The 70,109-nt window shown below is 34.9% G+C and overlaps 2 protein-coding genes and 2 long non-coding RNA genes across 6 annotated transcripts in view; 2 read left to right on the top strand and 2 right to left on the bottom strand.

Annotated features, from left to right (window-relative positions):
- Positions 1-1,163, top strand: part of LOC127841083 (alpha-(1,3)-fucosyltransferase C-like) — a 7,293-nt gene extending 6,130 nt beyond the window's left edge. Inside the window, exon 3 of the mRNA XM_052369635.1 lies at positions 247-1,163. Within this exon, the coding sequence (XP_052225595.1) occupies positions 247-1,011 (765 nt within the window). The 3' untranslated portion in view covers positions 1,012-1,163. The remainder of the gene's footprint in view (positions 1-246) is intronic.
- Positions 1,164-10,433: 9,270 nt separating this feature from the next.
- LOC127841082 (alpha-(1,3)-fucosyltransferase C-like) lies at positions 10,434-40,029 on the top strand. Of its 3 annotated transcripts, XM_052369634.1 has the most exons (5): positions 10,434-10,888; positions 16,956-17,146; positions 22,863-23,032; positions 36,744-36,913; positions 38,360-40,029. In XM_052369634.1, exons 3-5 carry the CDS (start codon positions 23,029-23,031, stop codon positions 39,122-39,124), a joined length of 939 nt encoding a protein of 312 aa, XP_052225594.1. In that variant the 5' UTR covers positions 10,434-10,888; positions 16,956-17,146; positions 22,863-23,028; the 3' UTR covers positions 39,125-40,029. The 3 variants fall into 3 exon arrangements, with proteins under 3 accessions (XP_052225594.1, XP_052225592.1, XP_052225591.1); XM_052369632.1 differs by lacking the exon at positions 16,956-17,146; XM_052369631.1 differs by lacking the exons at positions 10,434-10,888; positions 16,956-17,146; positions 22,863-23,032 and adding an exon at positions 29,483-29,789.
- LOC127841091 (uncharacterized) lies at positions 13,557-15,849 on the bottom strand. The gene is made up of 3 exons (XR_008030703.1): positions 15,708-15,849; positions 15,154-15,254; positions 13,557-13,649 (listed from the first exon to the last, which is right to left on the bottom strand). It is a non-coding gene; the product is annotated as an uncharacterized LOC127841091 (long non-coding RNA).
- A 15,589-nt stretch (positions 40,030-55,618) lies between the features above and the next one.
- On the bottom strand, positions 55,619-61,692 carry LOC127841089 (uncharacterized). Its single transcript, XR_008030700.1, has 2 exons — positions 60,353-61,692; positions 55,619-60,207 (listed from the first exon to the last, which is right to left on the bottom strand). It is a non-coding gene; the product is annotated as an uncharacterized LOC127841089 (long non-coding RNA).
- Positions 61,693-70,109: the final 8,417 nt, after the last annotated feature.

The following is a 70,109-nucleotide window of genomic DNA, read 5'->3' as shown; positions in this document are numbered from 1 at the left end:
CTATCTCGCTATCCGTTATTCAATTTGATTTTAAATTAAATAAACATTAACGTTTTCTCAAACCAAATCATGGTTTATCAACAAGTATTAAATGTTTACTAGTATGTGTGCGCGGTTCAATAAATAAAACAAATTGTGATTACCGTGCGTTTTTTTTATTTCAACATTTTCTAATATTGTTTATTTTTAATTAAAAATTTCTAATTATTAATGTGTCTCTCCACATGTGCTTTGTTTTTATGTTAGGTATTCTTCAATCTCGAGCCCCAGACACTATACCGAATCAACTTTGGACCAGAGTGGACCTACGTTATGAACTGGTCCATGATGTATCACAGAGACGCTGATATTCCCTACCCTTATGGGGCGATAGAGCTCCGGAATAAGAGCCAGTCGGTACGGGACAAGAAAAACTACGGTGCGATCTTTGACGGGAAATCGGTATTCGCGTCTTGGTTTGTAAGCCACTGTCATGTACAATCACGGCGTGACGAGTATGTTGAACAGATGCAAAAATATGGAGTTCAAATTCACATTTTTGGATCATGTTTTAAGAACCAACTTTCACTTCCGAAAAACGACCCTCAAAAGATCGATAAAGTACTTTATCAGTCCAAGTTTTATTTGGCATTTGAAAACTCTTTCTGCGAGGATTATGTTACCGAGAAGTTTTTCGAACGGTTTAATTCAGATACAATTATGGTTGTGCGAGGCGGAACTAACTATACAAAGTATTTCCCACCAGGCACGTTTGTTAATGCTGCTGACTTTGGAAACGCTAAGAAGTTAGCGGAGTTTCTTATACGATTTGGAAACAATAAGTCTGAATATACCGCCATGCTTCGCAGAAAAGACATGTATGTGTCGCCGCAACCTCAACTTGTATACTGTAAGTCTTATTGCAAGCTGTGTGAAATGTTGAACAATGTAGACAAATACCGTAAAACTTATAAAACTATCCGGGAATACGTTGACTCAAAACCTTGCACTGCACCAAAGGATATAGAGTAATGTTTTAATACAGGCTTTATACTTGGCAGTTGTTATATCCAGGTATATCCAGTTACGGTTGTATTCATGTTTATAAGTAATTGTTGAATTGAATCTTTTGTTCAAAATATTTTTAACATGGATTACTGTGTTAATACTATTGGAAGTTTTTATTTGTTGTTGTTGTTTTCTTTACCACATTTATATAGCGCCGTTTTCATACAGTATGTGCGTTCAGATGCGCTTCACATTTACCCCCCGATCACCGGGTCGTAAGTCGTCCGTTAATATTCGTCGCAGTATGCAGCCACGGCACATTGGCCTATTTCCCTCACAGGTACCCATTTATACAACTGGGTGGGGAGGAGAAAATGTGAGATAAATTTCTTGCTCAGGAAAATTTCAGTGGTCAGGGCAGGATTATAACCAGGGACCTCTCGATTTCTAAGCCAGCGTCCTACCATTAGATCACTGCTACCACTAGTTATAGTAAAACGTTAATTTATTTATGTGTTATGCTGATACCTTGAAGTAACATATCTTTAAACATTAATCTTTGCCTTGTTACATACATCGGTACACAAACATATCTTAGAAATGGTAATGTGGTGTTCCAAAGATACCAAGTACTGGTTATCGGCCAAGGAAACGGACATTTCTACATGTATAAGCCTGATGCTTTCGATACAATCGAGCGAAAATAAATAAGTTAAAACGAAAAAAAAGGTAATCGATATTTGAACATTTATTTTGTGGAGGAAGCATCACGTTTTATATTTCAGTCAATTCTTTACAATTTAATTTCTTAAAGGAAACAAATAGTAATATATAATGTGTTCCAAGAAACTTTATTTAAATGCAACAATGATTTTACATAAATTATAACAGGATTGTATAACATCAATGCTGAATGTCAAAAATGTTTTTGTTCTTTACGCGTTTTACAAATATCTGCGGCTACCGTATTGATGTTAATGTTTTTGATACATTCTGCAGGCATTTGTGTTCGAATGTTTCTTATTCAATGTAAAATATTAAATACAATTTAGAATGTGAACATGTACATTAAGTTTAAAAGCATTCATCGTATACATGCGATTCATAACGCAATTATGATATTCATATTCAATGTCTTATTTCTAATTTCATGACATGGTAACAGGAGATACTTCTGTACTGTCACTTTATCAATAAGCAATATGTTACAAAGCATTAAAGTTGAAATAGTAATAACACAACAATAATATAGTGACAAAAAGGACCATACAGGGGTTTTCGCATTTACTGTTTCTGTCACTATATTTCTATATTGGTAACCTTGATTTCAATTTTAGAAAAAAGTAAGATAAAGGGAGACAATTCAAAATGTGCAATGTAACTGATTGTTCCTAATAACCCCATCTTGTGTCAAAATCAATCTATTTTTAGTAGTGGCGACCTTGACCTTGGAGATATCGACGTAATTCTTTTGCACGACACACCGTCCAATGATTGTAAACAAATGCACCACGTAATTTTAAAATCTCACAATGAATGACATAGTCATGGCCCGGACAAGATCATTTATGGTCCTTTTTGAAATTTGATCTCAAAGTGTGTTTTTGACGTTGCAGATATCAACGTAATTCTTTCGCATGATACACCGTCCAATGATGGTGAACAAATGTGCCAAATGATTTTAAAATCTCACAATGAACGACATAGTTATGGCGCGGACGAGCTTGTTCCGCTCGCCCGCCCGCCTGCCGACATTCGTAAATCTTATAGCCAGTTTTTTCCTTTGGAAAACCTGGTTAAAAATAATGCACTTAAATACTGAATTAGCCCCCCCCCCCCCCGCCACACACCCCAGTAATTAGATTTCTATGTTAACCGTGTAAAGCGCATGCGCAGAAAAACGAACGATTGCGTTTGCCACTTATCGAAATGTTTGACAATTTCAAGTGGTATAAAGAGTATCATCACAGTTGAAATATCGAGTTTCCTAAATAATTGGGGAATATGCATGTGGAATATAGATATATATATTCTTATCCCATCTTTTGCTGTGGTACGTAAACTGTCGCGAACTTCTAATGTGTCCCTCATATAACGCCCTGCTATGCCTTTAACTTTCAACACATTCATATGTTTACTTGACATAACTAATATGTGTAGTATTTCTTGATAAAATTGACCAGTCGCACAATACGCGATCGCTCCACCCACTAAGTTATGTTTTCATAAAACGCTTATTCCATTACTCCGACAGTCTTTGTTTGTCGGACCATGTGGCCGCAATAAACGAAATCTGATTGATTATTACGTGAGTTTGATTGACATCTGGCGAGTGGTCAATTACTTGCTGTGGTACTTTACCCTCATTTCCTTTTTTAAAGTTTACTTGTTATAACCTCTTGCTGTGGCACTTAAACTCTCATAGCAGTTTGATGTATTACTTCATAAAACTCTCTGCTATTGCTCTTAAACTCGGATCACATTTGTCATTTATTATTTTATATAACTTCATTGCTCTGAGTCAGACACTTTATCACTCACTAATTACTTTTGATATGTAAACGTTATAAAACTTCTATTTTTATTTTTCGTTTCACGTGTTATTTAAACTGGATATTCTCTGTGCTATGGCAATCATTTTTACACTTTTTATGTATAATTAATATAACTCCATGCTGTGAAATTTCAGACCATCGTTCATCGGGCAATTTCCCTTTACGCGAATTGCTTACATTTGTTCGTTTATAAAACAGCCATTGTTGTTAAACGGATATGCGATTTTAGTAAGGATTTACAGGATTACAAGTATAGATGAACACGAATTCACAGTATTGAAACGGAGTTATTTTAAAAATATAACTGAATTCATTTGAACCATACACATTAGTTGAGAGATAACAACAATGCTGAAGCTAATGCAGCGCGATAAACTTGATTGTATAACGAAGCAAAAATAGGTATTGTTATGCTACTTTTGCTAATGTGTTTCTGCATCTTTAATAAACAAAGTGAATGGACAATCATGAGAAGTCAGTTGATGAACGTGTCTCTAATATCGCTTTATGACAAGAACGTGTTATCTAACGTGTCTTTGAAACCTCGTAATGACTACAACGTAACCACGAAATCGCCATCGGTGAAGAGATCCGAATTGCTGATGCTTTGGTACAACAAACCCGTTTGGATCAACGGTAATGTTACGTTTGTTTCTTGTTGCCAGCACGACTATAGACATGCGGTTAAATGCCTCGACCGTAAACACTGTGTTGTTTTACATTTACGAGCTAATTTGGTTAAAACGTTTTCAGAGTGTTTTTTATTTCTTTACGGATAGCATAAACGCTTAATTAGTATTAAACAAATAGTGTTTTTTCCCGTTACAAATGTCAAGTCGAACATTTTTACAATAATCGAACGAAACGTTTCAGGTGTTTTTTGTTGTTTAAAAAATTATATTAAGAAAGCATAAACCCTTAATTAATATTCAACCAATTGTTATTTATCTTTTGAAAAATGTCAAACCCAACATTTTTGCAAGAATCGAAAACGTAGTTTTCGATGTTTTTGTTGTTTAAAAAAATCATATTTAGAAAGAATAAATGCTAAAAAATATTAAACAAATAGTTTGTTCTTCTCTTTAAAAATGTCAAGCCCAATTCTTTATACAATAATAAAAAAAATCAGTGCTTCGTTGTTTAATTGTTTAAAAAAGTTATTCCTATTAAGATAGATTATTAAAGCTTAATTAGCGCTAAACAAATATTTTGTTTCTTCTCTTTCAAAATATCATGCCGGACATGTTTCCATGTATCGAAAAACATACCAAAGAATGTCTCTTAAAAGATGTTTATTTATTTTAAAGAATGATTCATATAAGCATCAAACTGTGAATAAAAAAAATGTAATATAGTTGATTGATGTGTGTTTATGATGGCAGTAGTTATTTATATGCAGTACAAACATGTTGTATTTAAAAACAATAATGACATAAAATTTTGTCAACAGTGACTTTTATTAATTACAAAAAAACACGAGAAAATGTTTGTAAGTTCTACATTAATACATTACACTAATCAGACAACAAGAATGTATTTTTGTTCGACCGCTTCGGTCCAAAATTCGGAGCGACAAAATTAATGCAAAAAGACATACACATTTTCTTGATATTTATTTAAAATGTCTGCAAAACACATTCAAAACGTTATATAGTATAATGAACGCTGAATACAATCAAATGGCACAGTTGTTTGCAATTGTAAAACATAAACCCATGCCTTGTGCAAATATGTAGACAATATTGACACATCCTGGTAGCACAAATGCCTGCTATGAGATCTGTTCTAGAGATTGAATATATTTTCAATTTATTTAAAGAATCTGTCAAGCGACTTCAATTGGCAACATAATTATTAACCAGGTTTTCCGAAGGAAAAAACTGGCAAATGTCGGCGGGCGGGCTGGTGGGCGGGCGGAACAAGCTTGTCCGGGCAATAACTTTGTCGTTCATTGTGAGATTTTAAAATCATTTGACACATGTTTTCACCATCATTGGACGGTGTTGCGCGCGAAACAATTTCGTCGATATCTCCAAGGTCAAGGTCACACTTTAAGTTCAAAGGTCAAAAATGGCCATAAATGAGCTTGTCCGGGCCATAACAATGTCGTTCATTGTGAGATTTTAAAATCATTTGGCACATTTGTTCATCATAATTGAACGGTGTGTCGCGCTAAAGAATTACGTCGATATCTCCAAGGTCAAGGTCGCCGCGACTTAAAAACAGATTGATTTTTAAACAAGGGGGTAACTATGAACAATCAGTGACACTGATCATTCTGAGTTGTCTTCATTTATCAGGCTTTTTTTCAAATTGAAATCAAGGTCGCAACGGGTAAAAATAGATTGTATTCAAAACAAGGGGGGTAACAATTCACATTCTAAATTGTCTCCCTTTATCAGACTTTTTTTTAACTTGAAAACCTGGTTTGTGACAATTTTTCCCTCGTAAATTATTAAACCGAATACTTGGTTTGCGAGAAAATTGTTTGACTCGTTACATGTTTTATTCAAAGACGTATGCAAATTGGTAGTTGCTCGACAGAACCAGCATACATTTTATGGACAGTTTTAATTTTTAGCTAAATATATACATATACAGTTAGCAAATGCAGATAACAGATACTTTCAGTTTGTTTGTTTTTTGCTAAATACAAACAAAGACAAACTACATCAGAACAATCCCCATAAACATCTGACCCAATAAACCAATACAAATCGTCAATATGTCTTCGATGGATTAATTTTATCCGAAATAAATCGTGTGATACTTTTACGATGGTTATATTTCAAATGTCGACGTATAACGGCAAACTCGCGATATGGGGAATACATATTCATGTCATTAAAATGTTTATAAATATATATACTAAATAAATATAAATGTCATTTATGTCTTCGTCAGCTTGAGGTACAAATTGGATCATGCATTACTTACGTACATCGCTTATTATGAGATTCTATGTTAAAAACTAATATAGCATTTAATAATTTAGATGGTGTTTTAAATATGTCCACCATTAAAGTCCTCCAATGATCCCCTGATCCGTAATTGAAACCTAATCGTTTATAACTTTTAACATTTACTTTAGATAGTTTTTTTAAATAACCGGATATGAATATATGACATAGAAAGTCTGTCTCTATATAGAATAGTTTAATTGCATGTGATAGAATAAATGTTTATTGTGTTTATAAGTTAACCGCAAATATGAATATACTGAATGCATTCTATGAAGTAGTGTGACCTAGTTTCATTAAGTCCACAGAGGCATAGAGGCGATGTAATTATGTTGCGTCTGAAAAGATGATCATTTAAGGCGCTACAATTTGTTCTTAAGCGCGTATGTAACATTTGGGAGCGTGTTTCGCCATATGGAATGAAACGGTTTTAGATCGGTCGATCACTGTTAATAAGTATTTTGAAGGGATAGAGCGTTTCAGCATTTTTGTCGGGAAGAAGATTCTATTCGGATACAGTAGATGGTACGAAAGAACTTGAAGATAGTGATGTTCGAGCTTGCATTGTTTGTAAATGTGATGAATTTCTTAGAGAGTAATTGTAACGTGAACCAACTGTTGGAGGCAAGAGAGATATAATGTAGTTTGGGACATTGGTGGAATTCATTGTATACATTAATATTAATTTGTACGTCTGCATTGGCTGATGGTGTCCCACCCTAGGTCATTTAAAAGGTCTTCTGATGAGACTAAATATTAAATGTATATTTTTTATACCACATTTATATAGCGCCCGTTTCATACTCGAGATGTGCGTGCAAAGGCGCTTTACATTTTTCCCTGATCACTGGGTCATAAGTCGTCCGTTAACATCTTGGCGCAGTATGCAGCCACGGCACATTGGCTCATTTCCCTCACAGGTACCCATTTATACACCTGGGTGGAGAGGAGCAGATGTGGGATATATTTCTTGCCCAGGGAAATTCCAGTGGTCAGAGCGGGATTCGAACCCGGGACCTCTCGATTCCTAAGGCAGCGTCCTACCATTAGACCACTGCTCCCACATAAAATATTTCATTTGCTGAGCTCTGAAACTGATGCAATTCTTGCGATTATGATTGTTTTTATTGACGCGATACTAATTGTTATATATTGAATTATATATGCACTAAAGTTTGAGTAACCAATTTCCGTTTTGAAATACATAAAAGGCTGGGCCTCAAAATTGGGCAAGCTCAGTATGATACGTTAGTGCTCCAGCTAACCCGTACGAGGTGGGGTGCAAAACCCTGCCGCCACAAAGTCCCACTCTGCCCCCTTGAGCCACAGCCAGGTAATTTTAATGATTTTATCAGATACCTCAGATACTTAAACACGGTTTTGAATGTGTCAACCATTAATTTGTCATTTTAATATGGGCAATATTGTTTTGAGAAACAAATCTGCACTCGTTACAGGTATGTTTAATTTGTTAATTGTGCGCAGAACAAGTTTTAGTATTTTAATGAGTAAAAAGATGGAAAAAATGAAATAACACCTTTATCGTACAGTAATAGAGTACAACTTAAAAAAGGTAACAGCATGCTAATTGATGTTGGAGTTAATTGTGTTCTAAATAATGTATGCATGTTTTATAAGTAGAACACATTATAAAATAGCATTAACTTGAACAAGATTACGCAAATCAAAAGTAACTGTTTCTTTCTAACCTTAACGCAATAATATTGTATGTTTGCATTTACGAACAGGTTAAATATTAAGTAACATATACAGCATAAAATACAATAACAGCGTTTTGTCCAGTATTTCCAAGTTTTGTTGTATTAAATTGATTGTTAATAAAAATATAAATAAGCATTTTTTCGAAACTATTCAAGTACGCATGCACGCAACTATCGATGCTTTTAGCTCCGTGTACATAATTCTATACTAATTCGAGTCAATTAGCATAAAACTATTCACGTGTACATGCACAAAAACTATCTATGATGTCATGCTCAGTGTGCATAGTTTGATAATAAGTTGCGGCAATTAATCTATACATGCGTATCAATTTCATAACAATTTTTACATACGGACAATCAGTACAAATTACGAACATCTTGTTTACGGCTGAAATTCTTATAAAAGCAAAAAAGAAAAAAATTAATAACCGTATATAGCATATAATACAAGCCTTACTGAGTGGTTAATGGTAACCAAAAAATATTTAATTCATATCTTTTTAATAAAAATATTATACATACCGCTTAATCAGCACAGTTTTTATATATAACGATTATTACTAATGTTTTGCCATGTGTGTTATTATACTTTTATAAATCGACCAGACCGTGCTTGTGCACGCACGTGATTTTATTTATTTATATATATAGATCAAAATGTATGAATCTGCGCAATCAACATAAATTCCAATAGCATACACATACTATTTGTATATCGGGATTATTACTAATGGTTTTCAATGTGTGTTATACTTTTATAAATTGCTCAAGCCGTGCTACAAATAATTTTTGTATATCACGATTATTACTAATGTTTTTCATTGTGTGTAACACTTTTATAAATTGCTCAAGCCGTGCTTGTGCACGCATGAGATTTTATTTAATTATATATGTTGATCAAAATGTATGAATTTGCGCACACGCGCACACGGTCGTGAAGAAAAAAGAGAACAACTACACAACAACGTGGAGTAGCAAAATAAAGTTTGGAAAGCAATCATTGACATCCAGGGCTAAAGAAAACACTGTGTCGATACAGGTTTTACGAGGGACCATGTTTTTACGTAAGCGTTCGTAAGATAGTGTTCAATAAAAGAAAAGGTTGTCTATTGTATGCTATAAAACCTGTAGATCAGCTTCGTCCAGTCTGCCCCAATCCAATGCTTGCACTCGTCGTATGCGATTGGCCGGACTACACCCTTCGTTGATTCGTTGATTTATGAAATAAGTGTCCTTCCCACGACCAAACAGATTCGTTTTCAGGCAATGTCCTTTTTATTGTCATAAGAACCTTTTGATTGATGCTTGTAAGGTCTTCATAAATGTAAATATTTGATCCTTTAAACTGCTTCCTGTTGTTCATAACGAAGTTCCGTTTCTGTCTCGACAAAAATTTGGCAATAATCGGCCTTGAAATCCGTCCTTGACCTTGCCTAAACGATACGAGATATCACTGTCGCCGACTTGAAGATTTAGCCCTTTGATTTTTAGGTTTAGTTGTACTTATACTTTTTGTGTTGTAATTTCAGCCGATTCGCTCGATGTTTGACCACTTTGTGTTGATTTTGGCTCTTCCGGGATACCGAATATACTGACATTATTTCGTCGGCTGTATTGTTCTGTGGAATTGAGTTTCCCAGAATGATAATCAACATATTCTTGAATGCTAATTGCATTTTGTTTGGCTTGTTCATGGTTTTGCTCAACTTGTTTTTCTAGCAGCGTGACTTTTTCTTTTAGTTTGTCATTTTCTTTTTCCTTTTAAAATAATTTACCTTCAAGAATTTCGATTTTATTTTCGACCGATATCAGGCACTCGTTTTTTGTTTGATTAATTATTTCTACTATCATTAGTTTAAAGCTTGTATGTATGTCCGCTAGGGCCTTTTTTATGCAGGCCATTTCGTAAACTTGTACTTTGTCAGTTTCTATTATTTCAGTGTCAAGTATTTCGCTTATCGTGTTATGATTTGAATTTTGTTTTCCTTTCTTCTTTTACTGTTTCATTTTATTATCCTGTATGTCAGTGTCTTGAGTTGATGTTAAGCTTATATCTAACTCACTGCTGTTGGAGCTGTGTTTTCTTTTAGATGCATCGGCCATCGCATGTTTTTATCGCTTTAACTTTCTTCGTAACTATACTGTCATTTTATTTTTGTATTTGAAGGCTAAGGGTTGATTTCCTCGTGCATCGAGTCGATCACAGTTGTTTGGTTATAAAACAGCAATTTTTGTTCAACGGACATGTCATTTTAGTAACGATTTAAATTGAAACTATTAATGAACACGAATTCACAGTATTGAAGCGGATTTATTTTAAATAAATAACTAAAGAAATTTGAAGCTTAAAAAATTGGTTGTGAGATAACAACAATGCTGAAGCTAATGCAGCTCCAAAACATTGATCGTATAACGAAGCGAAAACATGGTATTGTTCTGCTACTTCTGCTTATGTGTTTCTGCATCGTTTACAAACAGAGTGCACGGACAATCATTAGAAATCAGTGGATGAACATGTCTCTCATACCGCTTAATGACAGCAACGTGTTATCCAACGTGTCTCTGACACCTCGTCATGACTACAACGTAACCTCGGAATCGCCATCGGTGTTGAGATCCGAATTGATGATACTTTGGTACAACAAACCCGTTTGGATCAACGGTATCGTTACGTTTGTTTCTTGCTTGTTGCAAACACGACTATAGACAAGCGGTTAAATGCCTCGACCGTTAACAATGTTTTATTTTTTACATTTACGAGATATTTCGATATTTAATTATAACATTTAGAGTGTTTTTGTTGTTTTGGTGTTTAAAAAAAATCCTATTAAAATAACATAACAGCTAAATTAGTATTAAACGACTATTTCTCCCTTTAAAATGTCAAGCTCAACATTTTAACAAAAAGCGAAAACCTAGTTGTCGGGTTTTTTATGCCCCCGGATCAAATGATCGAGGTATATTGTTTTTGGCCTGTCTGTCTGTCTGTCCGTCATCATGTGGGAAACGTGAACCTTGGTTAAATTTTTCAATATTGAATAACTTTTGCAAAATTGAAGATAGCAACTTGGCAAAGGTCAAATATATGGCTTCAAAGCGGCGTCAAAACTTTAACCTTGGTCATAGCTTTTGCAATATTGAAGATAGCAACTTTACATTTGGCATGCATGTGTATCTCATGGAGCTGCACATTTTGAGTGGTGAAAGGTCAAGGTCATCCTTCAATGTCAAAGGTAAAATTTATGGCTTCAAAGCGGCGAAATAGGGGGCGTTGTTTTTCTGACAAACACATCTCTTGTTTTTGATTTAAAAAATCATATAAAGATAGCGAAAACGCTTAATTATTTAAAAAAATATTTTTTTCTTCTTTTTTAAAATGTCAAGCTTACCATTTTTACAAAAATCGAAAAAATAGTTTTCAATGTTTTGTTGTTTCTTTGTTTAAAAACAAAATTCTATTGAGATTGCATAAATGCGTAGTATCAAACAAATAGTTTTTATGCCCCCGGTAGGGTGGCATATAGCAGTTGAACTGTCCGTCAGTATGTCAGTATGTCAGTGTGTCAGTATGTCAGTATGTCAGTATGTTAGTAGGTCAGTATGTCAGTCAGTCTGTCCGTCCGTCCGAAAGAACTTTAACATTGGCCATAACTTTATTCACTATTGAAGATAGCAACTTGATATCTGGCATGCATGTGTATCTCATGGAGCTGCACATTTTGAGTGGTGAAAGGTCAAGGTCAAGGTCAATCTTCAAGGTCAAATGTCAAATTTGTGGGGTCTGTCCGTCCGAAAACTTAAACATTGGCCATAACTTTTTCAATATTAAAGATAGAAACTTGATATTTGGCATGCATGTGCATCTCACGGAGCTGCACATTTTGAGTGGTGAAAGGTGAAGGTCAAGGTCATCATTCAAGGTCAAATGTCTAATATATGGCGTATGTCCGTCCGTCCAAAAACTTTAACATTGGACACTTTTTCACTTTTGAAGATAGCAACTTTATTTTTGGCATGCATGTATATCTCATGGAGCTGAACATTTTGAGTGTTGGAAGGTCAAGGTCATCCTTCAAGGTCAAATGTCAAATATATGGCGTCTGTCCGTCCGAAAACTTTAACATTGGCCATAACTTTTTCTATATTGAAGATAGCAACTTGATATTTGGCATGCATGTGTATCTCATGGAGCTGCACATTTTGAGTGTTGGAAATTCAAGGTCAAGGTCATCCTTCAAGGTCAAAGGTAAAAAAAAATCAAAGCGGCATTATCATGAAGCTGCACATTTTGAGTGGTGTAAGTAGTGTTTTTCCCAGGAGGGCAAAGGGGCATGGCGCATTACTTTCAAAAAGGGCATTTTAGTGCGCAGTTTAGGCAAAAAAGGGCAAAAACGTTCCCGGAATACCTGAATTACGGGGAAAGATGTAATCGCATCAGAAGCAGTTGTGGAAAAAATAACATATAAACAAGCACATTTATTGGTAATAGATGTATTTAACTAACTATGATTTATATTAATATATTTACCTTGCAATGTACATTTAAGTTCCATGCTGTTTCAATAAACTGTTCAGCACGACAAACATAATAAAGCAATATATGCATATGAATCTGATTATACACAGATCCACTAACATATAAATGAAACCATGTTTGTCTTATCCCATTTTCTAACAATAATCTTGACAGATGTTTAAAATAACATTGCGAGTAAATTGATCGCTAACAATATGCAAACACTCGTTTCCGTGACATACATCCATCGAGTAGATTACAAATAAATAAATAATGTTGTTGCTATCTAAAACATTGTTATGCATTGTTGATTATCACAGACATTTCATCAATTCTTTCTTAATGTATAATCTCCATCGTTAATTCGATCGTTTACGACGTTATTTGCCGTTTTTTGCCGAGTCACAATTTATTTCTGTATAGTCCGCCATGTTGATAAAATGTCAAATGATTTAAGCGACAGGTGCGCATAGCAACGTTAAATCGTATACGCGATTCGCATTTTGTTAAATTAGTATACGTCTCAGTAATTATTTTAATAATTAGATCTAATTATCTAAAAGACAAAAACGATAAAGAATAAATTTGTTTGTGATTTTAAATGTAATTATGCGTAAAAATATATGTTTTGATATAACTGAATAATGCATGCAATGCACAATTGCCACGAGAATAACATCGCGTTTTTCATCAAAAGTCTCCGAAGTAATGCTCTTATCGTGGAGGAGTACACATTGCCGACCGAAAAGTGCGCTTGGTATAACATAGCCTCCGGCATTATCGATTGTTACTGACACGGGGTTATTCACGCATGACTAAGGTGGCACACTACAGTTTTTTTAGTCTCGGCCAATCGCGTACACAAGCAGGAGCGAACCAATGTCTGGAAACTGGTCACCTCGCAAATCTGAAAATAAACCAAGCACATTGCCAGAATGGTTGAGGCTGTGCCTTCTGAAAAATCAGTAACATTCAAATCAAATGAGTTGGGGCAAAATGTTTTAGTATTGATTATTTCAAATCAAAACATCAGAATGATGTGTGTTTCCGAGCCTTTTTAAGCCAGTTTCAACAACAAACTGCCACTTTCCTGCAGAAGCAAGGTGCCTGGAAACCATGTTTTTACATTAGTAACTTACCAAGTACTAAACAGCAATGGAGAAAATTGGGGGTCAAAGGATTAGATTTTTTGTAATAGTTCAATGTCCGTACGCCCTTTCAAATTTCCAACAGAAATACTGACCGGAGCCAGCATTACACCTGTTTTCGAATTGCATTAATTCTACTTCCTGTATGCAGCTATAGTTAAAATACCAATGTTTTGGTAACTTACAAACATCCAAGAAAAATCACCACAACTCAAACCTGACATTCATTATTATTAAGACACTCAAAATGGTGCTTACTTGAGCAATGTTCTCTTTATTTAGAAATTTGACCGGGGCCAATTCGCATTGGTGGCTAAAAAGTGTGGTGTGCAGCCTTAAGGGCCAGCAAAGTCTTAGAACTGCAAAATATGGACTTGTTTTCTTGAAATTTGGACAAAAACAAGCAAATATAATACATTTTTGACCAAGTCTGAAGGCTTGTTTGTTATTTATAAAGCGTTTAATCCGACCCCTGTTTTCCCTTTTTTTTCTATGCCATTTTCAGGGTCATTGTAGAAGTCATGGTAGTGAAAAGCTACCTCACAGAAACATATTGCAACAATTAAATGAAGTCTTAATCACATTGAGATGACAAATGGTAGTGCAGGTGACTTGGTCAGCCTTTAAATCATAACTTTATCAAAGAAGCAACACAAAAACACGCAGTTTTGGGCCAATAAATACTTGGCATTGCTTAGATTTTTACAGCTCTCACAACAAATGCACATGTTTTTGCTTAAAGTAATAAAAATATAAATAAATTGCATGCTTAGCATGATCTTGAAAGGCAAGTTAAGCATTTGTACCTTTAATCTGTTGTAAAAACACACCATTTAAGGCCCCTGTGAAGTAATCCCTTAAACAGGCCCATGCAAGGGAGATAACCCAATCATAGCATAAATAATTGGGGCTGACATATTGAGGAAATACCCCTGATATGACACTAATGATTGCCTAAAAATTGACATCTGAGATAAATATTAACCCATATTTCTTGGAAACAGAAAAAGTAAAACTTCTAGTAAGCTCAGATCATTGTTAAAAGGCATACAACAATGTGAGGCACTTGCAAGAGTCACTTCTTCACAATAACTTTTTATTTGCTTATATATATCATCAGTTGAATTGCGCACAATGGCGAAAAGTAAGTTATGGCGCAGTTATAGATTAAACAAAGCACGCAGGACATTTCGGTATAGACCAGGAAACACATTCCGACAAACATGCCAACATTTACCTAGCCCACTGAAGATGTCGTTTTACCTTCAGTAACTGCAACGGAGTGTCTTTCCGCTGACAAGGCTGTTGACGTATTTTAGTTCTTCTCCAGGGACTATCTTGCCTTACAAGCAAACGACTAAAACCTGAAATAAATGACATTCCACACTGATTTCAATGCGAAAGCATGCACAATGTTAACATGGAAACAATGTTAACAAGATTGTTACCAGGCGATAGGTCCTTAACCGTACTAAATTCTGCCCAAACGGCCATTTTGAATCATTGCTTTGATTGGATTCTTATATTGTTTGCTATAATTTTTGACATTATATGAATATAAAGCCCTTCTTCACCACAGAGTAGTAAGTTGTCCATACCGGCTACAAATTGAGCACATTCTTCATACAGAACTGTTTGAGAATTGCAGAAACCAGTAAACATGATTCCGAATTACCTCCCTTGATTTACGAACAGTATTGGTCATACAATAGTGTTATGGGCAAACACTCTGTTAAAAAACAAAACCTTAGGAATATATAATTAAGCAAAAGCATGTTTCATGGGTGTTTGATCATTTTGGAAATTTGTCGTTTTACCTTAAGGTGGCACACTACAGTTTTTTTAGTCTCGGCCAATCGCGTACACAAGCAGGAGCGAACCAATGTCTGGAAACTGGTCACCTCGCAAATCTGAAAATAAACCAAGCACATTGCCAGAATGGTTGAGGCTGTGCCTTCTGAAAAATCAGTAACATTCAAATCAAATGAGTTGGGGCAAAATGTTTTAGTATTGATTATTTCAAATCAAAACATCAGAATGATGTGTGTTTCCGAGCCTTTTTAAGCCAGTTTCAACAACAAACTGCCACTTTCCTGCAGAAGCAAGGTGCCTGGAAACCATGTTTTTACATTGGTAACTTACCAAGTACTAAACAGCAATGGAGAAAATTGGGGGTCAAAGGATTAGATTTTTTGTAATAGTTCAATGTCCGTACGCCCTTTCAAATTTCCAACAGAAATACTGACCGGAGCCAGCATTACACCTGTTTTCGAATTGCATTAATTCTACTTCCTGTATGCAGCTATAGTTAAAATACCAATGTTTTGGTAACTTACAAACATCCAAGAAAAATCACCACAACTCAAACCTGACATTCATTATTATTAAGACACTCAAAATGGTGCTTACTTGAGCAATGTTCTCTTTATTTAGAAATTTGACCGGGGCCAATTCGCATTGGTGGCTAAAAAGTGTGGTGTGCAGCCTAATGCTTTGGAGCAGTCAGTTTGACTACCTATAAATCGAGCACTGTTATAGATTAACAATCTCTTGCACGACGGTCACATTACATTCACCTCTGTGTTGGGCTCAGAACGGACTATTGTTATGAAAGCGTCTCATTCATGTCATGATCATACCAAGCGTTCATCATTGAGGTTACAGTATACTAAACAATCTCTTGCACGACGGTTACATTGCATTTACTGCATTTAAGAAAACCATCTCATACCATGATATCTTGTATCAGTCTTAATTCATTATTATATAAAATTGATATGTTTTTTTATGTTAAGAAACCAACATACATACACACGTCGAAGCAATTCCTAACGTCACTCAATAAAAAAGTATGTTCAATTGTTTACATTTGTGATGTGCATGGAATGATTCCATCTGCGTAAATGGGCAATAAAATAGTTCCAAAGTGTTGCCTTAAAACTCGCAAGTTTTTGCACGATTTATCGTACATTTAAAAGTCATATTTCTTAATTTAATGCATGCGATCTTAAATATCCAATCAAATATACATTGAATGCGTTTGTTCGGTTTTATCTATTTCATAGACCAAATGGCGTGCTGAGCCTTTCGCAGAGTTGTATGTGACAGCAAGGAACGACAACTCTGCGTGGAGATTGATAGATTAAATCTACTCGATGAATGTAGTCGATTAGACGTTGACGTCTCTCGAGTAAATCAAGCACAGTCGGAGCGTCACAGACAATCATGAAGCTGATTTTGCGGACCAAGTTAGATCGTAAGGCAATAAAGATGTTATCAATAAGGGCGCGTGACGAAATTTGCCTTTGAAAAGAAGGGCGCGTGGCTAAATTTGCCTTTGAAAAGGGCAGAGTGGCGATCCGGGAGGGCGGCGTGGCTTTTCGCCACGCTAAAATGGCCTGGGAAAAACACTAGTAAGTCCAAGGTCAAGGTCATCCATCAAGGTCAAGGTCATCCTTCAAGGTCAAAGGTAAATTTTTTTTATTTTTTTTCAAAGCGGCGTTCTCATGAAGCTGCACATTTTGAGTGGTGGAAAGTTCAAGGTCAAGGTCATCCTTCAAGGTCAAGGTCATCCTTCAAGGTCAAAGGTCAAAAAAAATTATTTCAAAGTGGCGTTCTCATAAAGCTTCCCATTTTGAGCGGTGGATGTTCAAGGTCAAGGTCATGCTTCAAGGTCAAAGGTAAAAAAAAAAATTCAAAGCGGCGCAATAGGGGGCATTGTGTTTCTGACGAACACATCTCTTGTTCTTAAATATATTTCAATGATGTTTCATGCCCCCGGTAGGGTGGCATATAGCAGCTGAACTGTCCGTCAGTCAGTATGTCAGTCAGTCAGTCTGTGCGTCCATCCGAAAAAAACTTTAACATTGGCCATAACTTTTTCAATATTGAAGATAGCAACTTGATATTTGGCATGCATGCGTATCTCATGAAGCTGCACATTTTGAGTGGTAGAAATTCAAGGTCAAGGTCATCCTTCAAGGTCAAAGGTAAAAAAAAATGTCAGTCAGTCTGTCCGTTCGTCCGAAAAAAACTTTAAGAGTGGCCATAACATTTTCAATATTGAAGATAGCAACTTGATATTTGGCATGCATGTGTATCTCATGAAGCTTCACATTTTGAGTGGTGGAAGTTCAAGGTCAAGGTCATCCTTCAAGGTCAAAGGTAAAAATAAATGTCAGTCAGTCTGTCCGTCCGTCCGAAAAAAACTTTAAGATTGGCCATAACTTTTTCAATACTGAAGATAGCAACTTGATATTTGGCATGCATGTGTATCTCATGAACCTGCACATTTTGAGTGGTGGAAGGTTAAGGTCAAGGTCATCCTTCAAGGTCAAATGTAAAAAAATATATTTCAAAGCGGCCTTCTCATGAAGCTGCACATTTTGAGTGGTGGAATTTAAAGGTCAAGGTCATCCTTCAAGGTAAAAAATATTTTTTTTTCAAAGCGGCGTTCTTATGAAGCTGCACATTTTGAGTGGTGGAAGTTCAAGGTCAAGGTCATCCTTTAAGGTCAAAGGTAAAAAAAAAAATCAAAGTAGCGCAAAAGGGGGCATTGTGTTTCTGACGAACACATCACTTGTTTATTATCTTTTAAAATTTCAAGCCCAACATTTTACAAAAATTGTAAATAAGTACCAAACAGTGTCTCTTAATCTATTTTTATTTAAGAAGTATCATTATGCGTATGAACGTTAAACTGTGAATTAAACAGGATGTAATATATTTGATTAATCTTTGTTCATGTTGAAGTTATCTATATGCAGTACAAACATGTTGTATTTAACAACGATAACGGTATAAAATTGTGTGCACAGTAACTGGTATACATTACTAAAAACACAAGAACATGTTTGTAAGTTCTACATTGACAATGAAACCTAATTTTAAATTCCGACTTGACATGTTTATGCCCCCTAAGGAGGGCATATAGTGATCGGACTGTCCGTCCGTCTGTCCGTCTGTCCGTCAAACTTTGCGTTTAGATTTCGAAAAATGCTCATAACTTCTATGTCCCTTGAGATATAAGCTTCATATTTGGTATACATGTGTATATGGACAAGGCCTTTCCATACACATAAGTTTTGACCCCTGTGACCATGACCTTAATCTTAGGGTCCGCGTATAGGTTTCGAAATCTGCGTTTAAGTTTCGAAAAAAGCTCATAACTTCTATCAAGCGTTTATAGGGGGCATAAGTTATCCTATGGTGACAGCTCTTGTTTAATTTGAAATGCATTTGTTGTATCCGCACTGGTTTACTGGTAATTACACCGTTATGATCTTACACTCATGAGACAACAAGAAATCGATTTTTTGTTCTACGGTTTTGGTCCCACGGTTTTTGAGCGACACGATAAATGAAGATAACATATTTTAATGCATTTCAGAAATTCATGTAATAAAAGGCGATCAAAAAAAGAAAAACAAACATACACATGTTCTTGATATTGTTTTAAAATGTCTGCAAAACAAAGTCAAAACTTTATAAAGCATAATGAACGCTGAATAAAATTAATTGACCCAGTTGTTTGTCGGTCAATTTTGTTAGCAGTTGAAAAAATTACCTATGTCTTGTGAAAATGTGTAGATTATACATGTACTGCCAATTACTGGTCACACACAAATGAAAAATTAGTGAACAATAACGTCATCAGTTATGAGATCTGTTCTAGAGATTAAACATATGTCCAATGTCTATGAAGCGGAGGGTATTAGCTTCTGTAGCGAGTTTATCGGCTTTTTTAAGACTCTGTCAATCGACTTCATAATTGTTAATTATCACAAAAAGTGAATTATTAAGGTTGTTCTAATTGTTTTCACATTTCCCCGAATACCTGCTTTGCAAAACACTGATTGAAATCAGTATGTCTTCAATGGATTAATTTATTCGAAATAAATCCTGCAATACTTTTAAAATGGCTATATTTAAAATGGGTACGTTTAATGGCAAACTCATGAAATGGGCAATTCATATTAGTGCGATCATCTAAGTATGCTTGAGGTACAAACTGGTTCTTGCGTTACCTACGTAAATTTCTGATCATGATAATTCTGTGTAAAAAACGATTATAGTATTTAATAATTTAGAGGATGTTAAAAATATGTCCACCATTAAAGTTTTTGAATGATTCCCTTATCGTTTATACCTTTTAGCATTGACTTTAAATGGTTATTGTATAAAAATAACTGGATATAAATCGAAACGCTGATGGCATAGAAAGAATGTTGACAAAAAATAAAAATGAAATATAAGAAAAAAATAGGGTTACCACTAACTTACATTTCACACTTTGTTAATTAGTGTCGTTTTGTTCAATATACCGTAACGATTCAAGCCCATTTTAAGACACTCAGTTCAGTTAATGTACTGAACCAATTCTGTTCAATACCTAAAAATACTCCTTATTTTTTTTATATAAATATTTCATTTGCTGAGCTCTGAAACTAATGCCATTCTTGTGAAAACGATTTTTATGCACCAGGATAGAATGATCGGGGCATATTGTTTTTGCCGTGTCTGTCTGTCATTTTGTCCCAAAACTTAAACCAAGCTTAAAGTTTTGCGATAACTTTTGCAATATTAAAGAAAGCAACTTGATATTTGGCATGCATGTGTATCTCATAAAGCTGCACACTTTGAGTGGTAAAAGGTCAATGTCAAGGACATCCTTGAAGGTCAAAAGTAAAAAAATACAATCCAAGGGAAGTAATAAGCTTTAAAAGGGAGATATTTTCTAAACCTGCCAAATGATATATTGAAATATTATTTCAAAGCGGCGCAATAGGGGGCGTTGTGTTTCTGACAAACAGGTCTTTTACTTAATTGAGTGATATAATATGAAAAAGAAAAAAAAAGAATTGCTTTATCATTAATTGAATATGCACTTAAGTATCAGAGTTCCAGTAACATTATGAAGCAATTTTATAAATTTAGTTGCAAATGAATGTTTGCAAAACAGTTTTAATTTTAAACATTTTTTAGCTCATCTATTTTTTGAAAAAAAATTATGAGCTAATGTCATCACATCGGCGTCGGCGTCCGGTTAAGTTTTGTGTTTAGGTCCACTTTTCTCAGAAAGTATCAACGCTATTGCATTCAAACTTGGTACACTTCCTATCATGAGGGGACTGGGCAGGCAAAGTAAGATAACTCTGGCATGCATTTTGACAGAATTATGTGCCCTTTTTATACTAAGAAAATTGAAAATTTGGTTAAGTTTTGTGTTTAGGTCCACTTTATTCCTTAAGTATCACAGCTATTACTTTCATACTTGCAACACTTACTACTATCATAAGGGGACTGTGCAGGCAAAGTTATGTAACTCTGACTGGCATTTTGACAGAATTATGTGCCCTTTTTATACTTAGAAAATTGAAAATTTTGTTAAGTTATGTGTTAAGGTCCACTTTATTCCTAAAGTATCAAAGCTATTGCTTTCATACTTGCAACACTTACTAACTATCTTAAGGGGACTGTGCAGGCAAAGTTATGTAACTCTGACTGGCATTTTGACAGAATTATGGGCCCTTTATACTTGGAAATTGAAAATTTGATTTAGTTTTGTGTTTTGGTCCATTTTACTCCTAAAATATCATAGATATTGCTTTCATACTTTGAACACTCGCAAACTATCATAAGGGGACAGTACAGGACAAGTTGCATAACTATGGTTGTCATTTTGACGGAATTATGGCCTTTTTTTGACTTAGTAACTTTGAATATATGGTTAAATTTTGTGTTTAGATCCACTTTACTTCTAAAGTATCAATGCTATTGCTTTCAAGCTTCAAATACTTTCATGCTATCATGAGGGTACTGTACCAGGCAAGTTGAATTTTACCTTGACCTTTGAATGACATAGCTTATCAAGGTAAACTAATTAAATTTTGCTAAACTGTCACTGTTGCACCAAGTCCTGATGCGAGGGTGTGTTGATCAGGTGTTATTGTTGACATCTATAAAATCTACTTAAAAACTTGCTGTCGTTTACAGATAACGATCACCAAACGACTGAAAACGTCAAGTTAAGTTCGGCATTTAAAAAAAACTGCGAGGATTAGGTCACCAAGAAGTTATTTAACCGGGGTATTTCGGGTGTAATTTTGGCTGTACATTGAAGAAGTAATAACACAAATTACGACCCACTAGCATATTTCTGCATATCGCTGTTTTTTGGAACGCATCAGAGAAAGCAAACAATCTGCTTCGATTGGGGAGCGCCCTATCACCTAAAATTCTGTTGACTGGTTAATCAATTGAAATACGTGACTTTTAAGATAAGTCAAATAATCACATATCACACTGATCAAAAATCTTAAATTAACTTGTCATGAAATTTTATCCCCTAACAATACGTTTGAAACAAATTGGCTTGAGTCTTTATTTAAAACAATGGTAAGGCTATTTACTGTGATTGATTTTGGCGATATTGTTCTTGTGTTGTTGCGTGTTAGTGGGTTTTAAACACCTTTTAGATTGGTTTTGAAATTTAAATACATCATTTTGACATTTGCTGTTCTTTCGTTTGTCCTTTTGATGGACCTTGCGAAATAAGCACCCATATCTATTTCACAACGGCGTTATTTACGAATTGACAACAACTAAATGTAACGTCCATTCAATCGAACAGAAAACTGACTTTATTGTATTTTCTGGTGTATACAGTTACTGCTGAAGTATATTTAGTTCTAATGAGTATGAAGTTTGCCGATGTAAACAATTTATCAAACTTCGCCAAATTACATCATTTAGCCAATAAATCTACACGAATGATTCCCGTTAAGATTAAACATACGTTTTGTTTGTAAAATATTTTCAAAGTTGTTAAAATAGAAATAGTTTTCTATTTTTAGACTTTTCAAGAACATTTTAAATTTCAATAACCTTTCGTACGTAAAACTTAATATTGAACCCCTAACGAGGCTAATCTTCGAACATTTTCAAATAGCCATGTGTAATTCTGTTTTCAGAGTTGCTTGTTAACAAGACTCGGGGAACGTGTCCTTACAACAACTGTTTCTCTACAACCAACAAGGCATTGTTCAACCAATCAGCAAGCGTGATTTACCTCATAAATAGCGGTGGCATGCCAAGAATTCCGCCAGTTTCCGCTGTACACCGGAATAAAGATCAGACATGGGTAGGTGTAGACTTTACTTTTTATTATGCTCCCCGAAAATTTTCGTTGAGGGAGGGGGGAGGGAGGGGGGAGGGAGGGGGGAGGGAGGGGGGAGAGGAAGGGGGGGAGGGAGGGGGGAGGGAGGGGGGGAGGGAGGGGGGAGGGAGGGAGGGGGGAGAGGGAGAGGTCATCAGTTTTGTTTCACTGAAAAATCTTTTAACATGGATAAATGTGTTACTATTGGTAGATTTTTGTTGTTGTTTATTACCACATTTTTATAGCGCCCTTTTCATACAGTATGTGCGTTCAGACGCGCTTCACATTTACCCCCCCCCCCCCCGATCACTGGGTCATAAGTCGTCCGTTAACATTCGTCGCAGTATGCAGCCACGGCACACTCACAGGTACCCATTTAAACACCTGGGTGGAGAGGAGAAAATGTTGGATAAATTTCTTGCTCAGGAAAATTTCAGTGGTCAGAAAAGGATTCGAACCAGGGACCTCTCGATCTCTAAGCCAGCGTCCTACTATTAGACCACTGCTCCCACTAGTTATAGTAAAACGTTTATTTATTTATGTGTAATTCGGATATCTTTATAACATATCTTTAAACATTATTCTTTGCAGTATTACATACATCGGTACACATACAGATCTTAGAAATGGTAATGTGGTGTTCCAAAGATACCAAGTACTGGTTATCGGCCAAGGACACTGACATTTCTACATGTATTAGCCTGACGCTTTCGATACAATCGATCTAAAATTAATAGGTTTAAACGAAAAATGGTAATCGATATTTGAACATTTATTTTGTGGAGGAAGCATCACTTTTTATACGCCCGTTTTTAAAAAACGGGACGTATTAAAGTTTTACCTTGGCGGCGGGCGAGCTGCGTCCACAGCAGTGTCCGCTCTCTAATTCAAATAGTTTTCATCCGATCTTCACCAAACTTGGTCAGAAGTTTTATCAAGACAATATCTAGGTCAAGTTCGAATATGGGTTATGCCGGGTCAAAAACTAGGTCACAGGGTCACTTAGTGCAGTTCAAGCATTTAGCATAGTGTTTGCTCTCTAATTGAAGTAGTTTTTATCCGATCTTCACCAAACTTGGTCAGAAGTTGTATCTGGACAATATCTAGGTCAAGTTTTAATATGGGTCATGCCGGGTCAAAAACTATGTCACGGGGTCACTTAGTGCATTTCAAGCATTTAGCATGGTGTCCGCTCCGTAATAGAAGTAGTTTTCATCCGATAATCACCATACTTGGTCAGAAGTTGTGTCTAGACAATATCTAGGTCAGGTTCGAATATGGGTCATGCAGGGTCAAAAACTAGGTCACAGGGTCACTTAGTGCATTTCAAGCATTTAGCATGGTGTCCGCTCTCTAATTGAAGTAGTTTTCATCCGATCTTCACCAAATTTGGTCAGAAGTTGTGTCTAGACAATATCTAGGTCAAGTTTAAATATGGGTCATGCCGGGTCACATGGTAACATGTTTTTTCAAAGAGTTGACTTGCTGAGTTAGTACTTTTATGCAAGTGACCACAATCGGCCTGAACTTTTCCAACATAAACAGTCTGACAAAGGTTTATCAAGATTGATTTATAAATGTGCTATTTTGAGTTGCAATAATATTTTACCTGGTGACCTAGTAGTGGGAAACACGTGGCCAAGATTTGCACTCGGTCATGATATTACCAAGATAAACATGCTGACCAAGTTTCATAAAGATCGAGCAATCAATGTGACTTTTGTATCGGTAACACGATATCTCAAACATTTGACCCGGTGCCCTATTTTTCGGAAGCACGTAAACCGATTAAAAATCGGTTTAGAAAATGTGAAGTTAAATATTCTGGACAAGTTTTATCAAGATTGATTCATCAATATGGCCTTTGAAGTGGAACCAATGTTTTTTCAAACATTTGACCTTCTTACAAAGTTTCTTAACCCAGATTCGAACTCGGTCAAGAATTAGAAAAGATGAGCAAGATTTGACATAGTGGCCTAGATTTTGACGCACAGAACGCTGTTTCAAACTCAGACTAGATATTGTCTTAATAAACATTCTGGCAAAATGTTCATGGAGTATTAGTCACTACAGTTGCCTTCAGAGTGGCAGCAATGATTTTTTAAGCTTCGACCTTGTTATCTGTTTTTTGGATAAAATTTACCAAGATACAAACTCGGCAAGATTTGTGCAGATAATATTTTTTGATCAAGTTTGATCAAAATTGACCCCCGACAAACACCAGAAATTTTCACACCTGACTTGATTCGGTGCTGTGGTTCGATCGGGTTTGTGTACGAAGCTATGTGACCCAATAAACGATAATGGTTTTTGGAATCGACTGCGAGATGTTACATTTTCTGCCATTGTTATTCTTTTTAACTATTGATTACCGATTGATAATAAGCGCATGTTCCCGATTCTTTGAATTGGGTTGATTTGTTATTGTTTGGTACACACAATAAAGATAAAAGACCTTGGATACTTGAACAGTTAGGATAATTGAAGGAGATGGTTTTGTTCTCGATAAATATATAATCCGACTTTTATGCCATAGCGGTTTTCAAAATGGATAAGCGAAAACAGAACGAGTTGTGTTTAAAGTAAAATATTGATTCAATCAAGCAGAGTAATGAAACAACTTAACGACAGTTGGCAAATGAATTTTTCATTGGAAAGACGCAGGTGTTTTAATTGTTAAACTTTTCCATCCTTCCAAAACTATATTTGCTCGGCTCTGTTCTGTCAATTGATAGTTGGACATTTATCTGCGTTAATAGATTTTCATGCACCTGATAACCTATTGACAACGTGACCAAACATCTCATTTGCTATTTATTTTAATTTTCGCTTGTAATACACATTGTCCTTTTTGATAAATTCTGTGTTTTACAAAATTGCTTTCAGATGTCAAATGGCATCTTCAATGCTAACTTTTGTTTTCATATGTGATTCTTCTGTTTGAACAAATATATAGAATCTTTAGTATTTGAATGTGGGGTTGCTGAAAACTAGTTCAGTACTACAGTAAGGTAAAGGTACGTTCCTGAGCCTTTGCGTATCATGCAAATGAAATGCAAGTACCAAGTAGTAAATTTATACTTGCTTTAGCCGATGATAACCACGTGAATGCATGTCCAGTACCCCTGTAGTGAAATATATCTTCGTGAGCCTCTGGTTTCCATGTGGGTTCCAGACCAGTAACCAGATATTGAATATGCACAATCCCGATCATATGTTTACGATGCCCATCATCTTGTTAATATACAAGTCTAAGTTTGTATTAACTATGTGGGTACCCGTCAAGTATGCGGGTTGGGTAAACGTACCTGCCGTAGCCTATACTTACAATTTATGAACCATTCCTGTACTTCGGTAGTGAACGACTAACATTCAGAGCCTCTGAATTGCATGTAAATACCATTCCAGTATTCGGGTAGTGAAAGCATACCAGCCTGAGCTAATTCTACGTATATTGATACTATGTTAAATACCGAAAAGTGAAGGTGCACCTTCTTAAGCCTGTGCTAACCATGTAAGTATCAGCCCAGTTCCCTGGTTGTGAACGCATACTAGCATGCAGGCATTTATAAAGGTCCAGGTGCATATACCAACAGTTGGCTATGTGTTCGATTATTTTTTTTAAATGGTCATGTATTGTTTTATATGTTGCTCCTGAACTCAAACAAGCACACATAGGTAATTGGAAAATAAGATGCAAACAGTAAAGTGGTGTTCTGGGAAAAACACATTCATGCACATGATAACAGTTTTCTTGAAAATTCCGCGACACGGATACTACTACTGAATTTGATTCAGGAACAGGAATGCCAGTGTGCTTAAAGGCGTTGAGTAAAAGCCATGCATGAGTCTATGCTAAGCATCTTGGTACCAATAAAGTACTCGGTTAATATCTGTACCCATAACCTTCTACTAACTAAACTGGTACCAGGTCAGTGTAAGAGTAATAAAAACCTACATAATGATGGAATGCTTGCGTTACCCATACTCTTAACTATCCTATGCTTACTATGTTGGTACCAGTCCAGTAACAGGGTAATGAATACGTACCTGCATTACCATATGCTTACCAAAAGGAAACCTGTTTTCAGTAAGCGGGTAGTGAAAATGCACCTTCTCGAACCTAAGATTACCGTATGGGTACCAGTCAACTTTCTCGTTAGTGAGAATGTACAAGCCTGGTCCAATGTTAATCACGTTGGGTACCAGTCATGAACTCGGTTGGAAAAATCATACCAGCCTCAGTATATGCTCACTTTGTTCAAATCAATCCAATTACCATTTTAGGCCTATACTTAGCTAGTGGGTATTTCCAGTACACAGGCTACCAAATATGTACCTACCCGAGCCTATGCTAAATAAATGGTTACCAGTACAGTAAGCGTAAATGAAAATAGACTTTCTCGAGCATCTGATTACCGTGTGGGTACATGTCAAGTATCTGGGTAGTTAAAAAGTACCTACCGTAGCCTTAGCCTATCACTTTGGTACCAGTCGAGTATATAGGTCTGTTCTCTAGATAATGTTTCATGCAATTCATGTTTCATTATCATTTTTGGTGGACATTTTCGTTTGTTATATTTTCATTCCAAGAATCATATATTTTGTCTTTAAATTTTTCTCTTATTAAAAAAACTATGATTTTCTGGAGCACAACCTAGGTAGTTACATGTTCCTGTCTGAGCTAATGCTTACCATGTGCATAATTGTCCTGTACCCATGCATTTAAATTGTACATGCCTTAGCCTTGACTTACCATATGGGGACCAGTTCAGTACCCGGGCAGTAAAAATATCATTGCCTGAGCCTATGCTTACCATGTAGGCACCAGTCCAGTGACCAGGTTGTGAAAAGGTTTCTGCTTGCGCCTTGCGCCTATGCTTACATGTTAAGTAAACCTGTGGTAAAAGCGACCCTGGTGAATTCTAACAATATAGGAACCAGGGTACCGTTTTACTAAGCAATTCGTAGACTTACGCACATATTTTAAATTCAGTCTATTTCCTTCAAATTCTTGCTATATTAAAAGTTGTTATGTATGAAATGAAATTCATAATATAATGTTACATTCTAAGTAAAAATTAGTTTGCCTTAATCTGAAATAAATGAAATTAAATCATTTAAAAAATTGTGCGTAAGTCTAAGACTTGCGTAAGTTGCTTAGTAAAACGGTACCAAGTGCACTAACCAGGAAGGAAAAAAAGGAACCATACTGAGTGTGTACTGAGCATGTGTTGGTGCCAGTCTAGTATCAGGCACATAAAACAAACATGTCTGAGCATCTGCTCAACATTTGAGTACCTGAGACAAATAGCTTGTAAGAATTTTAACCAACCGACGTTTCAAGGACGCATTATTTTAACTTAACGGGACGTACACAAAGCATGTTAAAATACATATCATAACTTGCACGTGTTTAACATAGCTTTCATGTAAATAAAAACCTTTAAAGAGATTAATAGTTAAAGAATTAACTGTTAATCGTATTTCCAATTTTCGGTTTAAAACTTAACTAGTCTACTTAAAAAATTGTGTATTACATAAAACGATTGGTGTTAACAGATTAAAGCTGTTTATTGGCAGAGGACGCGTATAAAGGTATCGTCCAAAGCTCCAGATAAGATGCCTATCCGCGTATTTACGCATTGAAAATTTAAAAAAACGCTTTAACAATAGGCTCAATACAAATCTTTGTACGTATTTGTGATCGATTAAAGTGCGTAACCGGTTTAACCAATAATCTAGTGTAATAATTTTCAGCGATCTTATTGTTGAAGAAGTTTATATTTAACTTACATAGCCCACAGGCAGTGTGACTTTATTTTCAATTGTACAAGCAATGCCATTACATAATTGCGAAATTTTGCACTGCCTGTGCGTATGTGCAGCACATGTTGTCTTTGCTTACCATAATAGAGCAATAGATTACTACGAGGTGTGTTAAGATCAATGGCCTTTTTAAAAACCCTTTATGGCTGAAACATAGGAGTAAAATACCCTTTAACAATACAATCAGTGGGTAAAATACCCTTTAGACCAAATCCTTATCTGGAGCTCTGGTATTGTCTTTTAATATGCAATGGGCCTCAAGGTAATTTTGCATGTAATGTTTATCAAATAATGCGGATACGGTCATGTCCAACCATATCTGCATTTAGTTGCGCACTATATGGCGACCAAAACCTTTTTCACGGTAACACAACTCCACTGAGCATGCGCAATATTGAAATATGCGACGGTAGGCCATCGTTCATCGGACATTTACCCTATACGCGAGTTGCTTAGAGTTGTTTGTTGATAAAACAACCATTTTTGTTAAAAGGATATGCGATTTTAGTTACGATTTAAATTGAAAGTATTAATCTACATGAATTCATAGTATTGACACGGATTTATTTGTACAATATAACTTAATTAATTTGAACCATCCAAATTAGTTGAGAGATAACAACAATGCTGAAGCTAATACAGCTCCATAATAATGATTGTATAACGAAGCGAAGAACATTTATTTTTATGCTACTTCTGCTCATGTGTTTCTGCATCGTTTACAAACAAAGTGAATGGACAATCGTGAGAGGTCAGTGGATGAATGTGTCTCTACTATCGCTTTATGACAAAAACGTGTTATCTAACGTGTCTTTGATACCTCGTAATTACTACAACGTAACCACGAAATCGCCATCGGTGTTGAGATCCGAATTGCTGATACTTTGGTACAACAAACCCGTTTGGATCAACGGTAATGTTACGTTTGTTTCTTGTTGCCAACACGACCTTTGACAAGCGGTTAAATGCCTAGACCGTTAACAGGGTGTTTTTTTTACCATTTACGAGATATTTTGATATTTAATTTTTACCGTTTCGAGTGTTTTTGTTGTTGTTGTTTTTTTTGTTTTAAACAATCCAAGTAAGATAACATAAACGCTTAAACATACGAAAAAGGGACCAAAAATGTGTCTCTCAAACTATTTTTATTTATAAAAAAAGTATCATGATGCGTATGCACGTTTAACTGTGAATTAAACAGGATTTAATAGATTTGATTTACGTTTGTTCATGTTGAAGTTATTTATTTGCAGTACAAACATGTTGTATTTTACAACGATAATGATAAAACTTGTGCGAACAGTGTTTTTTATAAACAACAAACAAAACAAGAACATGTTTGTAAGTCCTACGTCACGCTGGTAATCCGGATACTTCGATAACCGATGGCACATCGATAACAGAAAAAAAGCAAAAGTCACGTGCGAGAGGTTAGTGCCTTAGTTTTTTTAGTTATATCCTGAAGATAAGTTTTTTAGACAAAGCACACGGTCGAGTTGATAAATAGTGTATCTTTTTCTATTGGAAAGAAAACAAATCACAGAAAAATGGTTGATTTTTGCCAAAAAAAAAATCTGTCGGAAAACAGCATAAACTAGATGAATAGTAAACATTTCAACAAAATAAACTACTTAGAAACATTGCAAGAAATTGTTCGATATTCAAGCATGTAGAGCAATCACTGTGCTTTTAAAACTGAAACAGTATTAAATTAAATATTAAGGAAGATATGACACGTTTTAAAAGGTGGTATTCATGAAGTTGCAGACACTTTGATTCCCAATAAAGGACACTTCGGATAACAGAGACTTTCAACAAATTGGGCACTCTGATTACCGAGTTTTATCTTCTACCTGAAAGCATTTATGTATATTATGGCTATTCTTACTAAAGATTTTGAAGTACGAATCAATGTGCATAGTTAAGCGCTACACATTGGGAATCTATGAATAACTTAATTACAAACACAATACATGTATAACCAATGGCGTTGTTCGTTTTCAAAAATTACTTTACAATTGATAAACACGACGACCGGAAATAATTGTCTACGTAATGAACATGTTTTAGTGGTAGCTTGGGATTCAGAGAGATTAAAATACCAGGGATCACGTGGATCAACACGATCGTGTTTAATTTTAATTATATCAGGGCTGTAAATAACGGGGGCGAAGGGGTCTTTAAGAGGCAAATACACATTTGGTCTTCTTAAAATCCAATGTCGTTGGGGCTCATTAGAATCACATCAGCAAGACGATACTAATGCGTAGTCATGAAATTAATAAGAGAAAAAAACTACCTTTATCTTCAGTTCTGCATTTAGGGAGCAATTACTTTTACGCAACGATAACGTTAGCTCGAAGTCGATTCACCTTACCCTACATCACTTTATTGGTCGAGTTAAAAGAATTTCGGACCTGTATCGCTGCTGATATTTATCTCTAAGTAGCAGTTTTAGCAGAGTGATTTTTCATACTATCTAATATATAAGTAAATGGCCTTCGTACCTTTATAAGGACATAATTATACACGCTTTAGATCAACCGTTTCGCTATAAAGAACGTAATTTAACATTGTTTTAGCTCTTTTTAAGCTAGTGTACTTTGCGAAGATCCGGCGGTTGGGTGACTCGAAAACTGAAACATATATGGTAAAATAGACTGTACTCATCAGACATATCGAATTAGTTTAACATTTATCTATCACATTTATACAAATTCATACTCATATTTCAAAGAGATAAGAACATGTTTCGGTAATTCGTGTTTAATTTACGTCAGAACATAATTTTAATGCATTGCCTGCTCACTATAACATAACAGTATTTCACAGCGAATTATGCTTTTCTGATTCACTAAAATGAGTGTGTTGTATCTGGTAAAAAGTGTCGAGTAATCGGGAATAGAAGCGCCATTTTCATTGAGATGATCGGTTAAAAAAATGACAATGAACATTTGGCATCCGACTATTTAAACATTTGAATTTTCTCAAATATGTTAGTAAACTAAAATGTAACATGTTACATCAATGGACATATTGATCTTTTATTTCGAATAGTAAGCAGGTTCTTAATTTATTTCCAAGTATTTTAATTTGGTTGAAAAATGTACTGATCATCCAATTAATGCTGACTATCGTTAGAATTTTATCTCATTTTTTATATAATCCACCGTTTTTCTGCGAATTTCTTTCTACGTAGTGCGAAGTGCTATATCATTATTTGTGTCATAAAACCAAATGAACAGAACATAAATGCAAAAAAGCTGAAGAACCGCTCGAACGTGGCTTTTGTTGTTCTCTGTTATCGAAGTGCCATCTGTTATCTAAGTATTCGCATACCCGGCGTGTACATTGATAATATAACCTTATTTTAAACTCCGGCTTATTTTTTTTTTAATTAAAAATGCATTGATTGGTTCCGCACTGGTTTACTTGTGATGCCTATTACACCGTTATGATGTTACACTCATAAGACAACAAGAATTCGATTTTTTGTTCTATGGTTTTGGCCCCACGGTTTGAGAGCGACACGATAAATCAAAATAACATATTTTAATGTATTTTGGAAATACATGTAATCAAATGCGATCAAAACAAACATACATATTTTCTTGATATTAATTTAAAATGTCTGCAAAACACATTCAACACTTTATAAAGCATAATGGACGCTGAAGAAAATGAATTGACCCAGTCGTTTGCCAGTCAATGTTGTTAGCGATTATAAAAATACCTATGTCTTGCGCAAATGTGTAGATTATGTTGCCACTTACTAGTCACACACAAATGAAAAATAAGTGAGCCACACTTATGGGCAACATAATTGTTAATTATCACAAACAGTGAATTAGTAATGGTTTCACATGAAACCGACTACCTGATTTGCGAACAATTGGTTGCATCTATACCAAATAAACAACACACAAAAGAAGTCAGCATGTCTTCGATGGATTAATTTTATCCGAAATAAATCCTGCATACTTAACATGATGCCTCGTTATATCATGGACACTATGCGCGACCTCAATATTGGGCAAGTTAAGTATGTTACATAAGTGCTCCAGCTATCCCTTATCTAACTTTTTACCGGCTTTTTACATACATTTGAAAGGTTGCCTCTAACTTAAATCTAAGGGTTCATGGGTTTCCCACCAAACGACAATAATCATTTGTGTCATCTTGATTCAAACCACAGGTGATTAGCGTGTGGCTATAATATTAATTAGTTAAAACATCATTTTGAATGATAAATGATCATATTATAACGAAAAATAAACTTTTCTGGAGAAAACAAATCACTATCATATATATATATATATATATATATATATATATATATATATATATATATATATATATATATATATATATATATATATATATATATATATATATATATATATATATATATATAACAAGGTATTCAACTGGAATTCACCCCCGAAAACAGGGTGCATCGCTTTGAACAGCCATTACTTCATCAATTTTGCAGCGATTTTCACGATCTCGGTCTTATTGATGACATGATGGCGGTTCAAAGCGATTCACCCTGTTTTCGGATGAATTCGAGTTGAATACCTTGTTATATATATATTTGATATTGAAATTTTTTTTTCACAAAAAATGATTTTTCGTTTTAATATGATTATTTATCATTCAAAATGATGTTTTTACTAATAAATATCATAGCCACACGCTAATCACCTGTGATTCAAACATGCATAATAAATGGTGTATATTTTGTAGTTAAAATCTAAACTATGGCAATATTTCAGCATTATAAACCTCTCAAATGAAAGCGTGATCTTTGAGATTGAGCTAAACGTGTTGCCGTCGACAAGGTGTCACCACAGAGTGATATTTTGTGGAAAGTAATTAAACATGTCCTGATATTATTTATATGCCAAATGCCGGCCATATTTAACCTTTTGACCTCTAACTGTGAACATTTTGCCATCAGTGAGCAAGCGACACACAATCTACACATGGTGATATTAATAGCAATTTAATAATTGTATATTCTTTCCTATTAGTTATAGTATAAACATGCTTATAATGTAACAAGACAACAGTGAAAACAAACGCATACATTAAATGCTCTCCATCATAAAGATTTTTTTTAATAAACGTGTTACAAACATGTGAAACCACTTCAATACCTTAAACAATAAATTAATATAGATCTACCATGAATCGTACCACCGCATGTTATGTGACTGGTTAACTGATTAATTTGACTGAATATCTGAATAAAACTGAAAAAAGAAGTGACAGGCACATTTTCTTTTGTAACTCAGATTAAGTTAAATGTGAAATAATCCTTTAAAGGAGCAAAAATTAATATTAGCAAAATAATATATTGCCTTTCATAAATATAAAAAGTCTTCAAATATTATGAACTAAAATAAATACTTTTTCTACAATATCATTTTCAAAAATACGCATATTTTATTTTTAAAATATCATATTAATGTCGAAATGTCTTCTTGTATCTTGGAAACGCTGTTATTGATGTTGAAGACATATATATAGCACGTTGTTCTTTTCAAATCATATCTTTATATATTTTTATAATGTTAAAATTCACCAAACCTGAGATGTAAAAAAAAACGAGTAAAACTCAGTGCAAACAATATGTTTCTTTTGTTGGTAACATAATTTTTGCAAATAAATAAAGAATTAATACCTGTGTTTTTATCGCCTGATTTAATAGTCGTTTGCTTTTGCCAACAAAATAATAACAGCCGTGCATTTTTTGTGGAAAAATTACCTTCGCGTCTTTGTTTGAAAGTCACCATTGCACCTAGTCCGGAAGCGAGGAGTATGTTGATCAGGTGTACGCATATGGTTTTATTGTTGGCATCTATAATGAAAGTACTGGCGGTACTGGTGTGACGATGCTTTTGAAGAGGATGGATATAAAACATCAATTTAAGTTTATCAATATCACCACAATTGTGTATGTTGATACGAACATTTGGGTACGATAAAAAATTTGGGTACGAAAAGTTTGGGTAGGAAAAAAAAATTGGTACGAAAACAATTTGCGTACGAAACATTGTATGTATACTTAGGTGGTTGTGTAATTTCTGTTAGAATATCGTATTCAATATGTAAATTTTAAATGATTGTGCCCGTACTTGAGTTTGTTGCCTTGTTTGAGTCTATACGCGCCTAGGCTGCACCCAGTGTGTGTATTTGTGTTTTTCCAAGGTAATGAGTTACCTCCGCGCTGAGGCTGCATAATGTTGGGACCTGGAGTGTGTCCAGCACTCCTACCTAATAAGATTAGATTGACGACAGTTGGGACGAATTTTGAATGATAGCTGCAATTTCCAGCTATTTGTTTTGTACTGAAATACTTTTTAATTTTTTATATGGTCAAATGCTGCGGGGGGGGGGGGGGGGGGGGTGAGATTTTCCAGAAAAAACAACTGTCAGGAATGGTGACCACAAAACATACAAAATCTAACATTTCGCCGGGAGCGGGAATCGAACCGGTGTCGTAAAGGTGAAAAAGCGAACGTCTTTACCACTGCGCTAGCGGGACGGACAGTTTCGCAAAGCATGTTGTTTTATCTATATATATATCATAGCAGTGCAGCGTTTACAATTTGCAGGTTCGAAATCGTTCGCATTCTTTAGTTGTGTGATCACGTAAAAAGTTAATTTTACATGTTTTTATTCGCAATTTATTTACTAAGTCGAGAACAAATATCAAACAAAATAGAGAAAATATATAATTGTTTCATTGGTCCATAAAAATAAAATGGATGTAAAATTACTAACTTGAAATTAACGTTCTGATACACTTATTGAATCTGTTTCCCCAGGATATGCTGTTCTATTAACATTTACCTTTATCAACACGAACGACAACTCTGCTAGGAGAATGTTATCAATGAAAATCAACGAGCACTCTCCTACGCAGTGGCGAATGCCAAGGGAAGTAACTGAAAAATCGAGTTATCTCAATCGGACTGGCTCGGTCTTTTGCATAGGTCGCCATTGTGAAGACTTTTTTTACTGGTTATCAAACATTGGACGCTGCTGTTCCAGCATCGTCATAAACTATTAAAAAGTAGCGGTCGATTCCCCAAAACGTATACATATGGTTTTATTGTTGGCATCTATAAAAACATTAAAAAGGTAGCTGTCGATTCCTCAAAACGTATACATACGGTTTTATTGTTGGCATCTATAAAAACTAGGTAAAAAGTAGCTGTCGATTCCCCAAAATGATCATCAAAAGGCTGAAAAACGTCTTTAACGTGTCCAGGTTACTTTGGCATTTGAAAACTGTGCGAATTATGTCACCGAGAAGTTATTTTACCGGGATATATCTGGTGTAATTTGAGTGGTACATTGATGAACTGTACACAAATTATTACAATATAGCTTTTGCCGTTCTGTCGTTTGTCCTGTTGATGAACCTTGCGAAATAAGCCCCCATAACTCCTTTACCACGGAGTTATTGAAGAATTGACAGCAACTTAGTGTAACGTCCATTCAATCAAACAAAGGAATAGAAGAAATGACTTAATATTGTATGTTCTAGTGTATACAGTTACTGCTTACGTATATCTAGTTTCAATGAGTATGCCGATGTAACAAATTTACTACACTAAGCCCAACAGCATCATTTAGCCAATCAATGTACACGAGTGATTCTTTTTAAGATAAAAAATACGCTATTTATTGAAAAGATTTTCAATGTTTTTAAAATACAATAAATAGATTTTTGTTCTTATACTATTCAAGAACATTTCAATTTTCAAAACCATTCGTACGTCATACTTAATATTGAACCCCTAAGGAGGCTAATCTTCGAACATTTTCAAATATCCATGCGAAATTCTGTTTTCAGAGCTGCTTGTTAACAAGACTCTGGGAACGTGTCCTTACAACAACTGTTTCTCTACAACCAACAAGGCATTGTTCAACCAATCAGCAAGCGTGATTTACCTTATAAGTAGTGGTGGCATGCCAAGAATTCCGCCAATTTCCGCTGTACACCGGAAAAAAGATCAGGCATGGGTAGGTGTAGACTTTACTTTTTTTATTGTAATACTCGTTTCTACCCGATTACAACACACATACAATCTAGACAACAGCGCATCTACAAAGCGATCATGAAATACTTTATCTGTATAATCAAACTAATATTGTCTAACTTATAGTTTTAGGCTTAATAAGATGTCAACCTAAACATTGTTCATTTAAAAGATCTGTGTTGTATCTTCCAAATCTCTATATTGTTAAAAGTTGTAAAACACCTTTGTTCCGTTTCGTAGTTTCGCCATTGACAATGTCACATTAGAATGTTCTTGCACAATAATTAGTGTTATCTGTTGAATTATTTGTGCGGATTTTTCTATTCTGCAGGTATCTTTCATACCATTAGCGTGTTAATAGCATTTTTGAATAATCAATTTTATTGTCTGAAACCATATAAAATATTGAATATGTCTATAATACTTGACATAATAGTTTTTATTAAATCGGACAAATTGAGACATAATGTGAGTTAAATTATTTTCGGGAACAATTTTATCCAACAACAACTTTTACGGCTTATAATATTGAAATACAGCCTCTCCACAAATGCGACCGAATTTTAAGTGATTTATGAAGATGCGATGGTTTTGAGACAAGCATGAAAACAAATAGCAGTGAATAACGACGCTTTAGAGTACGTCATTATAAACGAAATATCATACCCAAACAAATTCCATCGCTCGGTTACATACGGGTTGTGCTTATCTTAAAGTCATATACACCTTACTTCGAAATGAAAGCTTAATATTCTAATCGGCAAAAAGCGATAGCGCTATACATAACTCATTTAAGGCAGTTCTGTCCTTGCTCTACGTTTCTTACTTCAATTTCAAATCTAACTCGCCTCTCGCTATTTTATTCAATTTTTAATTTGTTTAAGTATACAATATTGTGTATATATCTTATCAAAGCCTCACGGTTTATCCATAAGTATATTTTTTTTTATATTAAACAGGGTGTTAAAAATATAGAGCTAGCAAATTAACAGAATCCAACTGACATTGCAGATGAATTGTTAAGCTTTATTAAAGATGGAAGTTTGTATTCAAAACTAAGGAAATGTGAATGTGCGGTAAGGCAATTGTGCGTAAATCAAACGTGCAGCTACATTTAAAGCGGATACAACAAAGAATACAATATACATGTATTTTTAATGTAGAGGGTTGAACGATTAAACAAGCGAAGATGAAATGTGAATGTTTCAACTTTGGGCAAAAATAAGGATTTTGTCGAAGTATATCCTCCATAAAAAGCCGTATTTTATAAAGGTCAGTAGCTCTCATATTCTCGTACTTATAAGAGGTTTACACATATCAACTCCAATTTCGTAACGGTGTTTTTTTTATTTCTTAGTTTTGTAGAATTAAACTATTGTAATTAATATATAAGTATTTACTTGTCATATGTGCTTTGGTTAAATTTAAGATATTCTTCAATCTCGAGCCCCAGACACTGTACGGATACAACTTTGGACCAGAGTGGAACTACGTTATGAACTGGTCCATGATGTATCACAGAGACGCTGACATCCCCTATCCTTATGGGACAATAGAGCTCCGGAATAATAGCCAGTCGGTACTGGATAAGAAGAACTACAGCGCGATATTTGACGGGAAATCGGTATTTGCGTCGTGGTTTGTAAGCCACTGTCATGTACAATCGCGGCGCGACGAATATGTTGAACAGATGCAAAAATATGGAGTTGACATTGACATTTTTGGATCATGCTTTAAGAACCATCGTTCACTTCCAAAAAACGACCCTCAAAAGATCGATAAAGTACTTTATCAGTCCAAGTTTTATTTGGCATTTGAAAACTCTTTCTGCGAGGATTATGTTACCGAAAAGTTTTTCGAACGCTTTAATTCAGATACAATTGTGGTTGTGCGTGGAGGAATTAACTATACAAAGTATTTCCCACCAGGCACGTTTGTTAATGCTGCTGACTTTGGAAACGCTAAGAAGTTAGCGGAGTTTCTAATACGATTTGGGAACGATAAGGATAAATATACCGCCATGCTTCGCAGAAAGGACATGTATGTGTCGACGCAACCTCAACTTGAATACTGTAAGTCTTATTGCAAGCTGTGTGAAATGTTAAACAATGTGGACAAATACCGTAAAACTTACAAAACTATCCGGGAATACGTTGACTCAAAACCTTGCACTGCACCAAAGGATATAGAATAATGTTAACGTTATGATGTTGTTACATGAAGAGAGAGGTATCGCAACAGCGACAGAGAGAGAACGGGAGGGAAATAGAGGGGGATGCACGCATGTGAATTAAAACTTTTATCATACGTGTTTATAAATAGTAAAGTGTATATTTGATTAGATGTAATGCACTGATATCGCATTGATTGCTGTTTTCGAATGGTATCATGTTTTAATACAGGCTTTATATTTAGCAGTTGCTATATCAAGTTAGGGTTGTATTCCAGTCGATTAGTAATTATTGAATTTAATCTTTTGTTTTTAAATAAAAGTATGACTATGTAGTCTTCAGCAAACTGTTTCACAGAACAAACTTTTTTACATTGATTAATGTGTTCATACTATTGGTAATTATAGTTGAACGTTAACTTATTGATTTGTAATGCTTATAACTAGAAATAACATATCTTTAAACAGTATGTTTTGCATTATTACATACATCGGTACGCATGCATAGCTTAGAAATGGTCCTGTGGAATCCCAAAGACACCAAGTATTGGTTATCGGCCCAGGAAACGGACTCGAGAGCGTATCTATAAGCCTGAGGCTTTCGATGCAATCGAGCATAAATTAATTGGTTTAAACGATAAATGGTAATTGATATTTGAACAGTTATATTGTGAAGGATGCATCACCTTTTATTTCAGTAAATTCCTTAATAATTAATTTCTTAAATAAAACAAATAGTAATATATCAATTGTTCCAAGAAACGTTATGTAAATCCAACAATTATGTTGCATATTAAGTTATATCAGGATTGTAATAAATCAAAGCTATTTGAACATTTATATTGTAAAGGATGCTTCACCTTTTATTTCAGTAAATTCCTTAATAATTAATTTCTCAAATAAAACAAATAGTTATATATCAATTGTTCCAAAAATCGTTATGTAAATCCAACAATTATGTTGCATATTAAGTTATATCAGGATTGTAACAAAATCAAAGTTTCATGTCAAAAATGTTTTTGTTCTTAATGCGTTTTACAAATATCTGCCTACTGTTGTTGATGTTTTTGAAAAAGTCTGGAGGCATTGATTTGTGTGCGAATGTTTCTTATTTAATGTAAAATAGTTAAGGCAATTAGAATGTGCACATGCAGTTTAAGTCTAAAAGCACTCAGCGTATAAGCCCGATTCGTAACGCAATTATGATATTCATATTCAATGTTCTACGTATGTTAATGACATGGTAGCAGAGATAATTCTGTAATGCCACTTTGTCAATAAGTTAAATGTTACAGAGCCTTAAAGTTGGAATCGCAATAACAAAACAATAATAAAGTGACACAAAGCAACGTACAGATGTTTTCGAATGTTTTGTTTCTGTCACTATATTTCTATATTATAACTGGGACGATACTCTGTATATCACTTGCATTTTGTCAAAACATTTCGATGTGTAGCAAACGTCATCGTCCGTTTTTCTGCACAGACGCTTTACACATTTTAACATATTTGCCAACTCAAGTCTGATAGTCAAACCTTTTTTCCTGAACATTTCAAAATACATATTACAACACTCGTCTTCGAATATAATTCTGTTTTCAAACTTGATTCTTCACAACATTCAGCGAAATTGTCCAAAAACTACCGCCATATCCGAATACTTCCTGCAGAAACTGTACAAGTGTTATCTAAATAATATTACCGATAAACTGACCTCGCTTGGGTTCGACGGCATAACCGTTATCTGTTCTGCATAGCTGTACAGACTGTATTAATAGACCCTTTTCACAATAAGCCAAAATCGATAAGAGCGCGACGTCACGTGACTCGCTGAATTTCAGAACGAGGCGGAACGTGATGCCGTTTATAATACCACGCAATGCCGCATCTAATTTCAACCCATCACGCTTTTGAAGTTACGATATTGTCAACACAAGATGACATCGTCAGTAAATATCTACTTCCCATTTTAGGTCTCAATACATTGTATACATTTTCTTGATTAAAGTACTAGTTTTTATTCACATGTTTGCACAAATTTTGACACTGTTAGTTTGAGCCTTTTTATCGCGGTGTTTAATCAAAGATCTATCAATAATCTTGTTTATTGGTATATCTGTTGTTTAATTGTCCCTGTGTTCAGCACAAACCCATTATCTCGTTATGATAAGATACTGTGCCGACACATACTAAATAACAACAAGGGGTCATAAACCACATGTTGCGGATGTCTGGTCATTTCCACATAATTTAAGATACCCCCGTGTCTTCTCGTGGTAGTGGTATTGCATTGTCATTTCTTAGAGTTATTAAAAGTCAAATACTCAATTGTTGCTATAATTAGATGTATAAGATTTTGTAAAAATTACCATTACATTCGTTCCTCATGTACATTTACTAGAATAAGTGATACAAAACTGAACGGAATAAAACAATTGGGACCGCATAAGAAGTTGATTTGTTGTTCTTTATTAAACTTATAATTATGATGGTATGCCTAAGAAAGGAATCGAAGAGGCTTTTTGTTAATAACTATCGTAGTGAAGAGTAAGACATGAAGATTTATTCTTTATTTTAGTCTCAATTACATACAATACAATACAAACATTCAATTATATATAGACAATGTGTTGGTGATATTTGATATAATGCGACATCCCAATAATCTATACACATATGTTGCATAACAGTTATATGATATATCATATAGAAATCTAAAAATGTCCTATGTAACATAAGAGCATTGTAGCACATGCGTGTCTGCTCATCATTGTAAACAATTAATTGAAACAGGTGATGTTTTTATTGAATGCTACGAATATAATATTGTCGTCTGACACCGATCTGATATTGTACGCCTCGAATATGAACCACTTTGCGAAAAAAGCATAATGGTATATACCATCTGTGTATTGTGTTGGTAAACAAATAATTAGCTAAAAACATATCATGATACATACATCAAACAATTCATAAATGGACATGTGTTTATCTAATAATGTATGCACTAATAAATAAAAATTTGCCGCGCTGCATTTCCAATGGATATTTATGAAACAACACGAACCTGATCATATTCTCAAAGCATACATTACTAATTGCCATTGTTTCCTTTGTTCACACACGGTTGTGTTCGTGCACATGTTTCATGAGATTGATATCACCATTACTGAAATTAAGTGGTATACCATATTGTCTCTTTTCATCGTTTACAGTTTGGCCAATACTGAATTAGTATTAGCGCAAAGAAAACGAGATCAATTACTATCACGTAACAACAATCGAGCAGCCGCTAGTCTCACTCTGTTATCTGACATTATACATGTTTGGACAGTTCAATTTCCACCACGTCCGTGTGCTTCACTTGTATATAATGATTCTTCAATATTGTCATACACTGTTAAATAAATTTTATTTAATGTAAAAGAAAATTAACATGCAATTTAAATAGTGTCAAGTACTTCACGTTTATAGTGCTTTGTTTTATGGTTGATTCACCGCTTACAAGTTCGACAGTTCATGAAAAATAGCGCACACCAACACACCCATACGTTTGAGAATTATAATCATATAATACTTTTTATTATGCGGCTTATATATATATCTTTGTTTTGAGCAATTATCGATGTTAGGTCTTCAGACCACCTTTACTCTGATGTGTTAATGGGTTATACGTATTTGTATAAAGATGAGATAAAATTTAAAAATATTTTCTAATTGTACTAGATAGTATGTAGTTGAATTATTATTATGGTTGTTATAATGTTTATTTAAAGGGGCCTTTTCACAGATTTTGGCATTTTTTTAACTTATTCATTAAATGCTTTATATTGATAAATGTAAACATTGGATCATAAAAGCTCCAGTAAAAAATCAAGAAAAAAATTAAAAAAAGGAAAAGAACATTGCCCGGAGTAGGTTTCGAACCAGTGACCCCTGGAGTCCTGCCAGAGTCCTGAAGTAAAAACGCTTTAGCCGACTGAGCTATTCCGCCGAGTATACATTCATGACGTATTTTACACCTTATATAAGCAATCTTCGTAGTTTCACAAAATTTAACGACAAAAACAGAACTCTCCAAATTATTCAATCGTTTCGCGTTGCAACGCTTTATAATTTTTAGGTTTTAAAATCGTCAAAAGATGCATATAATGGCTATATTAGAGCATGGTTAATGTTCAGTATTACTGTTTCCTCACAAATATCATAACTAAAACGAAAACTTACGAATCTGAAACAACTTTTTTCAATTTTGTCAATTTACCAAAGCGTGAAAAGATTCCTTTAAGAAGTATTTATCAATTTATTGACTTAACACATACTGTAATAATGTTATAACCGTCCCGAATGTAAAACATAAAGTCAACTGCTCGATATTCTCCACCATTCGCATAACATAGGAAAAGAAAGTTGTCACGTTCCGCCTCGTTCTGAGATTCGACTCGTCACGTGATATCTAAAAATTAGGGATGGCAACGAATACCGATTTTGGTATTCGAATATTCGGTCATCTTTCCGAACGAATATTCGGATATTCGGTCAACATCTGTTGGAAAAAAGTCAACGTTGTTTACCGTACCATTACTCCATGAATTCTTCTTTCGTTTTTACCGGCAGTGCACCGGAAGTGACTAAATATTGACACAGCGTTGCCGTCGATAATTCGAAGCTAATTATGTTGATTACTTTTTATTGATAAAATTGAATGACAAAAACTGTTTTTAAACTATTAATATTGTACATCAACAATAGAACGAGAAACATAATATTACATGACGACAAAATAATTACATGATAAAACAGAGCTTAAACGAATTATGTACATAGCCACAACACACTTTGAACCTGTTTAACAGACTAAACAGTCAGTCTTTTAAAGTTGCCACGTTTAAAAGTCACTTGGATCGGCGACTTCTTATCGGATGATGTCGTTAAATACTTTCAAGCAGAGGAAGGCTAGGTGGCATTTTGCTTGGACAGAGATTTACTTAATGCGTGTAGCAATTATAATATTTTCAATTAAATGAGGGCGAACTACCAAAAACATTTCTTTAAGTGTAATACCTGATTGAACATAGAGTAATTAATTAAAGTTTGGACCATACGATACGCAAATACTCCTTATAGGTTGAGTAAAAAATTTTCTAAAAGCTTTTTTGATTGGACAACATGATTATAACCATACGATCTTCTTTGTTTTTCACACAAAGCCGGCTCTTCCTTAATTCATGTAATCTTTGATCATTTTAAATGTTTTTCGAGTTATTAGATCAACACGGGTCGGTGTTTTAATTGCCATACGGTCTTATTTGTGTGTTTTTTTTTTACACCAAGTTGGCTTTTTCTTTACTCATTTAATCTTTGATAATTTTAAATGTAATTCGAGTCATTGGATCAAGTGCAGGTCGGTGTTTTGATTGCCGACGCGATTTGCACCTATCATAATTTTGACACAAAGTGTCTGTCTTTGTTAGGCAATTATCGGGATTAATGACTGGTATACTGTCATCACCATAGCGACGCATTATCGCGCGTAGCAGGAATAAACATTATGACACGAGGAACAAATTTTTTCAATGTTTGAAGCAAATTTCACGAATAGAAAGTCTTTGAAATTACTCGATTTTTTAATTTTTTCTTCCGAATATTTGATTCGAAAAACTGTATCCGAATATTCGGTCCGGGACCGAATATTCGGATATTCGTTGACATCCTTACTAAAAATAGCAACAGTGTTCGTATTGTGAAACTGGTCTATTGTCAAAGTTACACTGTAGATGCAATATATGAATACTTGCAACATGTCTAAATCTATAATATTCATCAATAAACATCAGAAGTTTTTAAATGTATATAGAGGGTTGTATTGTCAAAGATATTGATGTCATAAAATGATAGTCTTAGCGTGTCTTCATTTGCGTACTGTTGATTTGGTCAGAAAATCACCGTGCAAGACTCTGTTGTTGAAAACTAATAAAGCGATCAAAATAATTAAAAGACCGTCAGCGCCCAAGGGCGATGCTAATGCGGACCAATTATCGACTGCAATTAAGCGAATACAATTAACTTTTCTAGTAGAAGTGCTACCCTTGGTCCCGCAGCTTGGAAGTGTTGTTGTCAATTAAGTGATCAATACAAAGTTATCGATATTGATGTATAACTATATATAACTGTAATCCCCCTATATACATAACGAGCGGAAGAAATAATCACACAAGAGTGTACAATAGTTTACACAAATCTTAAGCATAATATTTATACATAGTACAATATCTTACACTTCGTCAGCGACCAACACAGTTAACATTGACATTATAAATAGACTAACCTTATATACACATATGCTTGAAATATTAGTTCAGGCATGCAATTAAATCAAATTGATATTGTTTAGGTGTGACGATGCTTTTGAAGAGGATGGATATAAAAGCATAAATTTAAGTTTATGTACATCACATAATTGTGTATGTGGATACGAAAATTTTTGCTACTACAAAAATGGGAACGAAAATTTTTGGGTACAAAAATTATGCCAGAATAAAAATAAGTACGAAAAAAAAAATGGTTTCGAAAAAAAATGGGTACGGATTTAAATTGGGAACGAAAACAATTTGGGTAAGAAAAAGAATTTGGGTACGAAAAACAAATTGAATACGAAAAAAATTGGGTACGAATTTTTTTGTGGGTACGGGGAAGTAGTACCCGTGGGAAACTTGACCCATTCAGCGAAACTGGGAGGCGGGTTACATTCTCGATCAAATATAACAAGAAATATATTTAAAAAGATTTTCGACGTGTATTTTCTGTACCACTTATTTACAAAAAAACGTTATGTTACAGTAAAATGTTTGTGGATTATAACATTACGTTATGTAGCAGATATATTCAAAACTTGACATGCTCTTAAATTACACCATGCTCTTTAATTTCACATGTATATCATACCAAACTTTATATTTCGTTGTTTCCTTTGCTAAGTTAATGATGTTATGTGTACGGACGTGATTACACATGCCCATGTGCATGAACATATAATTTTTCTTTTTGATTATTGTTTTTTTCTCTAATTCAATAAGCTTAGGCTTATGTTTGTTCGTTAAGTACGGCAATAATTTCATGATGATTCCCGAAAGTATATTTGAGCACATAGTCAAATACGACATGAATACGTCAGTTCGCCAATGAACACATGGTAAGGTTAACTAAATCTCCGCGATATGACCTAATATAGGGATAATACACGTTTTCGAGCAGATGATCATGTCCGAGAAAATGTGTATTTTCGCTATTATTGCATAAACAAATCACACATACCAAAATAATTTTAACTAACAGTGAAATCAATATGTTTTGTTCATTCGACATCGACAAAATAATTCGATTATTTCAATACAGTACAAGGTTGTGTTTTACATATGCCTCACTCGGTCATCATCCGAAATGACGAGCTTTACCTTTGGATAGGCAGTTTTCGATTTAAAATGTGTTTAAACAGTGGATTAATGCAAAGTTGAAATACAGCAGCGCAAAGTTAGAAATGAGGAATTATTTTGGAATTTACAGCAGGAACGTTGAAGGTACATAAATACTTACATTTACAGCATAGTCTTTTGAAAGTGTTGACTGTTGAGTAAATAACCTTAACTTCATTGACGTTGCCAATAAAATAAAGCTGTTGTCAAGAGAGTGCAGATGGTATAACTTGAAAAGTGGATTGAAATAGTCATTATCCCTGCATGCATAAAGAAACTGGTGCTTATTCAGTTCCACATTTATGCTTGGAAAGTCGTCGAAGGCTGGAGAAGGGAAGTAACTGCGCTTGGACCAGATTATGGATATGAAAAACACATAACAGGGCTTGAACGGCACGTGAATCGCATTGTTAATACACGATTTCTCCCGTTCAAGCCCTCCTTTTGCCAAGTTTCTGCACCCCGTCAGAGGGCATTATAGATAGAGTTTATGCATTAATATGTGTTTAAAACAGAAAACAATATCCAACCAACAAATTAATTATCAAACATAGTGTATGCACAGATGCAAAATGAGAGAGCACGCATAAGAGCGAGTTTCATATCTGTTGCACGGCTATTATGCTGTTTATATACCATACTCGCTTTAACGTTTACAAATGTCAGGTTCGAAATAATTCGTTTTCTTTGCACTCATGATTGCGTTAAATGTTAATTATACACGTTTTCATTCGCAATTTATTTACAGAATCACGACAAATGTCAAATACAATACAGAAAATGCATAGTTGTTTCATTGATCTATGAACATATAATGGATTTAATATAACTGATTTAAAATTAACGTTTTCAAACAATTATTAAATCTTTTCCCCAGAATATGCTGTCCTATTTATAGATGAGCTTCCTTTACCTTTATCAATGATAATCAGCGAGGTATGCCGATTAGAAAAATCGAGCTATCTCAATCGGTCTGGCTCGGTTTTTTACATAGGTCGCGATTGTGAAGAATTCTTTCATGGTATGATAACTTAGACGAGCTGCTTCGCAGCATCGTCAAAAATATTGTCAAAGTGCACCAGTACATGTATAGGGAATGAATAAATGCACACCCACACGTATTCTCAAACCATCTGCTGATCAAAACATAAGTGAAAACAGACTGGCATTTAGGCATTCAAGAAAACGAAATTGAAGAATAACTTCTGTTTACAGTGCATGTGCTCGGGGCGTATTGTGGCGATTCATATTACAAAATATTAAACCGACTGATATTTATGTTACGGAGAATAAATTCTGTACAACCGCATGTTAAGTATTTATTATCACAGTGCCAGAGCAAGTTTGTTACATTTAAAACGTATCCCTTTTACCCACGATAGAACGTTTTGAGAATTTTAAAAATGGTGTATGACACACCAATACGTCTGCGTGTTTTCAAACGGTAAACTTCACCATTGTAAGTAGATATCTACATCGCAAGTTTTAATGACGAGTGCAAACATGCGTGCTATTTGAGGATTATTTTACGAGCAAAAAAATAAGTGTTCAACAAAATAGGCACACCAATTTGAGCACTTGTGACACCGTCCCGCGAATAATCTTAATAACATACGCCCTACCGCTCTTTTCACTGATTTCACTATGGACAGCAAACTCTAAATGGAATTTTGAGATTGCATAAAGCACATATGTGTTACCGTCCTTCGGCATTAGTAGTTAATATATATCCTTTGTATTGATCATCTTTATTAAGAAATCGCATCATTCTATTCAGAACCACGTGTTTGGCCAAGTATCTACATGGAAGACTACATAAATGTTTTAAAATGTAAGCTTCCTTGTGTCAACAACTGTGATTTAACATCTAACATTGTGAGTGAAATGTCAGTGCTGGTAGACTGTTTTAATGACTGTGTGTGTTTAAAGCAAAACCTATAGGCTACCTCAATATAAAGAAGTGAAACTCCAGCTGCTGGGGCAGTATTGAATTTTCATTAAAAACAATTAGTTGGTCCTTTATTTAAGGCAAGTGACCGATTGCCCAAACAGTACAAAACAGCACAATACAGCACAATACAAACCAACATAAACACAAAATATGAATAAAGCTGGGGTCACCGCCTTGGAACGGTCAATGCAAAGCATTGGGGGTTTAAACCTGGTTATAGAGCGCTCAACCTCACACTTGGCCCAGCAATATTCATAATACATTTAAGTGTAAATAAAATTTAACGGCATAGCATTGTAACTCAAATTAAACAATAATAAAAGGGAATTAAAACGCATTCAATTTAATTACTATTTAATTACTCAATTGCATTGAAGATACAAGAGTAACAGAATTACAACTTTTTGACGAACGATCAAATAAAACTATTAACAATTGTCAACTACATTCCTTCTTTATAGAAAAGATTTGAGAATATAGAATCATATAGTTAATATCTCAGATAATCATCGCGCAAATACAGGAAGAAGCAGCAATAATGGGTGTAAAAATTCCATATTACATAGCTTGGTTGTTTATGTGACTGCTAAACAAATTAAAAATAATTAAATCAAACAAGAAACGCCTATCAGAGAGAAAATATAAATAAAATGGAACGTTATAAACCCAATGACCTATGCATGCAGATTACAACTGGGAAAGTCGGTCGTATGACGTCACAAAAATCCACAATGACGTGACAAATTCCAAGGGTAGTACTAAATAAAAATATTAATGGGGCTGTGCTACTAATAAAACAAGTTTAGGTGATTTAATATTAAGAAGCAATTGAATAAAAATGGTAATTCCATTAAAGCGACATTATTGGAATCAAACAGTATATAGGTGTTTTGACAACTGAAGACAGAAATGATTTGATGTACGATTTGAGTCCAAATGTAGTTTACATGCAGATTTGTTCATACGACACAATGACACACTTTTATTCAACAGTGAAAAATGCCTATAATGTAGTATTCATGCAGATTTGTTCATACGACACAATGACACAATTTTAATCAACAGTGAAAAATGCCTATAATATCACTAATGATTCCAAATTTTAAGGGAAGAAAGATATAGTGAATCGAAAACCATCAAACACGTGTTTTTAAGTACATAAGCATCGTATCCTTTTGATAAAAACAAGTTAATTAAATTGAAAAGTTTAATATGAACATTTGGTTTAACATATTTTAATTTGCGGACACGCTTCAAAACATCTCCGTAAAATGATGGATGGGAGATTCCATTATTTAAATGCCATTTTAAAGAAACATTATATTTGAAATTAAATCACCATACTTAGAGTAAAATCTAGCAAATTTATTTCTTAGGTTATGATACAAAAAGCCTTGTTTTAGCAATTTTTTAGTTAATATTAGATTACGATCATTAAAATCTTTAATACACGAACATGCTCTGGCATAACGTACCAACTGCGAAATGTAAATACCATAGGAAGGTCCTTTAGGGATGTTGCCATCTAGAAACGGAAAATTTACAATTTCAAAGTTAAAATCGTCCCGTTTGTCGTAAAAACTAGTTTTGATCAAATTATTATTAATAGTTAAATGTAAGTCTTAATACGCAGCGTCTGTATTGGATATACACGATCTATTTAAGACTAGTTCTTTTGGGTAGATTTTGTGAATATATTGTTCAAATAATGGATTATCTAAATTAAGTATGTCATCAATGTACCTACTAGTAAGGTTAAAACAATTAATCAAATCTACTTGCTTAGTTTTAGATAATTCTAACATAAATTCGCTTTCATAACAATATAAAAAAAGGTCAGCTATAAGTGGCGCACAATTACTACCCATAGGAACGCCAATAATTTGTTTGAATATTTTACCATTAAATTCAACAAACAAGTTATCCAAAAGAAAAGTAAGTGCTGCACAAAAGTCAAGACCAGTCCAAATGATGTAATTATCTAATATCTGATTAGTAAAAAAAGCTGTTTTAGTGTTTAAAGCTAGATACAAACATTTCTCTCTAGCAAAAGTTTTTTCAATCAAAGAAACAAGTTTGGATTTTATTAAAGCGTGAGGAAGCGTTGTATATAGTGTCGAAAAATCATAAGTACTTACCTGTGACACCTTATATTTTTTATTTTCAATTTTATCAATAACTTCTAAGGTGTTTTTTATTGACCAAAATAGGTTAATATTACTATTTTCATAAACTTTATTACAAAATTTAGCTATATGATATCTAATAGCACTCAATGCAGATGTAAGATACACTGATAATTGTTTGGTGGTACAAGACACTGAATTAGCGATAAAACGACTTTTATATGGCGTCTTATGTAATTTAGGTATCCAGTAAAGTGATGGCAATTTCTTGTCAGTAATATTGACTATAACATTTAACTTTATGCATTGGGCAATATGGTCGATAATAATTTCATTAGGTTGCTTATTGTACTCACAATATGATGTAGTTTGTGAAAGTTCTTGTGAAATAGTTTGAACATAAAACACTCGTCATATTATGATAACATTATTAGCAGCCTTATCAGCAGGAACTAAGACGAATTTAGATTTTAAGTCTTCAAGCAATTTACAGAGATTTTGTTTATTAAATTTAGGTGAATGTGGTAGGGCCAAAGGATGTGTATCATAAAAACATATTTTATTCATGGCCATACTAAATATTTTTGTTTTCCAATCATTGAGTGCAGTAATTTCAGCATTTTCCTTCCTGCACCATTAAGTGCAATAATCATGTAAGGATGTTACGATATTCTTAATGCAGTCATCAAAATCAACAGGAATAGGCAGTCTGTACTTAGGGCCTCTGCGTAGCAAATTTCTAAGGTTTTTATTTTGAATGAAATTAAGGTCCCCAGTAATAACATGTCCAACTGGACCATATATATATTTAGAACTAGTACAGTCACATAATGTAGGACAATTTCTTATTACATTTATATCTGTGGAAATAGAATTATAATTAAAAACGATACTTCTTACAGGTTTACTATATTTGTAGCAAATAAGTGGTGATTCAGTATTGCGGAAATAAGGGGGAATCAACCGACGTACATTTTTATCATTGAATATTTTAGGAAGGTCAATTAAATCAAGACCTTTGTTACAAAACTCAATTTTGATACGATTTCTAGTTTTGTTAAGTACATTTTCAATAAAAGGTTTAAGATAGTAGTCAGTGAAAGATTCAATAATACAAGCACATTCATATAGAGGGTCAGATTGAAGTAAAATAAGTTTACATTCCTTATCAATATGCGCCAACGAAGAAACAGAAAGAGAGCAAAGTGCACTTAGTAATTTATGTTTACCCCCATTTTGTAATACTGTGTAGCAATCATTTAAAGAAAGCAGACGTTTAAATTTACGCCTTAAGTTACCATTTTTCCTAATACCATGTGAACGTTTATTTCTTAGACGTTTACTAAACAGAGAAAATGAATTAATCGATTTATTTTTAGAAATTGTTCCAACATTTAGAATATTATCATTTAATCCAAGTGGGTAAGCTGATTGCAAACGTTTAATCCATTCAAATTCTGACATGCACCTTGCTTTTAATTGGCACTGACTTGAAGTACTATCATTAAAAATAAGTTGCTCCACAGGTTGAATTGAAATATTTGTTACGCTATGACCTGTTTTATTAAAGTGCTGGTAAATGAAGTTATAAAATTTATTGTTATTTTAAATTTTTAAAAAATGTTCCCTAAAACGTGTTTTAAGTGATCTACCCGTCTGCCCAACGTATTGCGCACCACAACAGGGTACATTTCAAGTAATAACATAAACCACATGCATAGAATTTCATGAGACTTCGGATTTAATATTAACTGAAAATTTGCGGTTATTAACCGATGAAAGAATAAAAGAGGACATATTTAAAAACTTGCAACATAAACACTTCCTGGAGTTGCACTTATTTATTGTAGGATACCAGTCTATTTATATCGTTTATAATCATGTATTCTTAAGGTAACATCAGAAAAGTGCAGGTACAAACACTGCATGGTATAAAGTTTTAAGTTAATGTGGTTTAAACACTCCCAACTGTAAACCACTAGTCAGTGTGTTTAGGAACGTTCCACACAGTTTGTTAAAAGCGTCATTCGGTGATTTTGTCGAAGGAAAGTGACTCATACCATGTAGGTGGTTGTAAAACTTAACTTTATATAGTTGTCGCGTTCCTATATACATGTACCACTTTCTTTCACGACTAGATCACCACATACTGTCATTAAAAGAAATAACGCCACACTTGGAGTTGTACTTGAATAGCCACTGCTTGGAGTACTTGTCAAAAATGGAAATCATGAATTGTAGCCAATGGTGGGATAATGATATCAGAATCATATCATCCGCAATGGTCGATACACACATGTTCATATTAAATTTACATAATCCATACCGCCTATCCATCAGTTCTTAAATTAGGTCGTTGATGAAAGTCAGATACCGGATCGGTGATGTATTGCTTCCCAGTTTAATTTGAATGGCTTCAAGTAACGACTACATTAAACCCTTTACCTTACGCAACCGACCGACAACGTAATATTCAATGACACCGATCTAAACTTTTGAATGAAATTTTATCAAAACATAAACTAATATACGACAGTCCACAAACAAGCTTAAAGATGAATGTGCAGTTATACAAAAATAACGTCTTTCGGCAGACTATAATTATTTTCTCTTAAAATCTTATATTATAATCAAATTCGAATACGCTGAAGGCTTTCGAATATCTGAATATTCTTTCCGATACATAACTATTTGGAAAACTGCTGTACTCAGTGGCTACTATTTTTCAGCAAACCAGCAGAATTTTCAGGCTCGGCTGACATACTTACAACAAACGGCCTTACTAAGTGGTTTGATGTTTGGGCAAGACATGAATGCCTTGTGTTCACAAGGTTTCATTAGAGCCATTTGAGGAAAAAAAATTCACTAGAAAGAAGCCATTTTTCACCTCATCTAAAACGTATTGAAAGAAACCAGGCTGCAATATAATTACAACTCGCGTTCTGAGCAATAGGCATAAATGTGTCTTTTAGAATAAGAAAAAATAGCAAAATAGATTCCAAAAGGTCAATATTCTGATTATGGAAAGCACTATACATAACACGTTCCGTCGTATCGACAAGAAAGTGAAGTTAAGGTTTCACATTTTGATACAATGGAACCGTGTTCCAATCCAAGTGTTTGAACTTTTTATATATTTAATATACTTAAATAAATGACAAACATTACCATAAACAAGAGATGTGTTTGTCAATAGCACAATGCCCCCTACTGCGCCGCTTTGATATTTTTTTTATAATATCCCTTTAAAAAATATTACTTCCCTTGTGAAAATGATCTGTACCTGCCAAATGATAAATATAAATTATCTCCCTTTAAAGCTTTTACTTACCTTGGATTTTTTACCTTTTACCTTGACCTTTCACCACTCAAAATGTGCAGCTCCATGAGATACACATGCATGCCAAATATCAAGTTGCTATCTTCAATATTGAAAAAGTTATGGCCAATGTTAAAGTTTTCGGACGGAAAGACAGACAGGCGGAAAGTTCAACTGCTATATGCCACCCTACCGGGGGCTTAAAAATACTTTGTTATCTGTGAAGGATTCCCTTAAAATAGTACAAGAGGGTCAAAATGGACATAATCTGATTAATTGAATACACATACGCAAAATGTTAAATACTTGAGCCAGTGATTTTGTTTTTTTTATCCATATCCAAATACTACGGTGCAGAGCGGTGCAGTTAATAAAGGAGGGGTGCATTAAACAAAAGAGGGGAGAATTTCGAGATCTCGAGTTAGTCAGCCAATCAAATTGTGTGTAACATGTGTAACTATTCTGTACGCAAATATATATAGCTGGCCGAAGCGGGCTTTTAATGTGATGATTATCCGAAGTTCAAGATTATTCCACATGGAATATGTCTTTAGCCTCAACAAGAAAGTCGATCTTCCGAACCAATTCTTTAAGAGGTATCGATTTCTGATTTATATCCACTGTTGTTTCTCCACTTTCCAATTAAAATTTATTTTTCTATATTTTTTTAATCTCCGTGATTTCGTTAGATTCGTTAGTTCGTTCAATAATCTTCATTTTCGCCCCACAAACGCTCAATTTGCAAGCGAATCCGCAAAGAAATACGCAACATATCATCGTGATATTAAAAATGTATGTATCGGTCGTCGCTGCGTCTTCACGACATTTTTATTTACCGATAGCCTGTGCGACCTTTCATGAGTGAATATTCAATTTTGAGCCAAACTAGGTGCCTAAACTAAATTTTCCGAGAAGCCCTAGATATTATTCGAATAAATGTTCTGGCAAAGTTTCATGAGAATTGAACTATAAATGTGACATCTAGAGTGTTTACAAGGTTTTTATATGGCAATATAAGGAATAATGCAGGCCCCAGTTGAGGCAACGTTTTCATCAGACCGAAACCATTTTTTAACTCGTCCAAGACATCATAAGAACAATTTTTCTGCAAAGTTTCATTAAGATTAGACTATAAGTGTGTCTTTTATAGTGTTTACAATGCATTACTAAAGCCATATGATGAAAACCGCCCCACACCCTGGCGTCCATGTTTTTCAACCAACACGAACCATTTTCGAACTTGTCCAAGATATTATTGGGACGTATGTTCTGACCAATTTTTATGAACATTTTATAATAAATGTGGCCTCTAGAGTATTAGCAAGGTAAATATAGACGGACGACGGACAAAAGCTCACCAAGAGCACTTTGTGCTCTGGTGAGCTAAAAACAAACATGTTTCCATATGGCATAGTAGCTCCCTCCTTCCAATTTATTCAAAATAGTGCTTGTCAAATCACTTGAAGAAAGTAAATCCATTTAATTTTGAAAAAAAATGGATGAAAAATTAAAAGAAGTTGCGCACATATTCTCCTATGTTATCATCAACAAAAAGGAATATTACGTATAAATGAAACATTCAAGATATGTACCCTGAATAACTTGATAAATATTTTGCAAATGTTGATAAAAATCACATATAAACTGTAGTAGCGGTGGCACTAAAAAGCTTTTATTTCATATTTTAAATAATGGCCAATATCTTATTTAACAAGAGGGCCATGATGGCCCTGAATCGCTCACCTGACTAACCAAATACAATCCCAACCCAGTTTTCATCAAGATAAACATTCTGACCAAATTTCATAAAGATTGGATGAAAACTGTGACCTCTAATGTCTACACAAGGTTTTTCTAATACTTGACCTATTGACCTAGTTTTTGACCCCAGGTGACCCAAGTGCAATCCCAACACAGATGTCATCAAGATAAAATTCTGATCGAATTTTATAAAGATTGGATGAAAACTGTGACCTCTATTGTCTACACAAGGTTTTTCTATTATTTGACCTAGTGACCTAGTTTTTGACCCCAGATGACCAAAATACAATCCCAACCCAGATTTTATCAAGACAAACATTCTGACCAAATTTCATTAAGATTGGATGAAAACTGTGACCTTTATTGTCTACACAAGATTTTTCTATTATTTGATCTAGTGATCTAGTTTTTGACCCCAGATGACCCAAATACAATCCCAACCCAGGTTTCATCAAGATGAACATTCTGACCAAATTTCACAAAGATTGGTAAAAACTGCGACCTCTATTGTCTATACAAGGTTTTTCTATTATTTGAACTAGTGACCAAGTTTTTGACCTAGTGACCTAGTTTTTGACCCCAGATGACCCAAATACAATCCCAACCAAGATTTCATCAAGATATACATTCTGACCAAATTGCATTAAGATTGGATGAAAATTGTGACCTCTAATGTCTACACAAACAAATTGTTGACGGTTTTTCTATTATTTGACCTAGTTTTTGACCTCAGATGACCCAAATACAATCCGTACCCAGATTTCATCAAGATAAACATTCTGACCAAATTTCATAAAGATTGGATGAAAACTGCGACCTCTATTGTCTACACAAGATTTTTCTATTATTTGACCTAGTTTTTGACCTCGTGACCTAGTTTTTGACCCCAGCTGACCCAAATACATTCCCAACCCAGATTTCATCAAGATAAACATTCTGACCAAATTTCATAACAAGAGGGCTAAGATGGCCCTAGTTCGCTCACCTGAGAGGAGTCGGTTCATTCAATCTTTATCAAATGTCAAACTTGACCTAGGTATTGTCCAGACCAACATCCTGGTCAGGTTTCATCATTATTTCATCTGCCAGTCATGATCAATGAACCTATGAAGTTTCATGATCCTAGGCGTAAGCATTCTTGAGTTATCATCCGGAAACCCTTTTTCTAAGTTGAGTCACCGTGACTTTGACAGCCATTGTGTGAATTAGTTTTTTGGCACTGTGACCTTGACCTTTGACCTAGAGACCTGATAATCAATAGGGGTCATCTGCGAGTCATGATCAATAAACCTAAGAAGTTTCATGAATCTAGGCATAAGCGTTCTTGAGTTATCATCCAGAAACTATTTTACTATTTCAGGTCACTATGACCTTGATCTTTGACCTAGTGACCTGAAAATCAATAGGGGTCATCTGAGAGTCATGATCATTGTACCTATGAAGTTTCATGATCCTAGGCATAAGCGTTCTTGAGTTATCATCCAGAAACCATTTTACTATTTCAGGTCACCGAGACCTTGACCTTTGACCTAGTGACCTGAAAATCAATAGGGTTCATCTGCGAGTCATGATCATTGCACCTATGAAGTTTCATGATTCTAGGCATAAGCGTTCTCGAGTTATCATCCAGAAACCATTTTACTATTTTTTGACCTAGTGACCTGAAAATCAATAGGGGTCATCTGCGAGTCATGATCATTGTACCTATGAAGTTTCATGATCCTAGGCATAAGCGTCCTTGAGTTATCATCCAGAAACCATTTTACTATTTCAGGTCACCGTGACCTTGACCTTTGACCTAGTGACCTGAAAATCAAGTGGGGTCATCTGCGAGTCATGATTAATGTACCTATGAAGTTTCATGATCCTAGGCCTAAGCATTTTTGAGTTATCATCCGGAAACCATTTTACTATTTCGGGTCATCATGACCTTGACCTTTGACCTAGTGACCTGAAATTCAATAGGGGTTATCTGCGAGTCATGATCAATGTATCTATGAAGTTTCATGATTCTAGGCATAAGCGTTCTTGAGTTATCATCCAGAAACCATTTAACTGCTTTGGGTCACTGTGACCTTGACGTTTGACCTAGTGACCTGAAAATCAATAGGGGTCATTTGCCAGTCATGATCAATGTATCTATGCAGTGTCATGATCCTAGGCATAAGCGTTCTTGAGTTATCATCCGGAAACCATTTTACTATTTCGGGTCATCGTGACCTTGACCTTTGACCTAGTGACCTGAAAATCAATAGTGGTCATCTGCGAGTCATGATCAATGTACCTATGAAGTTTCATGATCTTTGGCATAAGCGCTCTTGAGTTATCATCCGGAAACCATCTGGCGGACGGACGGACCGACGTAAGCAAAACAATATACCCCCTCTTCTTCGAAAGTGGGGGTGGGGGGGCATAATGAGAAAACTGCCCCCCTCCCAGCAGCCATGTTATTCAACTGACCGGAACCATTTTTTAACTCTCGTATCAAGGAAACAAATGTTCTGACCAAATTTCATGAAAATTGGGCAAAAAAAGTGAATTCTACTGTGTTCACATGTTTTAACTATATACATATAAAGAAAAATGACCCGCCCACTGGCGGCCATGTTTTTTCACCGATCCCGACCATTTACAAACTCGTCCGAGATATAAATAAAATCAATGTTTTGACAAACTTCCATGATGATTGGGCAAAAATTGTGACTTCTAGAGTGTTTACAGGGTTTCTCTAATCTCTATAGCCAAATAGGGAAAACTGCCACTATATATATATATAGTGAAAAATGCCCCGCCCACTGGCGGCCATGTTTTTTCACCGATCTCAACCATTTTTGAACTCGTCCTAGACATCAATTGAACCAATGTTTTGACCAACTTTCATGATGATTGGGAAAAAATTGTGACTTCTAGATTGTTTACAAGGTTTCTCTATAGCCAAATAAGGAAAACTGCCCCGCCCACCGGCGGCCATGTTTTTCAACAGATCGGAACCACTTTTGTACTCAACCAAGATATCATTAAGACAAACATTTTGACAAAATAACATGAAGATTGGGCATGAAATGTGACTTCTACAGTGTTTACAAGGTTTTTCCTTTTTTTTACCTAGTGACCTAGTTTTTGATCCGTCACAACCCAGTTTCTAACTTGGCCGAGATTTCATTGGGACAAAGCTTCTGACCAAGTTTCATGAAGATGGGACAAGGAATGTGGCCTCTAGAGTGTTAACGAGCAAATGTTAACGGACGGACGGACATACGACGGACAAAGACCGGTCACAAAAGCTCACCTGAGCAATCAGGTGAGCTTAAAATTGGATGAAAACTGTGACCTCTATTGTCTACACAAGGTTTTTCCATTTTTTGACCTAGTGACCTTGTTTTTGACCCCAGATGACACAAATACAATCCCAACCCAGATTTCATCAAGATAAACGTTCTGACCAAATTTCATAAAGATTGGATGAAAACTGTGACCTCTACTGTCTACACAAACAAATTGTTGACGGACACACGCACACACACATGCAGGCACTCACATACAGATGCCGGACATCACACAGTCACATAAGCTCACCATGTCACTTCGGGACAGGTGAACTAATAAAAACAGAGCATGTGCAAAACATTGACAACATGCACTTAAGCAGAGGTTAATAATTATTCCGTACTTTGACAAATATGGGCTCTCCGTTGTAGTGACAGCCATTGTGTGAATATGTTTTTTGTCACTGTGACCTTGACCTTTGACCTAGTGACCTGAAAATCGATAGGGATCATCTGCCAGTCATGATCAATGTACCTATGAAGTTTCATGATCCTAGCCATAAGCGTTCTTGAGTTATCATCCGGAAACCATTTTACTATTTCAGGTCACCGTAACCTTGACCTTTGACCTAGTGACCTGAAAATCAATAGGGGTCATCTGCGAGTCATGATCAATCTACCTATCAAGTTTCATGATCGTAGCCATTAGCGTTCTTGAGTTATCATCCGGGAACCATTTTACTATTTTGGGTCACCTTGAACTTGACCTTTGACCTAGTGACCTCAAAATCGATAGGGGTCATCTGCGAGTCATGATCAATGTACCTATGAAGTTTCATGATCCTAGGCAAAAGCGTTCTTGAGTTATCATCCGGAAACCATTTTACTATTTCGGGTCACCGTGACCTTGACCTTTGACCTAGTGACCTGAAAATCAATAGGGGTCATCTGTGAGTCTTGATCAATGTGCATGTACCTATGAAGTTTCATGATCCTAGACATAAGCGTTCTTGAGTTATCATCCGGAAACCATTTTCCTATTTTGGGTCACCGTGACCTTGACCTTTGACCTAGTGACCTGAAATATAGGGGTCATCTGCCAGCCATTATCAATCTACCTACAAAGTTTCATGATCCTAGGCATAAGCGTTCTTGAGTTATCATCCGGAAACCATTTTACTATTTCGGGTCACTGTGACCTTGACCTTTGACCTTGTGACCTGAAAATCAGTAGGGGTCATCTGCCAGCCATTATCAATCTTCCTACGAAGTTTCATGATCCTAGGACTAAGCATTCTTGAGTTATCATCCGGAAACCATTTTACTATTTCGGGTCACTGTGACCTTGACCTTTGACCTAGTGACCTGAAAATCAATAGGGGCCATCTGCAAGTCATGATCAATCTACCTATCAAGTTACATGATCCTAGGCCTAAGCGTTCTTGAGTTATCATCCAGAAACCATTTTACTATTTCGGGTCACTGTGACCTTGACCTTTGACCATGTGACCTCAAAATCAATAGGGGTCATCTGCGAGTCATGATCAATCTTCCTATCATGTTTCATGATCCTAGGCCTAAGCATTTTTGAGTTATCATCCGGAAACCATTTTACTATTTCGGGTTATCATGACCTTGACCTTTGACCTAGTGACCTAAAAATCAATAGGGGTTATCTGCGAGTCATGATCAATCTTCCTTTGAAGTTTCATGATCCTAGCCCCAAGCGTTCTTGAGTTATCATCCGGAAACCACCTGGTGGACGGACCGACCGACAGACAGACCGACATGAGCAAAGCAATATACCCCCTCTTCTTCGAAGGGGGGCATAAAAATTGCATGCTAAATGTAGAAGTTGGGCACCTACATGTACGCTTGTATGTGTAATTTGAAACAGATGGAAATAACTTCTATAGAAAACAGAGCAAAACCTTGACAAAAAGCATTTGGAAATTATCATTATGAACATTTTAATTAAAGTGCCATATTAAAAGAAAGAGTTGCACAAAGACGAGTGTGTGACTGACAGAAACATGCACTGATGGACGGAAGCATGCACTCAGGCAAGCACAGACAGATTTAATCCTGCCATTTCTATATCCCTAGTCCTTTTTTAGGGGGGATCAAAACAAATATTCTCGTTCTCAAGTGACAGGGGAGCTAATTCTTTTTTTCATAAAGTGCAATATCTCCATAATTTCTATAATTAAATATGCAGCAGAAATTTCCATATTTCTATTTAAGGCACAGTTACATTGTCAAAATTAGCAGGAGAGGTCTTTTTAAGTATTTTAAAGGCTTCGAATAAAATGTCTTGATTTGTTATCAAAAGAACCGTTTATCTAGTGCTTAGCATCCAAAACTTTGAATCCATCAGTGAACATTGTGGAAAAAAGGAACAAGCCTATCTTTCAATGACATCAATTTAATTTATAATACAAACATATTGAATACAACAATGGACTTTAAAAAGTTTGGAATATGATGAATTTAGCAAAATAAAAGCCATGAAGATTTTAGCAGAAAAAGAGAAGACTAGTTATGCAGATGGGTTTGTACCCACTAAAACACATTTTTATTATATATTAACACACAGGATCTTCTTTGTTGTGAGGCCAGTTTGCTGACATCAATTTGCAGAACTTGGACATGATATCTTCTGTTGGAATCGAAAGATGATCTATGTACAGTGAAGTATCTGCAAAAATGTAATTTTTTGAGCTAAGTAAACATGTTAATCGGTATGTTTAAATATGTATTCAATATAAAATCAACATATATTTGCTGTAAAGTAAAAAACTGAAGTATATAATTTTTCTTTACAAAAGATCTAGAATTGTATAAGATATAGGTCACTTCATGCTGCCACTTTGATAAATAATCCCTATTGAAAACCAGTTGACAAACTGACTTGTCTGCCATTCTGCTCCTTTTAAGACAAACCCTTGTTTTGGATCCTTGATCTTAACATAGATCTTTCATCAAAATACAAATACAATGTTTAAATAGTTATGTCAATAACTGTTAGAACACTTGGCAATATGCTAAAGATATCAATTTCAAATAATAACTTCAGCTGGCAATGTACATTTGTAAAGTCTAATTTTCCTGACATTTCCGTGATAAGCATTTGATTTTGCTATATTATTCATTGACAAATTACCATTAACAGAGCAAATTTGGTGAAAACCTACAAAACTTTATTACCACGTTTTAAGCCTTTCCTTGTCCAGCTTTATTCTTCTTATATAAACCATTCAGCATTTTCGATAACGGTTGAAATTACTTAATTATCTGTACCATACACATTGTTTTATGTTTGACCTCTAGGTGTGAAATCTTATTTTATAAAATTGCATGATGAATGATTAAGAAATTGTCTGGCAAAACAGCATTATGCCAAAATTATACAGTTGACCTTCAAACAGTGACATAAGGAATGGCATTGACATTTGAGCAAGGGAGACTAGCCTAATAAGCAACAAGCCATCTGCACAGAATGAACATATGTGGTAAGTTTATTTAAACTTGCACGATAAATGATGAAGTTGTAGTCTGGTAAACATGTATGATGCCAAATTTGACTTTTAATATCAAATTGTGTAATAAACCTTTGTGCTATGGGACACAGGTCTTACATGTACATGTACATCAGACATGTCATCTCCCATGGTTAAGTTATAGCATATTTGAAGTTAATTTACTATTGAATGTTGATGAATAGAAAGTTTGATGATATCCCATCTCTGAATGGTGAACATCACAAAAAATCATTGTTAAATGGCATCATAAATGTTCAGCAACAGTCAAAGACGAGCAGTTTTATCGCCAAATTTTAGTTTTGTGAGATTTTAAGATTCAATGAGACTTTTTAGGTAGGGAAACATATGTTACCATGTCTCTTCCTGGTGGCATTTGTGTAAAGTTATTTTAAAATTGAAAAATAACAGTTCAGACAAGCTACTTACGCCTAAATACAAACTTTGAACTCTTTAGTGTGACCTTGACCTTTGAGTTAAAGAAACATGTGTTATAGTTGACCTGCAGTCCCCTCACTTTGAGCATGCTGTCTCCTTCTTAACATGTGTGTTCAGTCATCAAATTGTAGAATGAATGACAAAGTAACATAGACAAGCTTAGATTGATTTCACCACAAATAAAAACTTGGCAATTGTGAATTATATTGAGAGCTTTCCACAAGAACGATTGCCAAACAATATGCCCGATTTTTTATTTTATTTGAAATCTTAATACATGGTAAGTTCAAGAAGAAAAAAAATATTTTTTACTTCTTACTCATAAGCAAATACCAAACGTGTAAACATATTCAATATAATTTATAAGTTGATAAATATTGAAGTCATACAAAATTTTAAAATGTACTGTTCAAACTTAATTGAATAATTATTTCTGTCAGGTTTTGTTATGTATTTTTGATGTGTGTCTTTGCTTTCTACCAGCTAGTATCCTCAGAGTTTTAATATACTAGCATTCCATTTTTCTTTTTATAAAGAGCAGTAGTGACTTAGTTAACAAGAGGGCCATGATGGCCCTGTATCGCTCCACTGTTTTTTTATGCGAAAAAAGAGTGCAATGCGCATGGGTTGAAATGTCAGGGGTGTGATTGAGGCAAAGTCAGAGGGGAGGAAAATTCTGTTGACTGATTTTGACTACACGAATGGCGTGCATAACGCAATGACAAACATAAACACAGACATTAAAATAAACAACTTTTTGAACTTCATAACAATATTTCTTTATAAAAACCTGTTAAACTTCACATTAATCATACTGAGGATGCAAAGTAAACAGTTAAGTAAGTATTTATTGTGATCAATAGCAGCAGTTTTTCAATGTATTGAATGACAGTTAATAGACTAAATATAAACAAACACACTTGAGTGTTCTTCTGGTGTTAATGATGTATTAACTGAGTTAAATTAATATATTTAATTTGTTTACCTTTCAATATCTTGCATTTCACATCTTCACTCAGTTCAAAGCTATTTCAGTTAACTGAACAGCGTGACAAACATAATAAAGCAGAATATGCATATGAATCTGATTATACACAGACCCACAGACATATAAAAATCAAATCATGTTTGTCTATTTCCATGTTCGAACGATACTCTCTAAATTGTTTTACTTCGCGAGTAGACTACACTCCAATTTGCAAACACTGGTTTCCGTGACACAAATTCAGTGGGCACATTTCTTAACAAAATATGTGTTGCTTGTTTCTAAAACGTAGTCTTTTTTTTGACAAACACATTTCATTATTCCTATCACACTAGGTGATGTCAGTCGTTTATTCGATTGCTATTTGTTATTTCAATAATCTTTATTTTCTCTTCACAACGGCGCCATTTGCAAACAAATCACAGAACACATTTTAAGAACACGATTTTAATTGGAAGATTGGGAAACGACAGCCAATTATATGGCTCGTTTTAAAAATGCTTAGGCAGAATCTACCAGTGTAAAATGCGAAGAGATTTCGCGGGCCGCGGATATTTCGGGCCGCTTATGAAATACGTCCGCGGAATCGGTGGTAGCCCCTCTCCCCCACATTTTTTAAAACGAATTTACGCAAATCTCAGAAGTGACATCCGGGACAACCCGATCCGTGGAAATCCGCGGATCCGCGGAAAAATCACACCCCTGAATGTACTCAAGCATGTAACTTTCTCTTTCTATCCCTCGTCCCACTGGGTTCTTAAAGTTGGAAGGGTGAGCATTTTTATGTATGGAAAACGTTACTACGGTTTTAACTAAACAGACTAAAATGCCCAGGAATTGTCGCACAGGTCCTTTGCTTATAACGTAGGTAATTTATCTCTCAAAAAGATATTGTCGTTCTTTCTATTTCACATATTTTTAGATGCTGAAGATCAAATATATGCATGTTCTACAAGATTAATGAAAGTTCCTTCATTCAATCATGGTAGAGAACTATAAGATGTCACGACATACCAAATTTGGTAGCCCTAGGCCTAATGGTTATGGACAGGAAGATTTTTAAAGTTGCACAAAAGAGGCTTTATATAAGCATATGTTCAGTTTTGTGACCCCCGGGGCAGGGTCAAATTTTTGCCCAAGGGAATAATTTGAACAAATTTGGAAGAGGACGATTAGATGTCACTACATACCAAATTTAGTAGCCCTAGGCTCTATAATTATGAACAACAAGATTTTTAAAGTTTGCACAAAATAGGCCTAATTAAAGCATATGTTCATTTTTGTGACCCCAGGGGCAGGATCAAATTTGACCCCAGGGGCATAATTTGACCAAAACTTGGTAGAGAACTTTAAGATATTAATACATACCAAATTTGGTAGAAATAGGCCCAATGGTTATGGACAGAAAAAAAAAATGTGCACAAAATAGGCCCAATATCAGCATATGTTCTATTTTGTGACCCCTGGGGAACAGTCAAATTTGATCCCAGGGGCTTAATTTGAACAAACTTGGTAGAGGACTATTAGATGTCACTATATACATGTACCATATTTGGTAGCCCTATGCCATACGGTTATGGACAGAAGATTTTTAAAGTTTGCACAAAATAGGCCTTATTTAAGCGTATGTTCATTTGTTTGACTCCCGGGGCAGGGTCAAATTTGACCCCAGGGGCATAATTTGAACAAACTAAGTAGAGAACTATTAGATGTCACTACATACCGAATTTGGTAGCCCTAGGCCCAACGGTTATGAACATAAGATTTTTAAAGTTTGCACAAAATAGGCTTTATATAAGCATATGTTCATTTTTGTGACCCCCCGGGCAGGGTCAAATTTTACCCCAGGGGCATAATTTGAACAAACAAAGTAGAGAACTATTAAATGTCACTACATACCAAATGTGGTAGCACTAGGCCCAATGGTTATTGACAAGAAGATTTTTTAAGTTTGCACAAAATAGGCTTTATATAAGCATATGTTCAATTTATTGACTCTTTGGGCGGGGTCCAAATTTGACACCAGGTGCATAATTTGAACACATTTGCAAGAGGTTCACCCCAGGAACATTTGTGAGAAGTTTTATCAGAATTGGCGTTGTAGTTTAGGAGAAGAAGATGTTTAAAGAAAAAGTTAACGCACGCACGCACAGACACAAGCACGGACGCACGCACGACGGACACAGGCCCATGACATAAGCCCCGCTAGCCTCTGGCCAGTGGAGCTAAAAATCACTGAATGTTAACACTTACAGTAAGTATAACAAGAGCACCGCATAACGGGTGCCACGCTCGACTGCAAAAGCTTGTCAAAGGTCACAGTGACCTTGACCTTTGACATAGTGACCCGAAAATAGGTGGCATGTAGAACTCATCATGATGCATCTACACATGTACATATGAAGTTTCAAACTTGTAGGTGGAAGCACTTTGATTTTAGAGCCAATGTTAAGGTTTTAGCACGACACCGGCGGACGACATTACAACAACACGACACGACAAGCTGGCTATGACAATAGCTCGGGTTTTCTCCGAAAACAGCCTTGCTAAAAATATTATTACCCAGTAGTCAAACATTCAAAAGCAATGTAAACATACTAGGATTTCTTTGGTTATGCATCTTTCTTGATACTGTTAACAGAGACGTAATGGTAGAGCACCACTAAGAGAAACAGTGTTACTCCCAAGGCGTTTGCGAAGACTGCAAGCTGGACGTCGGAAATCATCTTGAGGCTGAAAACAGTGAATGGACCATAAGTTTGAAATGCTTAAAAAAGGTGTTTCTCAAGCAATTTGTCAGTATGGAGGGCAGAAATTTTTATGTTGTTGAATTATTATGTTATTAAATAACAAGATATGTGTTTGTCAGAAACACAATGCGCCCTAATGCACCGCTTTTTTTTACCTTTGACCTTTCACCACTCAAAATGTGCAGCTCTATGAGATACACATGCATTCCAAATATCAAGTTGCTATGTTCAATATTTCAAAAGTTATTGCAAAACTTTACTATATTCATAAAGTTTAAAAAAATTGACCTTGAAGGATGACCTTGACCTTTCACCACTCAAAATGTGCAGCTCCATGAGATACACATGCACGCCAAATATAAAGTTGCTATGTTCAGTATTTCAAAAGTTATTGCACAATATATATATTTAAGTTTAAAATTTTTGACCTTTGACCTTGAAGGATGACCTTGACCTTTCACCACTCAAAATGTGCAGCTCCATGAGAATTTTGAGATACACATGCATGCCAAATATCAAGTTGTTATGTTCAATATTTCAAAAGTTATTGCAAAACTTTACTGTAACCTTAAAGTTTTGGGACAGAATGACAGACCAAAAACAATATACCCCTGATCTATCGATCTGGGGGCATAAAAATTCTTGAAAAATGGTTTATATGTGTGTGTGAACAAATTAATGCATTTTTTATAAATAACAAAAATGCATATTAATGTTGAAACCCTGTTTTGCTTACTTTGAATTACATGCTTTTTTATTAACTTACACATTGTAATTATCATATTTGGCATCCAATCTAATATGCGATGCCAAATATGATAATTACAATGTGTTATATATTGAACCGGGCAATATAGACTGAAGCAGCAGTGAGTGAAAAATAAAACAGTCTTGGCATTGTAACAAGCAGCATTACTCCTTAGTGGCAACTGACTTAAAAGGAGTGTAAGTATATTCATTCAACAGTTTATAAAATGATCAGAGAACAAAGAACTGCTGGTCATGATTAACCCATTTATGCCTAGTGGACTCTCCCATCCTTCTAAATTTGATCAATTTACTTCCAAAATTAGGGATGCCTAGTATATTTATTTCTATATTTAGAATATTTCTTACAGAAATTCCTTTAAGCAAACAGCGTAGACCCAGATGAGACGCCGCATCATGCGGCGTCTCATCTGGGTCTACGCTGTTTGCCAAGGTCTTTTTTCTAGATGCTAGGCATGAATGGGTTAAGCCTAAATTAACCCAATGTAATTTTACCCAAATAGATGTAGTACTCAGGGTTTTTTTTGGCCCGATTTTATAGCCGAAATTCGGCTATGTTCCCAATCCCAAAAAGTATACTTTTTTCCCAAAATGTGGCAAAAAATTCCCAATTTTTTTTTTTTTTTTTTTAGAAAGAAGTCTTATGTGTATTTTATCTCAATTTTAATTCAATTACATCTAACAAAGTATTTTATGATTTTTTCTTTTAATTTGAATGATTATAAAGAGTTAAATCAAATTTAGTATTTCCCTAATCAGTGGACTTTTCGTGTGGAAAAAAAGGCTAATGAATTTATTTTCCCAATTTCATGAAAATGCCGATAAAATTCCCAATTCCAAAGCCATGGGCTATCATCCCAAAAAGTGGAAAAAAAAACCTGGTACTAACACTCATTCAATATTCTTTACTTTTCCTATTTGTCCAGGTAGGAAGAATAATGTACTTATTTCCTTAAAACTTTTCAAAAGGCAAAATGACTTTTTTAGTGTTCAAAATGTTGATATGGCTATATAAGGAGAACACCTCCCACTGGAAGCCATGTTTTTCAACAGACACAAAACTATTTTGGAACTTGGCCAAGCTACATGTATCATTACTAAATACAACCATAATGCTTGTAATCATACAACAAGCTGAACCATACACATGTTTAATCTTTGGCTTTGAGTGTGAAATTTGACAAATGTGTAACATAGCTGCTCCTCATGTGTAACATTATTGGTAAATAAAACTAAAACTAATCATCATATTGCATGATGAGGGATGACATTTCAATCAGTAAAAGCTGTTATATAACAAAAGTTTACCTTAAACCCTTTGGATGACATTGTTTTATATCTAAATTCAATCTTTAATCTTGAAAATTATATCTTATCCTTTGAAGAAGGGAGATCGATTTTACGCCCAACACATAGTCCTCTAATGGTGGTCATTTTTTATGCCCCCGGATCGAATGATCGGGGTATATTGTTTTTGGCCTGTCTGTCTGTCATTCTGTCACCAAAACTTTAACAATACATTAAAGTTTTGCAATAACTTTTGAAATATTGAACATAGCAACGTGATATTTGGCATGCATGTGTATCTCATGGAGCTGCACACTTTGAGTGGTGAAAGGTCAAGGTCATCCTTCAAGGTCAAAGGTCAAAAACAAGAGCTGTCAGAGGACAGCGCGCTCGACTATTAGAGTGCTTGACAGTATAACATAAGCCATAATGGGGAAATTGTTCAAAATCAATAATTTATTAGACGATCTTTCAAATATAATACAAGGGGAAAAAAAATAAAAAAAATCTTCTTTTTTTTGGGGGGGGGGGGGGGGGGGGGGGGAGATGAGAGGGGTATAATGTGGGGTGTGGTCATTTATTAGATGAAAAGAAAAATGGGGGGGGGTAGGGGGGTGAGAGGGGGTATAATGTGGGGTGGAGTAATTTATTAGATGATGTTTAAAAAAAAATGGGGGGGGATAGGGGGATAGGGGGGGTGAGAGGGGGTATAATGTGGGGTGTGGTAATTTATTAGATGTTAAAAAAAAAATTGGGGGGGGGGTTGGGGGGGGGGGGGGATTCTGGGTAGGGGCGTGGGGTTTTGTTTGAGTGGAATCCATTGTGGTATTCAGGTAAGTGTTGTTTTGTCAAAGTAATGATAAAATGTGATTATAAATAAAGAAGTTATGGCAAATTAAGCAAAATGTTCAATTATCTAAGTGTAAAAGGGGCCATAATTATGTAAAAATGCTTGATACAGTGGTCTGCTCTTGTTTATAGGTTGGGGTCATGTTGGTAAACAAGTATGCAACATATAAAAGCAATATGGCAAAGGATATAGGAAATATTTGGGGTAGTATGCAAACTTTAACATAGATTTATCAATAATATGCATATTCTAAGTATAATAAAAGAAGCAATAATTTTGACAAAATGCTTGATAGAGTTGTCTGCTATTGTTGATAGGTTGGGGTGATGTTGGTTAACAAGTATGCAAAATATGAAAGCAATATGTCAAGGGACAATGAAAATAAATGGGGTTAATCCTGACACATTTCTTCACACGGGTCATTTATTGAAGTTATTTTTAAACAGCATGATTGGTTAAAAACTTAAATTATGGACAAACGGTTTTGTGGCAAAATT

This window comes from Dreissena polymorpha, chromosome 8, assembly GCF_020536995.1.
Source record: "Dreissena polymorpha isolate Duluth1 chromosome 8, UMN_Dpol_1.0, whole genome shotgun sequence".
Taxonomy (NCBI): domain Eukaryota; kingdom Metazoa; phylum Mollusca; class Bivalvia; order Myida; family Dreissenidae; genus Dreissena; species Dreissena polymorpha.
The sequence above is the reverse complement of the archived record's forward strand: the minus strand, read 5'-3'. Positions and strand labels throughout refer to the sequence as shown.

Coding starts and splice junctions, on each gene's coding strand:
- LOC127841082 (XM_052369631.1), top strand. CDS start 29,501: ATGCTGAAGCTAATACAGCTCCATAATAATGATTGTATAACGAAGCGA. Junction 29,790..36,743: donor CAAACCCGTTTGGATCAACG/GTAATGTTACGT, acceptor TTCTGTTTTCAG/AGCTGCTTGTTAACAAGACT. Junction 36,914..38,359: donor GGAAAAAAGATCAGGCATGG/GTAGGTGTAGAC, acceptor GTTAAATTTAAG/ATATTCTTCAATCTCGAGCC.